Source organism: Schistocerca gregaria, chromosome 1 (assembly GCF_023897955.1).
Source record: "Schistocerca gregaria isolate iqSchGreg1 chromosome 1, iqSchGreg1.2, whole genome shotgun sequence".
Lineage (NCBI taxonomy): Eukaryota > Metazoa > Arthropoda > Insecta > Orthoptera > Acrididae > Schistocerca > Schistocerca gregaria.
This window is the reverse complement of record NC_064920.1, coordinates 145,747,932-145,820,020: the sequence shown is the minus strand read 5'-3', so window position 1 is coordinate 145,820,020 and position 72,089 is coordinate 145,747,932.

The following is a 72,089-nucleotide window of genomic DNA, read 5'->3' as shown; positions in this document are numbered from 1 at the left end:
TGTATACATAGAACAACACCGGTCCGGTCACACATCCCTGTGGTACACCTGACGATACTCTTGTCTCTGATGAACACGCCGTCGAAGACAACATATTGGGCTCTATTATTTCAGAAGTTTTCGAGCCACTCAGATACGTCTCATCTGATTTCACATGCCCGTACCTCAGTTAACAACCTGCAATAGGGCACCGTGTCAAATCCTTTCCGGAAATCTAGAAATATGGAATCTTCCTGTTACCCTTCATCCATAGATCGCAGTGTACCATGTCAGAATAGGTCAAGCCGAGTTTCACAAGAGCGATGTTTTCTGTGTTTTCTGGAACCGCCCTGATTCTCGGTCTCAAGAAAGTTTATTACATTCGAACTGCGAATATTTTGAAGGATTCTGCACCAAACCGAAGTTAGGGGCGCCCGTTCTTTTACCTCTCTTATATACTGGAGTCACCTACGCTTTTTCCAAGTCACTTGGATCATCGTGTTGGGCGACAAATTCACAATAAATGCAGGGTAGGAAAAGGGAAGGTGTCGTAAAATATTCTTTGCAAAATTGAATTGGGATTCCATCCAGACCTGGTGATTTATTTGTTTTCATATCTTGCAGTTATTTGTCTACGCCAAGGATGCTTATTGCTATGTCGGTCATACCGGAGTGTGCCCAATGGTCAAATGACGGTATGTTTGTACGATTCTCCTGTGTGAATGATTCTTTATATGTTAAAATCAAGACTTCGGCGTTTGTTTTGCTATCTTCAACTGCCACACCAGACTGGTCATTAACGGACTGAACCGAAGCCTTAGACCCGCTTACTAGTTCTACGTACAACCAGAATTTTCTCGGGTTCTCTGCCACATCTTTAGCTAAGGTGTTACCGTGGTAACTGTTGTATGCTTCGAGCATAGATCTTTTCACAGAGGCACGATTTCTACTAACATTCGCTTGTCGTTATTTGTGTGTTCCCTCTTGAAGCGAGAGCCCAACAGTCTCTGCTTCCTCACCATCCTCCGAATTTCGTTATTAAACCTTGATGGGTCTTCTTCATCCTTTATCCTTTTACTAGGCACGCTAAACCTCCAGTCCACCGGCTCAATGCAGTGTTTATAAAATGTATTCAAAAGTATTTTGCATGATTGTCTGTGTGTACCTCCCCGTAATGAATTCCTAAACATCCCAGTCAATAGTTGGTGTGTTAAAGTCGCCTCCAACTAGTATTGCATGACCTGGCTTTTACGCGCTATCGACCGTCGACTCCTTAAATGACTCTACAACTGTCACAGCAGAATCGGGTGGCTGGTAAAAAATACAACAATTAATTTGGTTTCACCAAAACCTGTTATACACGACCAGATGACTTCGCTGTCACACTCAACTTCTACCTCAATAGAGACAATTCTTTTGTCAACCGTAATGAATACCCCCGTTCCCTTCTGCCGCTTCTGATCTATATTTCCGATGTACGTTCCGTGTCTCACTATATATCTTAGAGCTTTCCACTTCAGGTTTCAGCCGGATCTCAGTCCCAAGAATAATTTGAGAGGAGAACTTCCCTGGAGGACAGTAAATTCGGGAATTTTATTACGAATACTTCGACAATTTACAGATAAAATTATGACGCCCCAGATTCTCCGCCACCGCTACACCCATTACGCATGTTTAGTTTAACATTAATAAGCACATGTAAATACACATAATTCCTAATTTTTTCACGTTTCCCAGTTTTCCAACAGAAATTCGTCCTTGTAGTAGGAGTGATTCAGGTTAAATGATTATAGGTTGCACTTAAAACTCGCTTCGCTATCTGTTGGACATTTTACGTATGTTATAAGGTAAATGATAAAGACTTTTTGTTGCGACGTATTGAACCTCTTCTAAGCCGATAATAGCCTCAATAATGGGTAATAAAGATCATTTCTTACTCTAGTGTTGTAGAGATGGATATTACTGTTCACCATAATTATGAAGGATTTGTTTAAAACATGTCTCTCTGGAGTACAGCGATTTATTTATTATTTAAAATTGAATATAAACAGTCACAAGCGCAATAAATATTTTTTTTGTGCAAGGTTGCCGTTTGCGGTCCACCTGCACGAACGCCAGCTGCTGATGGATTACTTATAACGAATTTCATTAGAGAATATTTGTATTGTGACTGTGCAAATAAAATGCCTATATAATGATCAGATATTAATGTCATATATTGTCCTTACTGCTCGCCTTTGTGCAATAAATTCTAAGTCTTTTGCTAAACGCTTGTTAACTTTCGTGCATTGAATTTTACAATTCCGAGAAATTTCGGTTGTCAATCATCATGCAGGGGCTATACCAAATACATATTATTTACAAACAATATATTACCCATGGTCGTCAAGTACTGTTCATAATACATACAGATAATTGAAAAGAAGTACTTACAAAGCAAAAAACGATCCCTACATATCGTATATAATGCTACAGTCGAACCAAAAAGTGCCTGCGTTCTAGCAATGTGCAATCTACTTTTAGCATACACTCCCTAATAAAATGTATCAGGACACCTAATAACAATGCTGCCCTTGTCTTAGGAACCGAAAATGATGTGCTCCCCCCGTAACAGTCGCCAGAATGCATTTTCTTATATGTTTCAGCATACTATGGCAATTTCTTATCAGCAACTCGTAGATGTGATCGACACAATTACAGATCGTCACAGTTTTAATTAGACACCCACTTACGGTGGATAGTGTTGTTATACTCCCATTACGAACAGAATGATTTTAAAACGGATTTTGCGCTGTCGTTCGTTAGTGTAGCCGCCAATTAGTTTAGTCCGACATTCGTTTAATAGATACGTGTTAACAGGTACCTTAACACACGAAGACTAGCCAAGTACTCCAGGAGACTTGATAGTGCAGTAAATCGCCATTCAAGACAAACTGTGCGTTAATTATTCCACCACCACAATCATTTATTTCACACAGAGGCCATGTGAATAAGGTAAGAAAGACTAGAGTGCATGCACACAACCATTGCTCCACTGCTCAGTTTGCGTGTACGACAGAAATTCCTCTAAAATTTCTGCCATCGGCTCTTCAGAAACTTTGAAAACATTAATTTAATATGGACCTGCCTTTTCCAAAGCCCCATTGCAGATTAAAGTCTGTAACGTGCAGCGAAAGCATGATTAAGCCATCATGCGTAGTACAGATTTTGTTGATTAAGTTGTCCATAAGGCGTTTCCTAGACGTTTTTGGTGTCTACACCAGCAATCAGACGCATAATACCACGTATTGGTACGACACTTCGTAAAAGCAGAAGCTCTGTACTAAAAGAGACTGCCTACATCACGCTTTGTAACACTCTTCTCGACTTTTGCTGCACGGTATGTGATCATTAACAGGCAGGATTGATGATTGACATAGAAAAAAAGTTCAAATACAAGCGAAAAACAGCTAAAATCTATACCAAACATCCTCTCCCTCGCACTGCGATCTATGGTACACCGACCGTTTGGAATTAAAAGCTGTCAACGCACACTTAATTAGTTTCATATAAATTGGAGTGAAAATAAATTGGAGTCAAAGTTTCATCAACTCACCATTGTCTTTCCACCTACGCTACAGAGTTTTCGATATGTCATGACTTGTGAAGAACATTTACAAAAACATAGTTATAAAAGTTCAATGTAACTGAGTTAACTTACTCCTACCTCAGTCTTTGTAAAACTGCTGCTAAAAATAAAAACGACCTCTGAAAACTACAAGAAACTGCAATCTGATCATGCTATTAAAGCATTCATACATTTTCACAAGTCATCTACCTCTCTGTTCTCGTTTTTCAATCAATTATAGTAGCGAATTCCGGTTTTCTTGTTTCCTTCTTCTTAGAAAAGTGAACAGTTTACATGGTAGATGGGCAATTGGATAGGAGAGTTACATCTGCTACGCGATTTTACAGCATCAGAATTTTTCTGGTTCTCGTCAAGATCTTTTGCTAAACAGTGATAGTTGTCTCTATACTGACGCCTTCGATAAGGTCAGTTTTGTTTTTGACTACAAAGTCTAAACTATTTCCCTTGCATGTTGGCTGTCAATCTAGCAGCACAAGAAAGTTTTCAGAAAACTTGTTCAAAAGCATTTCGCAAGACTGTATCCTGTATCCCCTGCAATGAATCCAAAGACGGCACAATGCTATTCTTGGTAGGTTAAAGCAGCCTCCAACTAATATTGCATGCTCTGGCTATTTCTGCCCTACTGACTGTAGAATTAAGTGAAAGTAGGTCACGAACAGCATTTAGTAACGAGGTACACAGTGGGATTGGCGAGGGGGGGGGGGGGGGGGGGAGGGAATATTATCAATAAATAAAAAATTAGGTTTGCTTTACAACGATTCTACCGTATACTTTTTTTTTAAACACCCTACATAGTCCGCAGACAGATAAGTGACCTGCAACTCCTAACAGCATGCGTTTCTTAATTAGGGCACTGTCTAGGGGCACCTTGCCAGTCAGTCAGTCATTCTTATATGTCATGGTAGTCATCAAAAGTATTACATGCAGATTGGGCGGTTCGCAGTACTAGGATGCTATATAGCTGCAGCAGTTTAATACCTATCAATTACAAAATTTCCTCTCCAGGCAGGTGCTTTGGGTGGAGAGTGACAGCACGTGCATAAAGTGTACATACATCGCTTACGATAATATGCAAGTACGATTACAGGCGTCGTATCGTGAATAAAACCATGTTTTATCTGGCAATATAAATATGCAATTGAAATACTAAAACCATGCTGTCATTGATTTCATTGTGGCTGAACAGTGAAACATGTGTAACACCATACAAGAACCAGTAAACAATATCAGAATCTTATTAGATTTCTGTATACCACACGAAAAATATAACAGAAAAATTTTCTCCATTGTAGCGTTTCAAGCAGTTATTACCCGAGAGCCTGAAAATATAACTAAGCAAGTCAAACATTTTTTTTTCTTTTCCTTTTCTGCTAACATTCATAACTTATCTTTTACGCTGAACATACATTACGAATGAATGCGAATTGTACCATTGATTAGAAAAATGTACAGCACGGAAATAAAACAGAATATTTACCGTTTTGAATGAACATATAATCCCTGTGCGAAATGAACGAAGTGGCTGCCCGGAAAACATGTGCTTACTCGGGTCGTTTGCAGTTGACGTTTTGATAACTCTCTCAGTGTCTCTTATTTAACAGAGTTGTAATCCTCTCGGTAGGATTGACAGGAAATGATTTTATCAATCCCTCACAATTTAATACGTTGAAATTTAGCCATCTGATAAGTAGATTTAAGCACGTATTACATGAAGGCTCTGGAGTACGATATGTAATAGTATAAATCTTCGCAACAAAGCAAAAGGGCAGATATGCAAAATGATTTTAGAACAGTTGAGGTTACAAATTTGTAATTTGTTTATTACGCGTTTCGCCCTGGTAGAGTTACATCAGATGATGTCATAGTTAATTCCAGGGGCATATGTCACATTAAAATTAATGCCAATGGAATATGTCACATCGAAAGGTACACCTCTCGATTTCACATGCACTGTTGGCACTAATTGTAATGTGATATATGTCGCTGGCATTAATTTCAGCATTATCTGGTGAAGCCCTACCCAGAAGAAATAAATTACAAATCTGCAACCTAAGATTGTTTACACAGTCACCTTATAATAAGATTGCTTATCAATCCGCCACCATACAATGGAATAATTTTGAGGCGTGTAAACTCTTACAGTACGACCTTCTCGATAGAATGTGACAGACTTTCACAGGGCTGATAGGAACACAAAATAGACACAAGCCTATGCACCTGTAGGTGGATGCCAGGAAAGACAGTCAGTGATTAGTGGAACACACGCTCTTTATTTCATACAATGGATCAGACCTAATCAATCTTGGCTGACATTCCTTATTAGGACCAGCATCAAATTCACTGCATCATCTAACAGACTTAGAAATTAACGACAAGTATGAAACTTTAATGGGGGATGTGACGGAAAATGTAAACAAGTATTTTAAAAAATCGTTACAGCTATATTTAATAACGTACAAATCTAAAACTTTGCTTGTGCAAAGCAAAAGATATGTGATTTAACGTAAAAATATGATAATGTGTGCAGGATTAATATTTTGTCTGAAACCTGAATTTTTAATTTTCTATTGTCTTTTTTTAATAAAAAACCTTAACTCAAATTCTAGTCAGGCAATTAATCTGAAAATTTTATTGTAGTGTCCTGAGAAGGTTGCAAGACAACTCAACTACAGTTATTCATTTATGGTACAAATTGTATCATTAACAGTGTTTTTAATTTTGACCATCCAAAATTAACTTTATCTACATACAATCATCTAAAAATCAGAATGTAATTGCAGGATCTCGTATTTTTTAGTTCCAGGGAGACAGTGACACGTTTCGAATTTAGCGTTAGCATAGCATTAGCGCATATCCTTTTTGAGAATAGGCTTCTAAAAACGTAAAAATAGAAAACAGGGAAAATTGGGTTCAAAGATTTTCTTCTCATACTTCTAAATGTAACAAGCTTACCTCAATTTTAAAATCCTCTATACTGATTCTCCTCATCCTCCAGATTTCTCTTCTCTCCTCTTCGAATCTGCCTGGCCTGTATTTGCAGGTAAGACAGTGATCTGTTAACTAACTTGACCCTGCTCTCGTCGATGGTGTAAAATGCTTTTGTTGTAATAACACCAGAATCTATACCAGCTCTCTTCAGCACATAAATTCTGCCATCATTTCCGTTATTGTAATTTAAAACGGCACCATAGACACATATTTTGAGTACTTCAAAGCCACAGAATGTCCTTTTCGAGCATGTAATCTAAATTAAATTATTGAGGCTTTCATTTGCATTTTGTGTCTTTCTGTGAAGACACTTCCATAATAAATCAGGGTTTGCAAGAAACGGGAATGTGAGGTTAATTGCATTCATAACCGATTCTGGTAATGAGTGTTTATGTGAATACGTATAATTTCTGTTGTTTAACTTACACCAATTGTCTTTCGGACACAGATTATGCATTGGTGTTAGATCAGTGGATAGTTTGTGGAAAAAAATTGCCCACGCAGCACGCCACATTGCCTCTAAATTATGTGTGTTTTTCCTGATAGCTTTCCCATAAAACAACTGAAGATAATCCATTTCTTTCAGGATAAGCCTGTATTTTCCGCCCAGTGGTTTTCCATCCTCGAAAACTTCAGCTTTCTTCTCTTCCAGCAAGCGACGAAGGCTACGATCAAACTTCTTTTGGATGTGGCTACACATTCCAACTTTTCTGTTGTATTGTACGAATTTTTATCTGTTACTGCTCTGAAAGAAGAGGAGTCACCATCACCAAGGTATTTGGTATATCTAACTTCATACGGATCCTCAGATCTGGAGAACAGCCTCACAACTGCAGCAGCCTTTACTATAATCTTTAGAGCATGCTACTGCATGCTTTTCCTGCCACAGTTTCTCACAGTCTACATTGTTGGAGACTTTCCTTGTTGCACCCTGTTGGCAGTATTATTTATACTTAGTTTCTACATCCAATACTTTACCGAGACTCAATACCAATAACAGATGCCACTCCATACAGAGATGAGTGACCTCCTATCACTCACATCGTATATACAGACACACACAGTTCAGTAACATTTGTAGGAGATCACTGTCATGAATATCTACCCCAGGATCTATTTCTTTTCGGTTTATTTCCACCAATTCCTCCACTACTTTCTTCATAGAAGCTTTCGCAGTATCACTTACAGCATCAGACATTTCTTTATTTTTCAAGGCCTGCACAAGGTGGAGGCATGTTCAGAAAATCATGCAATAAATTACCTCATTCCCTACCCTGTCCTAGGCATCTCAGAGCATATGCCAACCTAAAATTGCTTTCATAGCTACCAGCGTCAGATTTTTTGGAGGAGGAAAATGAAAATTTGAAATCACAAGCTTTTCCCACTCTTCTTTCTTTAGCAACACTCATGCATTTCGTATTTTTACAGCAAACACATGAACATGAAAACTTTATAGCCAGGCAGAGAAGCTCTACATCAACGAGTCTGAATCCACTGGAATCCATATCAACATCATTCACGCACCTGTACTGTTATCCTGTCCCATGTTTCTATGCTGTAGCTGAAAACTTATGTTCATTTCGAGCTGCTTCCTCTTTTTGGTTGGTAAACCGTTTTCCATGAAACCTCCGTTTCCTATAAACAGTTTTTCCACCACCCATTACGCATCAATCTTGACTTCCACGTAAAGGCTTGCGAATTCAACCTTTCACATACTAATACGTGTTAGTATTGGCAAAACGTAAATAAACCAAATGCAAGAAAGTTTTCAGGCAAAGATATAGACGTCAGCCAGAGATATAGATGTCAGCCAAAGATATAGAAATAAAATATCCTTCACACTGACAAAAATTCCGCTGAAGCAAGCATTTTCCCAAATGTTGGAAAAGGTGGGAGTGGCCGCCACTGCAGAGTTAATCAGTTCAACAATTTAAAGGCTGCTATCACGATAAAACTCACACTGGACATAGATTACACGGTGTAGAGGAAGAAAATAATATTTCCGAAAAATCGATTTTTTGGACCAAAATCCATTACTTCCCCCCTTAAAACTATGTGTAGGGCAATAATAAAATTTCTCAATCGCGGGTCTGGCAGCTCAACAGGTCAGAGAATTTCTGAACATATCAAACTTCTCGATATGAGACTGATTGAGGAATAAAACCAGTTCGAGTAAGAATGATTATCTACTTCATATAAAAACTGTGTTACCCAACTTAAGGTAAATGTTTAAAATCGAGAGTGGGTGACATTTTTCTTAATAACATTTTTTAAAATTATTGCTTGTATTACAACTGGACATAACTTTCAGACCATTTCAGCAGCACCGTCTTTCGAGAAACCACCTGCATACCAGATAATACTATTAATTCGCTCTCAGTTTCGGCTCACTATTTTTGGAAACTTTTATCCACACTTATCATAATGCGGTATTAAAATCTGCACTAAAAAGGATTCCCAGTGGTTCGAACAACACGTAAAGGTTGCAGCTGATTTTTCTAACTTTCTGTGCAATGCGGAGTACACTTTGTATTACTCGCGAGTTCATTCTTCAGATTAAGCACTTACGTTTTGTTGCACATCACAAAATCCAATAATCGGACTTCATATTCGTCATTTCTTAATTTCTGTTTGCAGTACTAGTATCAGAACATACGTGAAGAGAGGCGGCCTTTTACTGCGACGTATTGTTGTGAGTCCTCTAAGATCAGTACTTCACCAGATTTTCTGTGAATAGGGGAAGCAGTGCTATAGCAACCGAATCAGACTGAAGGAGCAACGACAACACCTTACCATCTCTCAACATGGCTATTAGGGATGATGCTCCTAAAGCGCCTTATTTTGATGATGTAGTGCGATAGATTTGGCTTGCTGTTTCTCTTACGCAGTAGCAGTAACTTGTAGGTAATCGTCAGTGTTTTTGTCGCCCCATCTGGTACTTAATTCTACTTGCCCAGCAGTCTAACAAAATCTCACGTTTCGGACTCATTCAAACTCGGTTATTGTAGTCAACTCTTGTCCCCCTTCCGTTAGTTGAACAGGACATCCCAAGGCAAATTGGAGTGTGAACATTCCAACGGATGCGTACAATAATGTTGCTGTACGACGGAAAACAGTGCCACATGTATTTTATCTGCATAACGCCATTAATTTATAAAACTAGATTTGATATTTTGAGAGACCAAAGGTGAAATTAAAATTTACCAGCATTCCGGAAACACTTCGTAACAGGTTAGAAACAAAAGGATTAGAGCTACTTGACAATCGCCTAACGAACAGCCAGTGGGCCGAATTCTGTCTGTCTGCAGTCGGTTTTGCAAGCGATAAGAGCTCATACGGATTGATGACGCAAAACGTGAAATCCCTTCACGAGGAAAATCCCTGTCTGTCAAAGCAAACGTGAGCAGATTTTGTCAGTCAGGGGTATTCCGCATGTCGGTAGGAAGGACAACGATACACGTTTGAGATATATAGTCGATAACTGATAAAATCTGCTGCGTAAAATCAGTCATCTTTAACTGTTGCGTGGCTCCGCTACTGGTGAAGTACCGCAGTTTCATTTTGTTTTTAACTAAACGCTTGTATATTCTCCAGTGACTGACATTACAGTGGACTATACGGTAGCTTTCCGTCACGTGGCAAAAAAAACCGATGTGTGTATACAAATCTGTAAGATTCACTATGTCAATAATGGGGTAGGTAAGTTATGTTGTTGTTGTTGTCTTCAGTCCAGAGACTGGTTTGATGCAGCCCTCCATGCTACTCTATCCTGTGCAAGCTTCTTCATCTCCCAGTACCTACTGCAAACTACATCTTTCTGAATCTGCTTTGATCTCCCTGTACGATTTTTACCCTCCACGCTGCCCTCCAATACTAAATTGGTGGTCTCTTGATGCCTCAGAACATGTCCTACCAACCGATCCCTCCTTCTAGTCAAGTTGTGCCACAAATTTCTCTTCTCCCCAATTTTATTCAGTACCTCCTCATTAGTTATGTGATCTACTCATATAATCTTCAACATTCGTCTGTAGCACCACATTTCGAAAGCTTCTATTCTGTTCTTATCCAAACTATTTATCGTATATGTTTCACTTCCATGCAAGGCTACACTCCATACAATTACTTTCAGAAACGACTTCCTGACACTTAAATCTATACGCGATGTTAACAAATTTCTCTTCTTCAGAAACACTTTCCTTGCCATTGCCAGTCTACATTTTATATCCTCTCTATTTCGACCATCATCAGTTATATTGCCCCCAAATAGCAAAACTCTTTTACTACTTTAAGTGCCTCGTGTCCTAATCTAATTCCATTAGCATCACCCGACTTAATTCGACTACATTCCATTATCCTCGTTTTGCTTTTGTTGATGTTCGCCTTATATCCTCAAACACTGTCCATTACGTTCAACTGCTCTTTGCTGTCTCTGACAGAATTACAATGTCATCGGAGAACCTATACGTTTTTATTTCTTCTCCATCAATTTTAATACCTACTCCGAATTTTTCTTTTGTTTCCTTTACTGATTGAATAACATCAGGGAGAGGCTACATCCTTGTCTCACTCCATTACCAACCACTGCTTCCCTTTCTTGCCCCTCGACACTTACAACTGCCATCTGGGTTCTGTAAAAATTGTCAATAGTCTTTCGCTCCCTATATTTTAACCCTGCCACCTTCATAATTTTAAAGAGATTATTCCAGTCAACATTGTCAAAAGCTTTCTCTAAGTCTACAAATGTTAGAATCGTAGGTTTGCCTTCCCTTAATCTGTCTTGTAAGATAAGTCGTTGGGTCAGTATTGCCTCAAATGTTCCAAAATTTCTACCGAATGCAAACTGATGTTCCCAGACGTAAGTTTTATAGAACATTATAATCATTCAGGTAAGAGAGTAGTGACTCTCAGTTATACTGCTCAAAAACTTAGCGCTGCTCGAACAAAATCATACATTAGTTTCAGGCTAATTAAATCTCCTGTGTGCTAGAGAGAAGTAGCCCTCTGTATCCTCATGACGGTGATGTCACATAACGTGGAATCGCAAAGATAATGACAAGCAGAGCGACATCTCATCATATCCGTGTTTTGGTTCAGCGAATGAGTGCTCGACAACCAATTTATGGAGACTGTTAGGTAACGCCCAGCACTGGAGGAATGGAAAAGATAGATATACCAACATAAGTGGGCTAAAGATATGTTCCAATACGAGAGTATCCTTGACCATAGATTTTTGCAAATTGGTTAAATGGATGAGTATATCAAAAATTTTACATTATTATTTTTCTTTGAAATATGAGTTTCTTTTATAAACTGTATTAAAGCCACTTCAGCACTGTTTCTGTTAACCGCAGTGACTCACTACCATGCAGTCCTCCCCAAAAACACTTGCACTGGTAACGTATTTTCTTTTTGGCAACAAGTGATTGTGTACAGGCGGCTGTTTCCAACGCATGTGGAGTCGGGTGCAGATATAGCGCCACAGTAATATTTTTAGAACCTGATCAAATCTTCCAACGAATAAAATCTGTTGCTCTGATCCTCCAAAAAAAGTATTACTGAGCTGACTCGCACTATCATCACAGGTAGTCCATATTCATCTGTGATATAGCATCGGCATATTAATCTTATGTTTTGTGTATTCAGTTATTTTAATTGTGATATGCCGACAGCCAGTGTGTTCCACGATCCTTGCACTCACATAGGCGATATAATACGATACAAAGCGCAGATGGGGGAGACTGCATGAATTGTAAAGCTAAAGAGCCGAAGATGATAACATAGTCTCACCGAAACCGGTCACTTAATAAATACTTCATTAGCATCGTGGCTGTTTGGAGGTTTTCAAGTGCTTATTACCCTACAGATAGCTCCTGTTCCAACAGTGTCAGGAATGCTTGATCGAAAATAGTTTTCTTATAACAGTAACTTTGAATTACTGGGTATAAATTGCTTTTTTGTTTCTGTAAGAATCAACGAAGTTTCATTCCTTGCACTGCCCATGATCCAGTATCTCTGCGCTCCACTAAGATGGTGGTTTCTGTTCGCCAGCTGTGCCGATGGACAGCGAGGGCCACCAGTATGGCGATGCTGGGTTCCGTAATGACAAAAATTAGGCTAAAACGTTTAATAACTCAAAAACGCCTACGTCAAGTAGGCATATGGAAATGACAAGATCTTAGAATAGGATTTCCCGGGTTGATTATACAAATACCTAGTTTTAATTAACAGCAACAGACGACTACGTAATAATTTATTAAACTTCCACTTTCAGATCAACGAATTTAGAAAACACAACTACCTCCTTAAAAAAATGATTCAAGCTCTGAGCACTATGGGACTTAACATCTGAGGTAATCAGTCCCTATAACTTAGAACTACTTAAACCTAACTAAGCTAAGGACATACACATCCATGCCCAAGGCAGGATTCTAACCTGCGACTGTAGCGGTAGCGCGGTACCAGACTGAAGCGCCTAGAACCGCTCGGCAACTCCGGCCGGCCTATCTCCTTAATCACACGAAGTGTTAAGTACTATTGATACGGAATTTTAAATTGATTCCGAATTTATAGATTTCCAGAAGGCTTTTGACACCGTACCTTACAGGCGGTTTGCAATCAAATTGGGTGCTTTTGGAATATCGTCTCATTTAGGCTACTGGTTTCGTGATTTCCTGTCAGAGAGATCACAGTTCATATTAATTGACGGAGAATCAGAATTAAAAGTGGTTTCTGGCATTCCCCAGGGTAGTGTTATAGGCCCCTTTGCTGTTCCTCATCTATATAAACAATTTAGATGGTCGCTTGTCATCTAGTGAAGTCATCAAAAGATCAAAACAATTTGCAAAATGATTTACAATAAATATCTATATGGTGCAAAAACTGACAATCGACCCTAAACGAACAAATAAAAAAAAGCGAGGTCATCCACATCAGTGCTAAAAGGAATCCATTGAACTTCGGTTACAAATCTAAAGCCGCAAATTCAATTAAATACCCAGGAATTACAATTACAAACAACTTAAATTGGAAAGTACACACAGAAAATGTTATGGGAAAGGCCTACCGAATACTGTGTTTTATTGGCAGAACACGTAGAAGGTCTACACATCTACTAAAATACTGTCTAGACTGTGATTGTCCGTCCTCTTTTGGAGTACTGCAGCGACGTGTGGAATCCCTACCAGACAGTTCAAAGAAGATGGTTCCAAGACTCTAAGCACTATGGGACTTAACATCTGAAGTAGCGGTCACGCGGTGCCGGACTGAAGCACCTTGAACTGCTCGGTCGTAGCGGCCGGCGTTCAAAGAAGAGCAGCACGTTTTGTATTATCGCGAAACAGGGCAGAGAGTTCCATCATTAAAACAAAGGCGTTTCTTGCTGCGGCGAGATCATCTCACGAAATTTTGATAGCCAACTTTCACCTCTGTATGTTAAATATTTTTTTGACGACGACCTACATAGTGAGAAACGATCATCGTAATAAAATAAGGGAAGTCAGAACCCGCAAGGAAAGATATAGATGTTCGTTTTTTTCGCGCGTCTTTCGAGAGTGGAATAATAACAAATTATTATGAATGTGGTTCGATGAACCCTCTCCCAGGCACTTACGTGTGATTTGCAGAGTATCCATGTAGATGTAAATTTGTGGTATGAATCTCACAGTAAATGATAGTAACAAACGACGTGCTGTTCCGAGTTTGTTTCCAGTAACACAAAGAACACTTAATAGTTAGTCTTTTGTACCACTCACATCTCCACTCTATTTACTGTCTCTCCACCACTGTGCCACGCGGAATAGACGTGCGGTCTTAGGCGCCTTGCCACGGTTCTCCCCGTCAGAGGTTCGAGTCCTCCATCGGGCATGGGTGTGTGTGTTGTCCTTAGCTTAAGTTAATTTAAGTTAGATTAAGTAGCAGTGTATAAGCCTAGGGACCGATGACCTCAGCAGTTTGGTCCCATAGGACCTTACCACAAAATCCACCACTGTCAGTAAGAGTATGAGTTGCTATCCACTGCGGACACCGTGACTGCAAACACCATGTTCTGGCATCTCCGTGATTAAAATGGCCCACGATTTCCTCCTATCGAAGTCGCGAAATCTTCACCTCTCTGTCATTTCCTCCGGAGATCTTCGTTCTCCTAAACTCCAACCATTTTTCTCCGTATTCTCTCTTTTACGTCATAATCTTCAAACTCAATGTTTCTGTTTAAAATTAATGATTCGTTACAGTAATGACAGTATGTTGAATCTCTGGAAGATGCTTTATTCTTTTTACGTTGATCTTCAAAGACCTAGTTCCTTCAGTGTGATGTTTAAAATCGTCATTTATTCATATAACGTTACGCTGCTCGTTCATGTCCAACTTCGACTGGAAATAAGTATTTTCGCCAAGAAATTTCGCGACGTGAACTTCCGCTAATGCGACGCTTGCCGATACGCATCTGCCACTCTGAGTTCCAGCTTTCAGCTGCCTTCACGTCAATACTTCGATTCGCCTCTACACATTTCACCGCCATATTTTACTGCCAAACAACCTGTTTCCACGAAATACAACTTACTTCTCCTCTGAAACACAGACATACTACAAATTATATTACATGAAAGTTGCATTTATCGTTCATGACTAATGCTGACGGTACGAATTTAGTCAGGAGAAAAAATCTCAGTCAAAATGCCTTGTGTCCATCACACATGAGCATACCAATATTTGACATACATATAAATCGTAATTTTTAGAGTATTTAACTTCAACTGCTAAATATAGTAAGGCAGTTGTTGTTAAAATACAAGATGCTCCACCCTCTGCACAATTCATTACGTCAGAAATAGTCAGTCAGGCTCACACGACGTATATATAAGATAGTTACACAAAAGATAATAACAAATGAAGAAATAGATACACTAAATTATATAAAATAACTTCTCTAGAGAGCATTGCGTAAATATTTGATAAAAACAGATAAGGACGAGATAACCAATAATAATTGGCTGTGAGAACTTCGACAGCCATCTGTGGGGACTTGCAGAAAACTCGTAGATCGTATGCCTGCAAACACAGTGATTAAGTGAAACGTATGTTTCCTATTCTCGTTGACGTATCGTATTGCCATATAGACAGGTTTCTCGTATCCAGTCGCTGCCGTAGTTCATACACACATAAAAAAATGTTTTGCATCACCTCGGTTCCAAGAGTTCCGGGACCTATATAGAAAATTGAAATATAGATAAACATAAAAATCGCTTCCGCCCTTTTTATTGTACATGAAAACCACGTATTGCATGTACCACCATACAGCGTGACATTCAGAGGTGGTGGTTCACATTGATGTACACATCGGTACCTCTAATACCAACAGCACCTCCTCTAGCATTCATGGATCCCTGTATTCGTCGTAGCATACTACCTATAAGTTCATCAAGGCACTGTTCGTCCAGATTGTCCCATTCCTCAACACCGATTCGGCGTAATCCCTCAGAGTGGTTGGTTGGTCACGTCGTCCATAAGGAAGTTATTCACAAGATGTGCACGATGAGGGCGCATACCAATCCATGAAGATGAAAGCCTCGGAAATGTGCTATCAATATGGTTGCGCTATCGGTCAGAGGATGCCATTCACGTATCGTACAGCCGTTACGGCGGCTTCCATGACCAGCAGCGCCTTATGTAGGCCCCACATAATGACACCGCAAGACAGGAGGGAACCTCCACCTTGCTGCACTCTTTGAAAAGTGTGTCTAAGGCGTTCAGCCTGACCAGGTTGCCTCCAAACATGTCTCCGACGATCGTATGGTTGAAGGCAAACCCGACACTCATCGGTGAAGAGAACGTGATGCCAACACTGAGCGGTCCATTCGACATGTTTTTGGGCCCATCTGTATCGAATTGCATGGTGTTGTGGTTGCAAAGATGGACCTCGCCTTGGACGTCGGGAATGAAGTTGCCCACCATGCAGCCTATTGAGCACAGTTGTAACACGAAGTGCAGTGGTAGCACGAAAAGCATTATTCAACGTGGTGGCGTTGCTGTCAGGGTTCCTACGAGCCATAAGGCGTAGGTAGCGGTCAACCACCGCAGTAGTAGTCCTTGGGCGGCCTGAGTGAGGTATGTCATCGACAGTTCCTGTCTCTCTGCATCTCCTCCATGTCCGAACAACATCGCATTGGTTCACTACGAGACGCCTGGACACTTCCCTTGTTGAGAGCCCTTCCTGGCACAAAGTAACATAACGGACGCTATCGAAGCGCGGTATTGACCGTCTAGGAATGGTTGAACTACAGACAACACGAGCCGTGTACCTCCTTCCTTGTGGAATAACTGGAACTGCTCGGCTACTAGACCCCCTCCGTCTAATAGGCGCTGCTCATGCATGGTTGCTTACATCTTTGGGCGAGTTTAGTGACATCTCTGAACAGTCAAAGTGACTGTGTCTGTGATACAACACCCACAGTCAACATCTATCTTCAGGAGCTCTGGGGAATGGGGTGATGCAAAACTTTTTTTGACGTGTGTATATCATCTTCCGCTGGATGACGCATATCGATACGTCAACCCCGTCTGCATAGGAACCATTTATGCCACTTAACAGCCTTCGATGGCACTGAGTCCACGAGTTTTCAGTAAATTCTGACAAATGGCTATCAATGTTCTTACAGCCGATTTTTATCGCTTACTTTGTCTTTACCTATTTTTATCATATACTGACGAAATGCTGTCTACAGCACTTATTTTGTGTAATGTAATGTACCTATATTCATTTGTTCTTTCGTTTTGTGTAACTATATTGTATATAACTGTTATTGTGTATAACTGTTTTACGTCCAGCATACCTGACTGACTACTGCTGAAGGAATGCTGTAAGCGGTGGGCCGATCGTCGTGTATTTTAGCAATAACTTAATAACTTCACTGCTGTCTGCAACAGTCGACATCTGCTCCGTTCACTGCTACCGCCTACCATTATTGGTATATTTTTTCTTTTAATCTCGGTTGCATATCATATAATTTATATGTTATTACTATCATCATACTTCCCTCTAAATCCATTTCTTATTTATATTTAGTATAAACTGTCTGAAGGTGGTAAGGTTCTGACCGAAATCGGTTACCCCTAGAAAGAGATATTTTATTGTGGTCATTGCGGTCGAGACTGTTTTCAATCAATTTTAAAGTATTTGGTAAGAGACCTCTTCCTAACAAACGAGAAACTAAAGCAACAGCTTCCTGTATCTTGCCAATAAAGCAGAGCCTACGATTTGCTTTACCTACAATTTGATTGTTCCCTTTCACTTAAAATGGTCGTCGCTATGGAGAGATGTTGAGTCGATAACCTCCATAAGCTCATCGTAAACCACGTGATTCTGAGTAAGTATCATCTAGGACTTCAACAGTTAAGTGGGTGGTTAACAAGAACATTGTTTTTGAAAAAGCGATTAGAGCTTTTTCACATGACTAGCCCGAATAAAAATTGTAACAGAGCACGGTACATTATACGGCCATGGTCTGTCAGACATGGAAGTAACACAGGGAGTGCCACAGAAAGGCATAGTACAAGTACTGCTAATGTTGTCAAGAGACATAAATGATTTATACATATGAGCAGGCTGCTAACTAATAATGCTGTCCTATGCACAAAATCGTCGTCGCTGGATGGTTGTAAGAACGTTGTTGTTGTCGTCTTCAGTCCAAAAATTGGTTTGATGCAGCTCTCCATGCTGCTCTATCCTGTGCAAGCCTCTTTATCATTGAGTGTCTGCTGCAACCTACATCCTTCTGACTCTAAATTGGTGATGCCTTGATGCCTCAGAACGTATCCTATCAACCGATCCCTTCTTCTAATCAGCTTGTGCCACAAATTTATCTTCTTCCCAGTTCTGTCTCCTCATTAGCTACCTGATCAGTTCATCTAATCTTCAGCATTGTTCTGTAGCACCAGATTTCAAAAGCTCATATTCTCTTCTTGTTCAAACTGTTTATCGTCTATGTTTCACTTCCATACATGGCAACACTCCACACAAATACTTTTACAAAATATTTCCTGACACTTACGTCTATATACGATATTAACAAATTCCTCTTCTTCAGAAATTCTTTCCTTTCCATCGCCAGTCAACATTTTACATCCTCTCTACTTGGACCATCATAAGTTACTTTGCTGCCCATATAAGAAAACTGCTCTACTAGTTTACGTGCCTCATTTATTTCCTAACCTAATTCCCTCAGCGTCGCCTGATTTAATTCGACTGTGTTCCATTATCCTCATTTTCCTTTTGTTATAGTGCATCTTATATCCTCCTTTCAAAACAGTCTCCATTCCGTTCAACTGCTCTTCATCATCAGAATGAAAATGTCATCGGAAACCAAATATTATTTTTTTTTTTTTGTAAGAACGTAGAAGACATTTTTCTCATTGCTTTCCTGACCGCAGATCTTTCAAGTTTCTATAGATTAAAATAGTACTCATAAACAAGGGAAAGAGCCTGATGGTGTCCATGATCAGTAGTAAACCTCTGGAGCAAGTAATGTTACTTAAATAACAGCTACAAAGTAACGCGAATTAAAATCGCCACGTAAAATTAGTTGTAAGAAATGGGAATGGAAAAATTCTGCAAACCACTAGGCAACTGTTACAGGGACTGTGTATGTGATTGTAACGGCACCTATTCTTGACTGCTGCGCCAACATTTGGATTTCTATCAACTAAGACTGATTCAAGTGCCCAAGAAATCTGGAGACGCGCTAATAGGACCATGACAGGCGGCAGTAGGCGTTCCAAAATTGTGTCAGAGATACATAAGAAACTTCAACTGGAATATATGGAAAAAAGGGCCACGTTGTTACAGAATCGTCTCGTATAAATAACCGGTTTTGAGGTGAATTATGCAGTAATTCCGCCACTATTTTGATTTCGATTTAAACGATAAAGTAAGTGTCGTAGACCACATGCAGGGCGTAAAGACAAAGTCTTTTTTTCCTTCGTTCCACTTGCGACTGAAGTACAAAAAGGAGAGTTTAAAACTTCTTAAACGTATCCCCCGTTCGGAAATGCGCAGTAGCTCACCAATTATATACGTCAATGCAGCTGTCACAAATGGCGGTACATGACGTAGCTGAGACAATGGCGTATCATGTGGACAATGGAACCTAACGACGAGTTCTGAAGCTCCATTAAGCGCGAGTAATGTGCAGTTATCAGCCACGTCATTTAGTTGCCGTGTCTAACAGAACGAAACGACCAGCTTCCTCATCCTGTACCAGTGATATTAAGAACTGTTCAAGGTACAGTATTATACCAAGGAAGCAGTGAATGTTAATAGCACGTCAACCTTTGAACGTTATCTCATTGTTTCCTGCGAAGACGAATAACGGGCTTAGTTTCAGGAGAAAGAGACAATCGATTACAATATACTATAACAAACTCAGTAGCATTCTACATATATGCCCACTACCGTTAATTTAAACTGTGCATAGATTCAAGGTATATATATTCTACAAACTGCGCATCAAATGCCGGTGACTGATCAAAGTAATATTAATCGTCGAGTAATCGACATACGCAAGATTTACATTCAGCGGGCGCCGCGCATTCATCTCTTGCCGAAAATTCAACGATCACTTTCCCACCGAGCCAGAACGTGACCATCGAACCAAATGCACAGTAACAACCGAATTTTTTAACAATCAGAAAGATGCGTCCATCGACAGAATTGATTTTATATTTCTACAGATACAGCAATGCTACAGATCACGTTACCGGCGCGTGCTGTTTATTGTTTTGGAGCTCTGTTTCGCATTTGGAGGCATGGCTATAGGGGGCGAGACTTTGGATAGTTTTGTTGTGATTACACATGCACTGCGAATGAGATACATGCAAATGAGCCATTTCTGTAGCAAATATTGAGAATTATACCACGTGTTGGAAGCGCTAATTTCAGTCGCAACTGATGATACATTTTCTTGTTTCGTAGGCTGCAAACTCATGCGTAATGGAAACTCGAATGACAGATGTAGGAACGTGTATACAGACGACACTCTTCTGGCTCTAAATGTTGTAACATTATTTATTCTGTAAAACAAATTAATATTGTACACATAGAAAATTTTCATCTGACGCATTTAAGCTAACGCATCTGTAGATAGTACTAAATTAATGTGCCACTCCGCGCTTTTCTGTCTGTATATGCAAGATAATCAATGGAGATATTATGGATTCGTATACAGTTTTAATACATCTATAGATTGAATCATGAAAAAAGTCGGTGTGCATAATTCATAAATATATCAAGGATATGGATGGACTGAGATGAATTAAAGTACATCACTGCGTTTTTCCATCTGTATGCAAAGGCTAACATCGAGAACAAATGTATACGATTTTCACTAGCACACAGATTGATTCACAATGATGGCAGAAAGATTTGTCGATAAATCCTGTTACCGGTAAGCCACGGCTCTGAACACTAAGTGCTGCCTGTGTGAAACCTGGGCAGGTCGCTAGTCCCTTCTAAACTAAAAGCATGAAGTATGATCAGAAGTCGAAATTAAGTTGAAAAGAAAACATGGAAAACATTTCTTACACACGGTTCATAAAAGGAATGAATAAATTTGGCGCAGCAGCAACTCGTTGTCTTATATAAGGAAAATGTTTTCGCTTCTTTTTCACCCATTAGTTTTATGTCATCATTTTCCTGTTATAGTCTTTGTGTTTACACGACTTGCGTTTTGGTTTTTGTTCATTAAAATCGCGTTTACGGGAAAGAAAATTGCAATTATTAACAATCGTCAGTTTTTATTTCGTATAACGTACAGAATGCATTCCATAATTTCTTTTCAAGTGGATGTAGATCGTTCGGGCTGTTAACTTACACCGGCCGGAGTGTCCGTGCGGTTCTGGGCGCTACAGTCTGGAACCGTGAGACCGCTACGGTCGCAGGTTCGAATCCTGCCTCGGGCATGGATGTGTGTGATCTTCTTAGGTTAGTTAGGTTTAAGTAGTTCTAAGTTCTAGGGGACTGATGACCTCAGAAGTTGAGTCCCATAGTGCTCAGAGCCATTTGAGCCAATTTATTAGCTAACGAGAAATCATAGATTAATACTTGGATTTTCTTACATTAATTCTGGCGACTAAACTAAACTAAACTCCCCCCCCCCCAAAAAAAAGGCCATAAAGGCTTAACAGTTGAAAGGTCTCTGTTGGATTCCTTTCATATTAATTTCTTAAATCTGTTGTCATTTCTGTCACACTAATACACTTTAAAACACAGTTTATATGTAATTCATGTCACACAGTCTCATACGGAACCTACATCCGCTTTCTTTTATATACCGTATATGATAAGATACTGTCATCCCCCTTCCCTTCTGTGTGAAAGAATGAATGAGCAAACGTATTTCTAGTTCTTGATGGTAGCAGACAACCCTGTCTGCTAGAGAACTGGGTGACGAAGAAGCTTACACAGGATACAGTAGCATGTAGAGTTGCATCAAACCCGTCTCAGGACTGAAGACCACAACAATAACAAAATTCTTGAATTCTGCGTATTGACTTGAACTTGGAGCTGGAAATGGGCTTCGCCTGTCCACATAATGTTGCATGGTCATTCATTGTCCACTTCAATGCGAGTAAGACATCCCAGAGCGAACGTTTGTCTTGCAGGTCAGCAGGCATCAACTCTTGAACATGGGTGACTTTGTATGGATAGCAATCAGGGCGTTTCGTAGGATTTTACGTACCGTGTAAGACATTCGCAAATTCCCCATGCACTGCATGTTTGCACACCGCCATTCAACCACTATTGCAGTGCTATGGCCACATCATCGACAGATGTCTTAATAATTGTTTTCATTCTTATGCCACATTCGACTACCAAAGGACCTGACTTTCCGAATTTTGTAACCATTATTTCCAGACCCTTAGCAGACATCGGACCAATGCCTTTTTTCATATCCTTGAGCGTTTGGAACTTCTGCAAGGCATGTATGTGTATTACTGTCCTATGACTTTTGTCTCATCAGTGTATGCATCTAATGGTAATCCGTCTCCTATAGCTCATCATGTAGAAAGCTTTTTTGTGTGAACTTCTGTATAAAACTACGTGTCATACAAATTTCTTGTAATAATACCCCGCTACATTTAAGTTTGTATTCAATGTTAAAATATTGCTCTTTTCCAGAAACGATTGTAATTACTGTTTGGGTCTTGATTTTTAAATCCCCTGTGTCTTTGCAATCGACACAGAGAAAAGATATTCGTCTACTAATCTACCATCGACCACCTTAAACGATAGTCGATGCTAATGTTATACCTCTGCGAGGAATGTTTGAGAAATCTGACCGTGAGATAACCTAATGGAAACAATCAAACTGGAATTCGTTTCCGAAACAATCCAGCAAAGTGTAACCACCAGTAAACAGGTGGGTCAGAAACAGACGTTCTCCCAGCACAAAAGCAAGTTGTAAAATTGCATATTAAAGCAAGTCGCCAGCCTAATTAGGCATTCTTGTGTCAAGAAAAATGGTAAAGCAGAAAGCAGTGCTAAAGCTAACCTAACCTCCCTTCACACAAACAATAAACTCTTTCCTTATAACTGTTCATACTACAACGCGGCAGCCGAACCTTGCAGATAAATGTGCTACTAACAAACAAATGGCCAATGAGATAGTAAATAGTAACGTATGCCTCTCAACAACACGTACCTTAAGTCGCTGACTGCCATGATGAAATCTGGACCATGTGTTGCTATGCCACATTGATATCGCGAATATTACTTCTGAAGCCAAGTCGATTTTTTGCACCAGATGTCTTCTTTTGAACATGTAGAACCAAAATAAAATGTCAATTTATGACTGATCTGGACTGATAACAGGATTAAGCCATATATGGCTCACGTGGCCCAACAACTACATGTGGCTCACATGATTTAAAAACCACAACAGGTATAAAAAATATCTTTTTTCAAGAAATGATTTGAACACTTAGCTTATTTGATTATATCAGCTACATATAATATTATTTACATTTTTTTGTTTGGTCTGATAACGCTCATGAATAAAGATTTTAAAATATTCTACTTATTCAACACAGCATTGTGAATGTCACTAAAACCCTCGTTGCACATAAAACTATCACATTTATTGCAAATAGTGCACACCCTCTTCACTTTCTTAGCAGCATTATTTCTTTCTTGTTCCTCCAGGCGCTCATAACAGCCCGAACGTCTTCTTCGGCTGCTCTGCTTTAGTCCCTCCGCTTTTACAAGGCGCTGGCGGTTATCTTCGTGGAACGGCTGTAGTGTAGCTAGTGGTTGTGGGTCTATGAGCCCTATGAGGCTCACGAGGCCTCTAAACAAGTCTGCATGTGAGTCAGTTATGGCTCACGCACCCCACAGTACAATGTATACGTGAACCAAATATGACTCACGTGGCGTCGCAAACCTTGTAACTGTGAGTCAACATTGGCTCACGTGGCAGTCAATGTGTTAAATGAACTAGGTGTAACGGTTTCTAACACCAATTACCGACGCACATGAAACTAGTAGCAATACTGAACAGCATAAAGCTAGAAATGATTACGAATTTAAATGAGGGGGGTCTGCTAATGATCATAATCTATAACTTCATTGCTTAGTACAGAGTGTCTATGCCTGTGTATTAACCAACTTGCATTAGAATAGATAACACAGTAAATAGTTCTTTCTTAGTCTGGGTTTGACACATTTAAACAGAATGCAAATCTAACTACACTGGCTCTGAATGAGCCTTTACATTGCTTCTTTAACTAACTAGTCTAGTACATGAAGACCCTTAAACTCTCATGGTTTGATGAACCATGCTCATTAACAAAAGTACACCAGTATGTATGAGAAATTGTAAGTATTCTTATGATTAATTATTAATTACGTAAAGGGCAACAAACTATAACTCTTTAAATAACAATTGTGCTTTCATAAGCAGTCTTTTGACCTACTCAAAAGTATAATTGGCTGTGCAAATGTCAACACAACAATAAATTCAAGTTCGACCACTTTCTCATAACAAATTAGGACACTCGGAATTAAATTCATTAGGACTGGATTTTTGTCTAGGTTTGTGATTTCGGATAAACACGGATGTAAGAGAGAGTTTTTTAGCAACACCACAGTTAGTATTATGAAATCAACCAAATTTCATAAATACCTGCTCCATTTAGAGAGTGCAAAATATAAACAATTTAGTGCAAGGCTGGTTGTACTGGTGGCTTAATTTACAGTGGCTATTAACCTGGCGGCGGTAAAATCAAAGCAATACTGTTGGATTGCCCTGTTACATATCTTCTTGGCATCGGAATTATATTTATAGGGCTAAAAACCATGCTAAGATTACGGTATCACCAAATGCAGCATCCTAGGCCCATAAATACTGCCCTTAAGCTCTTCTGGCCTCAAAACTCCAGGGCTATGAGCCACAGTGATAGCTACTGCCAGCGATGTGTTAACGATAGTACTGCTCAGCCCAGACTCCTTACCCGTCACAAAGGAAGAGTTGCCACTTGCGTGCCAACCACACCTTTTCCACTCTGTCAGTCTGCTTCCGTAGCTGCGAGGCTTCTCCATTTCTTTTACATTCTGTCCTATGGTCATTTACAGTAGATTACATAACAATCATTCCATTAACTATCTAAATCCACAAGCACATTTTAAACAACAACGTTCAAAAGTTTCACGTAACTGAAACCTGTATTCAAAGAATTTCCAAGACAGATACAACATTATACATAAGCAGTACTACAAATTCACACAGAAATATCGATGCAGATACAAAATACGACAAAAATAATTGTTACATACAGATCTGAGAACGTGAATTCCTAATTTAAGCTCACCAGATGAAAATTTAGCAGTCCTAGAGAAACCATTATAAGCATCGATTAATACTGTCTAATTCTTTCTCTTCCCTGGACTTGATAAACCCCCTGGATACTGTTAGGTAGTGGGTTCACAAGGCTGCGCAGGAACGTCACATCAGGGTTCATCTTCCACAGAGGGTTTGACCGTGCAATTCCACCAAACTGAGCTGCTGTCGGCGTTACACGCTGTTCGAATACGTCCTAGAAATTTTCTACGGGGTTCAAATCGAATGACCAACGGCCTTGCCGCCGTGCTCACACCGGTTCCCGTCAGATAGCGCTGTCGGACTTGGCTATCACTTGGCTGGGTCACCCTCCGGAACTGCCGAGTGTTGTTGGCAAGCGGGGTTCACTCAGACCTTGTGAAGGCAATTGAGGAGCTACTTGCCTGGCAAGTAGCGACACCGGCCACTAAAACTGGCGACGGCAGGGAGAGCGGTTTGCTCGCCACATGCGCGTGCGCTCCCTCTTACGGTGACGTCAGAGGTCTGAGGATGACGCGGCGGCCGGTCAGTACCGTTGGGTCTTCAACGCATACTTCGGGCTTTGTTTGTTTCTCTTTTCGGATTGGATGATTTTGCAGGCCAATCATGATGTAAATGGATGGAGAACTGTTCAGAAAATCAATCACAGATTCTTCCAGTCCCGTGAAGTTGCTGTTGTCGCCTTGAAAAACAGGGCTATCAATGGCATACTCATCATGCACAGAACCGTGAATTTTGACACATTTACCCACCCAAGCCCGCCTGCCGCCGACCGTTCCATCGTGTAGCCCACACCGCGGCTAATCGAGCTCAGCTGTAACGTGAACGGAGTCGGAGCCGGCGGCTCGTTGGAGTACCCGGCCGAGTCCACGTGTCAACAGTGCTCGGTGCAACAGAGAAACGAACAGCGTTGGGAAGGCGGAAACGACACGCTACACACTTACTACTTGCTTTGTGAATCGTCTGCAGTTCTTTGACAGTCGTGCAGGTCTGATATACTACGAACAGGGCGTTCTTGACCCCGCTAACTAAAAATAACCCGTAATGCGAAATAACGGTGCAACGCAGCAATGCATAATACAATAATGAACATAATACACTCCTGGAAATGGAAAAAAGAACACATTGACACCGGTGTGTCAGACCCACCATACTTGCTCCGGACACTGCGAGAGGGCTGTACAAGCAATGATCACACGCACGGCACAGCGGACACACCAGGAACCGCGGCGTTGGCCGTCGAATGGCGCTAGCTGCGCAGCATTCGTGCACCGCCGCCGTCAGTGTCAGCCAGTTTGCCGTGGCATACGGAGCTCCATCGCAGTCTTTAACACTGGTAGCATGCCGCGACAGCGTGGACGTGAACCGTATGTGCAGTTGACGGACTATGAGCGAGGGCGTATAGTGGGCATGGGGGAGGCCGGGTGGACGTACCGCCGAATTACTCAACACGTGGTTCGTGAGGTCTCCACAGTACATCGATGTTGTCGCCAGTGATCGGCGGAAGGTGCACGTGCCCGTCGACCTGGGACCGGACCGCAGCGACGCACGGATGCACGCCAAGACCGTAGGATCCTACGCAGTGCTTTAGGGGACCGCACCGCCACTTCCCAGCAAATTAGGGACACTGTTGCTCCTGGGGTATCGGCGAGGACCATTCGCAACCGCCTCCATGAAGCTGGGCTACGGTCCCGCACACCGTTAAGGCCGTCTTCCGCTCACGCCCCAACATCGTGCAGACCGCCTCCAGTGGTGTCGCGACAGGCGTGAATGGAGGGACGAATGGAGACGTGTCGTCTTCAGCGATGAGAGTCGCTTCTGCCTTGGTGCCAATGATGATCGTATGCGTGTTTGGCGCCGTGCAGGTGAGCGCCACAATCAGGACTGCATACGACCGAGGCACACAGGGCCAACACCCGGCATCATGGTGTGGGGAGCGATCTCCTACACTGGCCGTATACCTCTGGTGATCGTCGAGGGGACACTGAATAGTGCACGGTACATCCAAACCGTCATCGAACCCATCGTTCTACCATTCCTAGACCGGCAAGGGAACTTGCTGTTCCAACAGGACAATGCACGTCCGCATGTATCCCGTGCCACCCAACGTGCTCTAGAAGGTGTAAGTCAACTACCCTGGCCAGCAAGATCTCCGGATCTGTCCCCCATTGAGCATGTTTGGGACTGGATGAAGCGTCGTCTCACGCGGTCTGCACGTTCAGCACGAACGCTGGTCCAACTGAGGCGCCATGTGGAAATGGCATGGCAAGCCGTTCCACAGGACTACATCCAGCATCTCTACGATCGTCTCCATGGGAGAATAGCAGCCTGCATTGCTGCGAAAGGTGGATATACACTGTACTAGTGCCGACATTGTGCATGCTCTGTTGCCTGTGTCTATGTGCCTGTGGTTCTGTCAGTGTGATCATGTGATGTATCTGACCCCAGGAATGTGTCAATAAAGTTACTTACCCCTTCCTGGGACAATGAATTCACGGTGTTATTATTTCAATTTCCAGGAGTGTACAAGCAATATTTTATTGATTTACATAGCTCATCCTTTCCTTTTTCTAAAACGTCCACTTTTCTCAGCTCTTTTATGAAATTTGGCTCCATATTTTTTTGTTATGTTCTTATTACACTCGGGTCCACACTTGGAATATTGTTTAGAAATGTTTCAGTGAGGTCTTCGTGCAAGCTATCTTTATATTATTCAACGTGTAATGTTCCTGGGTCATTTTCCACAAACAAGGGCTTTTGCTGTACATTTTATGCGTTTTCGATGTGGGCAGTGGTCCGGTCCTTCGCCGTAGTTGAAGCAATTGGAACCTGCTGTCACGTTGAGGAAAACTCATGGACTTCCTTAACTTCACCTGGCCCTTTGCACGTGTGCGCCTAGCTAAAGAGCCTCGATCGACTGTTCCGGGAATTGCAGGCGACGGCATCAGGATCGTGTCACCATTTATGCACAGGCGAAGACTGCACGTGTTCTAGAATGTGTCGCAAATCTCCGTAGACCGTCCCTACCATCCGCCCCTTTGCCGCCAGCTCATGCAGCGCTGTGCAGACATTTCAGCGCAAGATATCGTGACCGATACCCTCTGCGCTATTCTATGCTATTACATCAGAAATACATACCGAACAGCAAAGGTCCTTGCAATATTCAAGGATTAGAAGATATATACAAGAGAGAAAAGAAGTTTCCTGAAGCTGGAAGAGGGAACCGACACCCATCTGAAACTAGTATAGTACGGCAAGATTTTGCACTGGTGCAGATACTCAAAATAAGTCATGTCTGCGATCTTCTCCATGGCTTCCTATGACTGTTTCATATCCTCTTCTGTCCTTACTCTGACATTAAAGACTCTTATAATTATAAGTCTTGTTTGATGTTACAGCATCTTCCAGTTTAGAACAAGTTATTCCTTTTCATCTGTTTGACATCCAATTTGAAGAGCATAAACTGGAACTACATCAAGACTATTTCCTTCCATCATCATCTTAAATTTAATTATTCTTTCACTGCTTTTGTCTCCTTCTGACCACCTTACTACCAGCCCCTTTCTCTCTTAACTTGCTTAGTCCCATTATTGGTACGTTCCTTTCCATCGTTATCCATGTGATTTCATTTCATTCATTCTTTCCTAAGGGTACAACATTAATATTCCCAATTCTTATATATTTTGTTGGACAAATCTGTCTTTCATTGAGACCATGTTGGCAACCATACCTGGCAGATCTTCTCAAAGGCATTGTCACTTTTGTTATTGGTTTTAGTCTGAGGCACATTTGATTGCTGAAAGCAGTTGGGTTTGCACTACTAACTTGCTGGGTCTATTGTAGCTTCAATGGAGACCCTTTGGTCATCACTTTTTGGAGTTCCTATAGGGCCATTACAGCTGCCGTAGCAGTCTCGGGGCACACACCGTCTCCACTGTACTTTGCTCCTACAGGCAGTCCCCTAAATCATGCCATTGCCCATATCCCATGGTGTGGGGGAGGTGTTGGACTTGTTTATATCTACAATGATTACCATCCAAAAGTCTTGCAGACTTTGTGACCTTCTTAAGTTATTAGATTTCCTTAATGACTGTATCAGTACCCTGTGGCTTCGCAGGCTTTCCCGGAGTAATAAGTAATGAAAATCTCTTCGGATTTGCTGCCGGATCCTAAAATAAACAGTAATGGAGTAGGAGAGGCCTATCTAGATTGCGCACAAACACTGCCAGAAACAGGAACACAGTACCTCAATGCAAGTGCAAGAGACGTGCTTTCTCATCCATCAACAATTTCTCGCCACGATAAAAAAATAGCAGAAGAATACCTTCTGCCCTCAGTCCCCGAAGCGTTGCAGGATATGGAGGATGGTACATACTTAAAGGCATTATTTGACTCTTCCTATGCATTCAGTCTCGTGAGAGCTGCAGTGTGAAAATCGGGTGATGTTTGTTGCAGAGTTCCCATCTGATATGGAGAATGGTGCTACAAATGTACGGGACGAAACGGTAACTAACATGAGCAAGTTAAAGGTATTTACAGGTCATTTCTTGAGGGTTACGTTATTTACTGATGAAGGGACAAATGTGTAAAAGGCAGTACAGAAATACTGTCACCTTCCATAGAACACCCACTACTTCACCACTGTCCTACGCCACACATCTGAGGATACATAGTTGCCGGAATGCTATCCTAATTTCACCCATCGTTTGAGTCAACGAAAAATGAAGCAGCTAATTGAAGGAGTGGCCAAGTGAAAGACTCACGGTTGTAGTTTACTATAAGGAACATGCTGAGACTCACTGGAATGCATGTAATTTTAAAATCAGTGTTTCGACAGAATGGACTGTGATGAAAAGTAAGTGACAGATTAATTCATTTTCTTAAAGGATTTGAAGAGGCCATCGAGGTTATGAAAGTTGACAGTGGTCCGGCGCTGCAGCTGCTTGTGCCATTGGTGTACAACGTATAAGAACACTCTGCTGAAAATGCAGCGTACGGTGAGGCAGGCACTCCCATACATGTAAAATGACGCATTTATAAACAAATAAAATTTATCTTTTGGTTAAATGTTTTTAACACCAAGAACTGCATAAGAGCTCGTATTTCAAGAAGACCTTATGACTCAGTATAGTCAAAGATTTGCAGGAAACAGCACTGCTGAAAGCACACACTCGAAACCTCTTAACCGAAAAAATGGAAATAAAGTCATTTTAGTGATCACCTCGGTGAACGGCCCAAATCAGGACAAGAAAAACACTCATAAAACATCACAGACTCACCTCATGCTTCAATCTTCCCTGCATACATTCAGGATGAAATGCTTCATGTGGGCTTCAGTGCACTTGCCGGAGTGCCTCATTTAAACATAGGCAACAACGTGATTCATCAGAATATAATACGTTAAGACAGTCAGCTACTGTGCACGTTCGATGGTTTCTAACTCAATGAAGACGCACAGTTCTGCGTGCCTGTGTCAGCAGTGGCCTCGTCCGGTGCGACCTACTTCAAATGTTCGTTGCATCCAGTTCCCTTTGCAATATGCTCTCACTAACCCGTGGGAATGAAACTTCATTCCTGTCCGGTTTGGAAGCCATTTTGATTCAGATGCAGTAAAAGGTTTCTTTTGTGCCTCTTAGTTTTGTTTCCGTACCCATATGTCCTACACTACGTACTGCTGAGAGACATGCGGAAGAATCCGCTGTGAAACACAAACAAATACAGCGGCTTTGCTCACTGAATGGCCATGGTCACGGCGTAACATGATGGCCTCGTTTTGTCACTCTCTCATGTCCTTATATTTACCCATACCTACGTACAATATTTACTTGAAACATAAATATTTTCTCTGCCTCGTGATGACTGGGTATTGTGTGATGTCCTTAGGTTAGTTAGGTTTAAGTAGTTATAAGTTCTAGGGGGCTGATGACCATAGATGTTAAGTCCCATAGTGCTCAGAGCCATTTGATTTTTTTTAAAAAAACATAAATGTCTCACCCATTGCTGCTTCCTGCACTGTACACTCGGTTGAGCATGTGAGGTAGTCACTGAGCCACCTGTAAAGGCTTAGCAATTCATTCGTGCAGGCGTATTGGGCAGATTAACTTTTTGTCTGGTGTGCTTAATTCTCCCAACATCACCTGATTTAATTCAAGTACATTCCGTAAGACATGCTTCACATGCGTTTACGTCCTCTGTCAGTAAAATACTCATTGAGTGGATCACATTATCTTGATAGGGACTCCATATAAAGCATCTTCCTTACTAGGTGCTGATGAGTTAAGATATGGAACGAGTATCCTTATAGTGTTTATGGAAAGTGGTGAATGCAGCTGTAGGTGTGGGATACGAGGTACGTATTTAGACTACAAAGACACACAGATACATGGGTGAATTTCACACACTTTTATTTACAGTATATACACATAGTCGAGCTGGCGATATCTAACTTCCTTGTTTAGTCTAAGAGAATACTGCCCCTGGTTCTGAAAAGTTGCTTCTAGCAACTGACGATAGTGCAGCAGGCATCGACAGCAGGCATACGGGTGTCGGCATGTCTTCTGCGTGTTTACTCCTAGATGCTTTGTGGACTGACCGATAAAGGGGCGCGGAAAGAGTTGTTTTCTGCTTTGTGGGCGTGGCCACTACCTGTGAACCGGCGATCTCTGTCTTCATACGTGGCGGCTCCAGTCTGTCTTCTGGCACGTGATGGAGGGTCCGCAGCGAGTGCGGCGCCCGCTAATAGCTGCCCTGGACTTCCTGTACATGACTGCATTTGCTATGGCATTGTGTTAATAAAATGGTTGCGTTAATAAAAATCGAGTAGATCAAAAGCTGCAGTGTCCTACTATTTCAAACGAGAACTGAACTGTATGTTGACTCTCTCTAGACAATAATAATAATAGTTTATCCGTTTCAATATGAAAGGGAATAAATTTCAATGGACAAAAGTCGTGCTGTGTTAAAAGAACTCTGTGACTTTTGAAGGAATTAATTCGATGTGCATGTGCTACGCAAAATCGAAGACATCATTTCATTTTGAAACACGAATCGGCTGTCCAGTAATTCACGCTAAAAACCGTGGCTGCTAGATGCACAGTTGGCTGGGGAAGTGTGGGCAGAGCGGCAGTGGTGGGGGGTCGCTCAGATCGCTGTATGGGGAAGCGCAGTTCTCAGCAGAAGCCTACTCTCACTTTTTTTTTGTAAATATTAAGTAAGGACCCTCCATGTCCACACTTCATGGCGACCATTCAAAAATACCTGTTGTCACTTCCGCTTTCGTTAGTATGTAAAAAGAACTGCGTCGAAAATGCAGCTATCTATTTCCGCCTGGCTTGTTGAGCAGTTGCGTGGCTCAAATGGTTCAAATGGTTCTGAGCACCATGGGACTTAACAGCTATGGTCATCAGTCCCCTAGAACTTAGAAATACGTAAACCTAAATAACTTAAGGACATCACACATACATCCATGCCCGATGCGGGATTCGAACCTGCGACCGTAGCGGTCACAAGTTTCCAGACTGAAGCGCCTAGAACCGCACGGTCACACCGGCCAGCGGTTGTAACTGTCAGAGTTGTGTCATGAGTGGCGAAATTTTAGCAAAAACCTACACGTTTCTCTGGGATTCATATCAAAATTTGCTTCTTTTGCCCAAACACAGCGGAGTTCATACTGTCTCACCTCAATAAAATGTTATTCAGAGGCAATTCCGAGAGAGGCGGACGGGGTGGCCGAGCGGTTCTAGGTGCTACAGTTTGGAACTGCGCGACCGCTACGGTCGCAGGTTCGAATCCTGGCTCGGGCATGGATGTGTGTGATGTCCTTAGGTTAGTTAGGTTTAAGTAGTTCTAAGTTCTAGGGGGGTGATGACCACAGAAGTTGTCCCATAGTGGTCAGAGCCATTTGAACCATTTTGAACAATTGCGAGAGAATTCGGAAACAGTGGCTTACTAAGTGAGAAACATACGAAAAGTAAAGTCATTACCTTATGAAAAAGCACGTCCTCGGTGCAAAAAAACGAATAGCGTCTTCACCTATATTGTTCCAAAACCCATACCACTTCTCGTTACACCAGATATTGACAACCTTTAATAATTATATTCTCCGCCAAAAAAGTTTTTAGTAACTGGTTGAAATAGTTCAAATGGATCTGACCACTACCAGACTTAACATCTGAGGTCATCAGTCCCGTAGAACTTAGAACTACTTAAACCTAATTAACACACATCCATGCCCGAGGCAGGATTTGAACCTGGGATCGTAGCAGTAGCGCGTTTCCGGACTGTAGTGCCTAGAACCGCTCGGCCAGCGCGGCCGGCTGTAGTAACTGGAATAACACGTTAGATAATGACGTTTTACATAATAACTATATGGTAAAATACTCTCCTCTTCCCAAAATCTCATTTCGATATCTATAAACGCTTATGAAATATGATGAACGTTGCGGATATTTCACACCTGGCCTTATCGCTAGCGCGGCGCAATTGCAAATTAGTGTGCTACATCAGACCAGTTTTCTCGAGATTGATGACAGACAGATATCTCTACCGAAGGCTAAAGAAAAATGCAATACGTTCAGTAAATTTCATATGCAGCCACATTTTATGTAACATGCACCAAGCGAAAAATCATAGCGACCAGTTTTTTTCATTGCACACTTTTTCGAATTTCGGGAAGTCTCTCACGCAAATATCATAATAACTATGACCATTAACGAAATGATGGGAACATCATGACGAATTTGACATATAAAGCTATAAGTAATGCACAAATGAAATATTTTACTGAATAGTTTGCGTAAAATCGTTTGAGAAAGATTTAATCTAAGCTTATTGATCAATACATATTGACTGCAATGACTGAGTTGTTCGCCTCTCGACGAGGTCGAAAAATTTTGGCTACACACTGAAGAAAGTGTGCCGTGTGCTCCTGCGATTTGACTGTTCCGTTGTAGTGTGTACGATCTCTTTCGATTTACTTTGCGGTGCGCGGGTTGGTGCACCCTCTGGGTTTACGTGAGGAAGCCGAAAGGGAGTCTCGGGCAGAGAGAGACGAGCGAGCCTGGGCGGAGCGACGCCAGAAGATCACGGAAGTCGCGTCCACAAGTGGTGTTAAGTGTGGTGTGTGGCAGTTGCATTGGGCCTGGCCGAGCGGCGGAACAGGGGGTGCTGCAGTGACTCGCTGTCGTTCGTCCTGTTCACGAGGTCAACCTTCCTCACGCTGTAGCTACGGGTTGGTGTTATTCTGGCCATTGCCTTAGTAGCACCATTTGGATTGTCAAAGGTGAGCTGTTAGTTTGGTGCACCTTCATCTGGTGAAGCTACAGCGAGACTTCTTTCTGGCGTATTCTGGCTTGCGCTGCTGAGCAGTGAGTGTTTCCACGTCGCGTGTCGAAATACTGACTTGCGCCCCGGTTGATTTACGTATGGAGTGCCTATGTGGGCGTGTTTCCTTAAATTGTTGAAGGGTTTCACAATACCCTTACTTGAGTTTTTTTTTAAATTGCATTTCAGTTTGTTACTGAACTTATGTCAGTTAAGGGACGCCCAAATTGTTACGCTAGTCAAGTAATGTTTAAGTCCACTGTGGCACCACACTTTCCCTGTTGGAGTAAAAATAATTCAGTTTTAACCATAGCTAGGAATAATTCATGGCTAATTGTAAGTGCCGTGTGTGTTTGTTTTTTGGGCCTTTTCTCTTATTCACTACTGTTGAGTGTTAAACTGTTTTGGAAACCCCTTTGACGTCATTTCACGGTGTGGTTTTAGAAAGAGTTCTGTGGGTACTCTTGGTAGCTTCTCCTGTTGCAAAGGGGTTATGTAAGGCTTAAAAACAGTGACCAGTTCGGTAATTTTCTGTGTTCCGTAATAAAATTTTACAAGCATTAAAATTTTGGAAAGGCTTAAATCTCATATTTGCAGATTGTTTGATGTTAGATAACTTGTTGAAAATTCATGTTAAATCAGCTGATGAATATTTAAATTGAACAAGTTATATGTCAATATGTTGTTACAAGTACCTTGCATAAATTTTCTTGCGTAATAAATTAAATTTTATATTCTATCCTAAATTTCCCCTCATGAACCATGGACCTTGCCGTTGGTGGCGAGGCTTGCGTGCCTCAGCGATACAGATAGCCGTACCGTAGGTGCAACTACAACGGAGGGGTATCTGTTGAGAAGCAAGACAAACGCGTGGTTCCTGAAGAGGGGCAGCAGTCTTTTCAGCAGTTGCAAGGGCAACAGTCTTGATGATTGACTGATCTGGCCTTGTAAAACAACCAAAACGGCCTTGCTGTGCTGGTACTGCGAAAGGCTGAAAGCAAGGGGAAACTACGGCCGTAATTTTTCCCGAGAGCATGCAGCTTAACTGTATGATTAAATGATGATGGCGTCCTCTTGGGTAAAATATTCCGGAGGTAAAATAGTCCCCCATTCGGATCTCCGCGCGGGGACTAAAGAGGATGGCGTTATCAGGAGAAAGAAAACTGGTGTTCTACAGATAGGGGCGTGGAATATCAGATCCCTTAATCGGGCAGGAAGGTTAGAAAATTTAATAAGGGAAATGGATAGGTTAAAGTTAAATTTAGTGGGAATTAGTGAAGTTCGGTGGTAGGAGGAACAAGCCTTCTGGTCAGGTGACTACAGGGTTATAAACACAAAATCAAATAGGGATAAAGCAGGAGTAGGTTTAATAATGAAAAGGAAAATAGGAATGACGGTAAGCTCCTACAAACAGCATAGTGAACGCATTATTGTGCCCAAGATAAATACCAAGCCCACACCCACTACAGTAGTACAAGTTTATATGCCAACTAGCTCTGCAGATGACGAAGAAATGGAAGAAATGTATGACGAAATAAAAGAAATTATTCAGATAGTGAAGGGTGACGAAAATTTAATAGTCATGGGTGACTGGAATTCGGTAGTAGGAAAAGGGAGAGAAGGAAACGTAGTAGGTGAATATGGATTGGGGCTAAAAAATGAAAGAGGAAGCCGCCTGTTAGAATTTTACACAGAGCACAACTTAATCATAGATAACGCTTGGTTCAAGAATCATAAAAGAAGGTTGTATACATTGAAGAAGCCTGGAGATACAGACAGGTTTCAGATAGATTATATAAAGGTAAGACAGAGATTTAGGAACCAAGTTTTAAACTGTAAAACATTTCCAGGGGCAGATGTGGACTCTGACCACAATCTATTGGTTATGATCTGTAGATTAAAACTGAAGAAACTGCAAAAAGGTGGGAATTTAATGAGATGGGACCTGGATAAACTGAAAGAACCAGAGGTTGTACAGAGTTTCAGGGAGAGCATAAAAGAACAATTGACAGGAATTGGGGAAAGAAATACAGTAGAAGAAGAATGGGTATCTTTGAGGGACGAAGTAGTGAAGGCAGCAGAGGATCAAGTAGGTAAAAAGACAGGGGCTAGTAGAAATCCTTGGGTAACAGAAGAAATATTGAATTTAATTGATGAAAGGAGAAAATATAAAGATGCAGTAAATGAAGCAGGCAAAAGGGAATACAAACGTCTCAAAAATTAGATCGACAGCAAGTGCAAAATGGCTAAGCAGGGCTGGCTAGAGGACAAATGTAAGGATGTAGAGGCTTATCTCACTAGGGGTGAGATATATACTGCCTAGAGGAAAATTAAAGAGACCTTTGGAGAAAAGAGAACCACTTGTATGAATATTAAGGGCTCAGATGGAAACTCAGGTCTAAGCAAAGAAGGGAAAGCAGAAAGGCGGAAGGAGTATATAGAGGGTCTACACAAGGGCGATGTACTTGAGGACAATATTATGGAAGTGGAAGAGGATGTAGGTGAAGATGAAATGGGAGATACGATACTGCGTGAAGAGTTTGACAGAGCACTGAAAGACCTAAGTCGAAACAAGGCCCCGGGAGTAGACAACATTCCATTAGAACTACTGACGGCCTTGCGAGAGCCAGTCATGACAAAACTCTACGAGCTGGTGAGCAAGATGTATGAGACAGGCGAAATACCCTCAGACTTCAAGAAGAATATAATAATTCCAATCCCAAAGAAAGCAGGTGCTGACAGATGTGAAAATTACCGAACAATAAGTTTAATAAGTCACAGCTGCAAAATACTTACGCGAATTCTTTACAGACGAATGGAAAAACTAGTAGAAGCCGACCTCGTGGAAGATAAATTTGGATTCCGTAGAAATATTGGAACACGTGAGGCAATACTGACCCTACGACTTATCTTAGAAGTAAGATTATGGAACAGCAAAGCTACGTTTCTAGCATTTCACAGTGCTGACTGGAATACCCTCTTTCGAATTCTGAAGGTGGCAGGGGTAACATACAGGGAGCGAAAGGCTATTTACAATTTGTTCAGAAACCAGATGGCAGTTATAAGAGTCCAGGGGCATGAAAGGGAAGCAGCGGTTGGGAACGGAGTGAGACAGGGTTGTAGTCTCTCCCCGATGTTATTCAAGCTGTATATTGAGCAAGCAGTAAGGGAAACAACAGAAAAATTTGGAGTAGGTATTAAAATCCAGGGAGAAGAAACAAAAACTTTGAGGTTCGCCGATGACATTGTAATTCTATTAGAGACAGCAAAGGACTTGGAAGAGCAGTTGAACGGAATGTATAGGATCTTGAAAGGAGGATATAAGATGAACATTGATGAAATCAAAACGAGGATAATAGAATGTAGTCTAATTAAGTCGGGTGATGCTGAGGAAATTAGATAAGGAAATGAGACACTTAAAGTAGTAAAGGAGTTTTGCTATTTGGGGAGCAAAATAACTGATGATGCTCGAAGTAGAGAGGATATAAAATGTAGACTGGCAATGGCAAGGAAAGCGTTTCTGAAGAAGAGAAATTTGTTAACATAGAGTATAGATTTAAGTGTCAGGAAGTCATTTATGAAAGTATTTGTATGGAGTGTACCCATAGTTTGGACACGAAGAGAACAGAAGCTTTCGAAATGTGGTGCTACAGAAGAATGATGAAGATTAGATGGGTAGATCACGTAACTACTGAGGAAGTATTTAATCGGATTGGGGAGAAGAGAAGTTTGTGGCACAACTTGAACAGAAGAAGGGATCGGTTGGTAGGACATGTTCTGAGGCATCAAGAGATCACCAATTTAGTATTGGAGGGCAGCGTGGAGGGTAAAAATCGTAGAGGGCGACCAAGAGATGAATACACTAAGCAGATTCAAAAGGATGTAGGTTGCAGTAGGTACTGGGAGATGAAGAAGCTTGCACAGAATAGTGTAGCATGGAGGGCTGCATCAAACCAGTCTCAGGGCTGAAGACCACAACAACAACAACAACAACCTAAATTTGTTGCTCAACCTTCCACTCCAGCAGGCTCTGTATCCTGCTCCCAACCATATCAGAAAGGGCATTACACTTTCGCTGATAGTGGAAGTGCCAGTATACATTTATAGAAGGCGTGACATGTCTTACAAAGTATGTAGTGGAATGATGAAAATAATTGGATCAAACACGTAGAAGTGGAGGACGGCTGGAAAACTGTTTAGCATAGCGAAGGAGTGCTATGACCGCTCTCTAAAATCTGTGCTTTAAAAGTCGAGACAATCTGTGCCTCCCCTGGTGGAACAAAGTGGGCATATTTCTCCTCTTTGTTCATTAAGAGTTCCGACACAGCCACATAGAGCCACATTCTGCTACCGGACGACGGCGTAATCAACAGCGCGCCTACTCCGACGAAAGCTCTACTGGATGACGGAGGGGTTGCCGGCGCAGCGACCAGAGGTAAATGCAGCAGCAGAGTCGGCCGGGCAGGTAAGTGGCTTTTGCCGGCAAGAGGATTAAGGCGGGCCGGCACAGCGGGAGTTGCGGGCACAGCACACACCAGCACACCACAGCACACCACCAGCACCGCGGCCGCATCGACCACCGGTGAATCCTTTCCGTCTCTCGGCGAGTTGCGTCACTCTCTGACGCAGGCAAATTTCATTGAACGGTGGAATGCGAACTCAGCACAAACGCACTGTTTCTCTACGGGGCTGCATAGAGGAAAATACTGCCCTGTTGTAAATACCAAAAAGATTCTGTAAAACCATCAAAAGTGGTTAACAGTTTTTGTTACTTTATTATCATAAGGCCGACAGATACACTGATAGATCTTAAAACACAGCAATCACCTGTGCAACTTACCGACAACAGAAGAAAATTACCACATCCAAAATGCAATCACACAGTGAAAGATAGTTATTAGTAGCGAACTAAATCCTATTTTAAAATTACTCTTCCGGATCATTATAATAAAATCTTTCCAGAAGACGAAGACAAATTAGAGAAAGTTGTTGGATTACATTTTATATTTAAAAATGGTCATGAGCGTTCGAGGAGTCGTAGCTCCTGCTCCGTTCACAACCACCTTCTACTATCATGGCATGATATCTGAAGATGGTCTACCACAGGCTGAAACCGGTAACCTCATAAAACAATGTCTGTTTACGGCAGTGACTGTTCATATTCATTTTTAAGGGGAGACGGTGACAGTATTGCACTGATATTTTTGTAAATCAATATCTGTGCCATTTTTTGTTAAATCTCATTGAAATTTTGCATACTTATATTTAAAGATCTAATATGGTCTTTTTAAAAACTATTTTTAATAACAATCTAATGCAGTGAGATAATTTTGAATTTTTTATTTCATTATTATTTTAAGGTACACTTTTTCATAATTTCGAGGCAAATTTGGCAATTTTTTTTATCATTGTAAAATAATCTACACTAATAGGTGTACATTAAAGTGCAGTAACTTTTTGGTAAATAAATGTTACTATTTTGTGTGATATTTTGGATTCGAACATTTTTTACAAGCAAACTTTTCAATATATTATCAACCACAAAACTGTGTATAATATCTCGATTAAAAATTTGTTCCACTCAAATATTGCTTCAAAGTAAAAGAATAGGTGTGCCAAAGTTCATTGAAATATCCTTCCAGTAGTTTCTGATATACTGTATGTGTTCCTGAAAGCAGAAAACCTTAAGTTGCAGAAAACTCATTTTAAAGTTTGGATGAAACGCAAAAAAAATCTGTCATACCTTAGCTAAAACTGCCAACATTCACATTCCATTTTTTCCTCATCATCCTCTACAGCTCGTTTAGCTTCTCTGATCCTTTGCCCAGCAATTTTTTGTAAGTTCTGGATGGAAGTCTCCACCTTCGCGATTCTTTGCCTATCGATGATGTGCAGTATCTGCTCATTGAAGAGTCCAGGTGTAAAGCCGAACTTGCTGAGGATGTGAAGTCTTGCCACATTCCCATCTTTAAACACTGCTGCAGCTTCAAAAACAGAAATCTTCACCACCAAATGGGAAACAAACAGTCTTTGGACTTCTTAAGAGCATTGAAACTTTCATTTGGGTTCTGTGTTTTCCTATGCAGACATTTTCCTAGATGTTCTGGTGAAGCCAGTGCTCTAAAAGTTGATTTAATGGCCATTGAAACCTCGTAAGGTTAGTTTTATGGATATAAGCTTCCCCACTTTCCTCACTTTTCAAAAATTTGCACCATTCATTAGAACAGAGGCTATGTTGAGGTGTAGTGTCCGTCGATAAGTAATGAATCCAAATGGCCCATACTGCTTCCCTCATACTGTCCAAGCTTGTGAGGTTACTTCTAATTGCAGCACCATAATAGACTTGTAGGCTGTCAATTCTCTTCTTTGTTAGTCTGTTTTTCCCTCCCAGTGGCTTCCCATCCTCTAGTAGCTTGCCTTTATTGTCTGCAACAAGTCTTCGGAGTCGTCCACCCATCCTCTTCTGAATATGGCCTAAGCACTCCAGTTTCTCAATAGAGCAATATTTTCCGTAGGGTTGACTTTCAGCGACATTCATGAAAGCACTAGAGACTCCATCTCCTAAATACTGTACGTATCTTACTCCATACTTTTTCAAAGATCTATGGAAAATGACTTTCATACCTGCAGCTGCCATCCCACCACTGGAGCCTGCATAATTTCTGCTACAAACAGCTTTATAGGTTTCTTGCCATTCTGTTTCTTTACCTGCATCAATATATTTCTTGTGCTTGGAACATACAGAACAATATTTAGACATGACCTCTAAGTCTAACACTTTCCCAGTGTCGACACTAATGATTGTTGAAACTCCATGCAGTGAAGTATGTCCCCTCTTCATCCAGGAACTGTCACAGGAAACTGCTATATCGTAGCTACTAGCTGCTTCACAATTTTCTTGAATTGCCCCCAGGACTGCCATTTTCATGCTCTCTTCACTTATTTCTGCAACTGCATTGAGGAGAGCAGTATTCATTGCAGAAAATTTTAGGGGAGGACCAAGCATGTTCCTAATACCACATAAAAGGTTTCCACCATCTCTTCCAATCCCTATACATCTTAGTCCATAAGCAAATCTTATATTGGCTTCATAGATTCTATTACAGACCTTTGATGTCTTGAATGGTCTGTCAGCATCACAGTTTTGACACAAAACGTGCAATGTGCAAATCAAACCTTCTCTCTTTCCATCATCAACCAAATCCACATTTCCTCCACAAACAGAGCACTTGCAGGCTTTTCTAAGCTCTTCTGCTACCATTTCCAGATCCACAATTCTGAAACCTGTATTTCTGTCGTGATTTGTTTCTTCAGACACAATCCCTGTCCCAAGTTTTATTTTAGATGCACTTGAAGACAAGCTAATGTTTGCATCTGCAGTACTGACCCTAACCTCAGTGTCAGTTTATCGCTTTATATTGGAAATATGGGACTTACTATATTTTTAAATACTTAACCAGGCCTAGGCATTGTAAAAATGGATCAACAGATTCAACCTTGCACTAATAAAGGCACAATAAATAAAGCATCATTCGAATTCCACTGAACAGCAAAAAACTTGTATACAACACTCCACAGCCTTCTATACCACATTTATTGAACCGGAAAATGGCTCCACAGCCTTCTTTATACCACTGCTGTTATGTATACAAAAAATCACAGCCTTCTAAAGCTATATTTTCTGAGTTCACAGGCCAAATTCTGTAATAAAATTTTTCCTCCATTTCGTACATTGAAAAGCGGGCTTGGCGCATTACACTTCTTAGGGTTTTAATTTTTTTATGCCATTTGCAGTTTGAATTTCAAGTAAAAAATTTGGGATAATAATCTCAATTATATGTACTATCAAATAAGCAAATAAAACTAATTTGTAAATTTTTCATTATTTCTGCCACTGTCTCTCCTTAAGTAATATAAAAACCACTGTACCTCAAAAGAAATATTATCAAAAATTACTGAGTTTTATAGATGGAGGCAAAAGACAAAATAAAAATCGTTCGGTTCATATTATCGAGTTTCAATGAATTTTAGAATTTTTCCACTTTTTAAAATTTTAACTGAATAAATTTATTTTATTAAATATTTAATTATAACTGAACAGATTTAATAGATCATTTTACTTTTGAATAAGCGGAGAATGTCATGTCACTGGGGCCTCCCGTCGGGTAGACGGTTCGCAGGGTGCAAGTCTTTCGATTTGACGCCACGTCAGCGACGTGCACGTCGATGGGGATAACCTGATGAAGATTAAGGCAACACAAGACCCAGTCCCTGAGCGGAGAAAAATCTCAGACCCAGCCGTAATCGAACCCAGGTCCTTAGGATTGACATTCTGTCGGGATGACTACTCAGCTACTGGGTAGGACATTTATAAAGAAGTTTCCTGTCGTTGTTATGCAGAAATTAAATTCATGGTTTTAAAACAGGAAATTTAAAAAAAAGAATAAGCTTCCTGCGCCAGAACTGTCATACATACACCATTGCTATCAATGATCAACTCAACTCTGCAACAGAACATTACTCAGCACTCTAAACGAACCATGAAGCAGCACATACCAAACACACATACCAAAACATGTGCAGGCAAAGAAATATTTAAAAAATAAAAAATTTAAAAATCGGAACAACTCAAGATTTCGAAGCCGCCAACCCTAAAGAAAACAGTGAAACAAGCAACTTTCAGTAGCGAATCTCAAATGTAAATAGGCGCTGAAAAAAACATTTAAGCGACAGTAACGTAGTCCCTTGAGACGAAAGGGCTTCTGCCCGCGAATCAGTACGGATTTCAGCTTCATTTGTTACCACCCGTGGATGATGTATAGTAACCAGATCCCACACACCTACATTTTCGGAAAGCGTTTGAACGATGCCGCACTGTATTCCCTAAGCCAGCTCATCCACCGTCGTGGCAACTGCAATGATATCGCTTCGACGTTTCCCCCTTCGGCAGCGGAGCTGATCTCACAAGTTTGTATATATATTGTCCCGGCTAGTTGAGAACCATTCCCTGCCGTGTGGGTCGGGCATAAAACATCTTTGAATCACGTTGTGAATCTAATTGTGTGAACTAGCAGTTGGAAATTGATCTCGTTTGTTATTTTCAGAGATATTTCATACACTTTCAACCACGACGGATCCAAAGACAGCGATTTTATTTATTACTCGGGAGTAACATAACAATCCGGTCCCAGTCTATTTTTTTCTAATTTTTGTTCCCGAAATAATTTGATTTGGTTACCTTCGTAATCAACATGCCTACCATAGTCCTATTATCTGCTTGTAACAGGTTGATCAGCTTTTCTCAATAACCCTTGAATGTTCACAGGTATAATTGTCTATGTACTAGCTGATTTTTGGGGTTTACAATACACGGAGAAAGTCTCGTATATATTCTGTTTCATTGAGACACTTTTATTCTTATATTAATGAGATATGGCACTGGGGAGTCAATGAAGAAATAGTTGATCCTATGGTGTATCGTACCACATTCCTTCGCTTTCCTATCACCAAAGGTGTGATTTCCATGAAACTGTCCTTTACTGTTAATATCTGATAAATCATAAATATGTCTCTGGCTTTGCAGTTTCTAAGTTCCTTAATTCTCCCGACACGATATTAATTATAAGTTCTACCTCTTTCAATGTCTATTCAGCACAATTTTTGCCTTTTCACGTGCACTATTCTCACGTCTCTTTTATTAGCAGAATCGCCTTGACAACGCTCGACAAAGATGTTAGTATGAGAAGGTCCAACTATTATCCGTCCCAATATCTAAAAATAATCTATTATTCATCACTCCAGTGTTTAATCCAGCTATCAGAATGGTATTTAATTAAGCTTATAATCCCTAGCTTCCGACTACCACGGAAGACCGCGAACATGCACCATTGAAAACAAAGACTCGAGAGAGCTAACAATGCTACGCATTGGCTTATATATTATGTTCAAAACCAAACGCAGCTCAATTATGTCTTCTTTGGATTGCCTTTGTACTTCTTTGCGTTGCTCTATTTCGAATAACTACTCTTTGTAAAATTTTAACTAACTATTTCTCCGAAAGACTACTAACGTTTTTTGGCTCTTGGATCATTTCGTGTTACAGAATTTAATCTAATATTCGTTTCTGAATACCCACTCTCTAAAGAGCGGTTACAACTGCCAAGCTGACGAACTTACTGGCATAAGGAACATGTTCCCAGAAATGTCATTGGCTCTAACTCGTCTTAAGTAATAGAAACCAGTACTTTGTCCTTGACAGCGAGTGTTCATCAGAGACAGAAACTGTAGCAGGATAGAAGATGACTTAGGCAAAAATGGTTAAAATGGCTGTAATCATTATGGGGCTTAACATCTGAGGTCATCAGTCCCCTAGACTTTGTACTCCTTAGACCTAACTAACCTATGGACATCACACACATCCATACCCGAGGCAAGATTCGAACCTGCGACCGTAGCAGCATTGCGGTTACAGACTGAAGCGCCTAGAACCTCTCGGCCACAGGGGCCGGCACTTGTGCAAAATTTCTAGCTGGTGTGATGAATGACAGCTTGCTCTAAACGTAGAAGTTTATGCAGCTAAGTAGGAAAACTAATCCCTTCATGTTCGAATTCAACTTTAGTACTGTACTGCTCGAGGCAGTCAGGTCAATTAAATACCATGACATAAAGCTGCAGAGTATTATGAAATCGAACGAGCACGTAACAACGGTATAAGGGAAGGAGAATTATTGAGGGTTCATTTGAGGTATTTTAGGGGAGTGTGGTTCATCTGTGAAGGAGACACCGTGTGGAACACTACTGCGATCCATTCTTAAGTACTGTTCGAATGTTTGGGATTGTCACCCTTCTGAATTAAAGAAAGACATCGAAGCAATTCAGAGACGGATGTAGATTTGTTAGCGGTAGATTTGACCAATACGTTAGTGTTATGGAGATGATTCTTGAACTCAAATGGGAATTCCTGGAGGGAAGACAATGGTCTTTTCGCGGAATACTATTGATAAAATTTATAGAGAACAGGCATTGGAAGCTAAGGGTCTACTGTCGACAAGATACGTTTCACATAAGTACCACGAAGATAAGAGAAAATTGGGCTCAGATGGTCCCCCCCCCCCCACCCACCACTCCCCCCTCCCCTCAGTATGGGAGAGGGAAAGAAATTATTAGTAGTGATATAAGGTACAGTGGCTTGCGTAGTATGTATGTGAACTGGTAGAACGTCCAAAATTCACCAATCTGCACGAGGAAACGTAGAGCTTCTGTTAATCGGTATATAAAACAAAACCATACCAAACATTTTCATTTCTGAAACTTCATGACATTTCGCGGCCTACAAGCCAAATTAACCCTAAAAGTAACAACAACAAAAGACATGCAAGTAGTAACCAAGTACAGCTCGGGATATGGGCACTACAGAAATGGTAGGCGTAAAAAGGGGATATATGCCGTTATTCACCGAAATTCATAGTTTAGACGTTACTTTCTAAACAAAAATTCAATTTCAGCGTAATTTCATAGGGTGATACGGTAATTCGATATGTCATTTGTGAATAATGAAAATTGCACTGTGAATTTTGCAATTAGATATCGCCGTTGAATGTTGACTATTTCTGAGAATATGGTGTTATGCCTTGTGTAATAAAAAGATACAAAGTAGCTTTCACATGATGTGTCACTACTGGGTAAGATAGCTCAGTGAAACTTGGACCACACGGGGAAAGAATTACTGCAGTATTGTACAGAGGGTAACTGGTATTGGGTCACAACACGATCACCTCTGGTACAAGTAACCAGTAACTGGAATCGCAGCCTTTACGTTTCCAAAGTGCTATGACCGGCGGTTGTGACCTATGCAGGAGGTCTTTCAACAACCTAAAACAAGTTCGTCACTACGAGCAACCAGTTGGAGCACTATCTTTTTTCCCAGGCACAGATCTACTCGATGCACACCTAGGGTACAGCCGCTTGCTAAGGAAATCTGTTTCATTCAGCGATATGAAAGTCTTAATTTATTTGACTCACAGAAAATATGATGTCGCGACATTGTGTCGTTCGTTTTTCGTTTACATTTCGGTTCACGGAGAAGTGCTATTTTCCATTTTCTCTCAGAATTTTAGTGCCTCTAACAAAGAACAGTTGATTACTCAATGTGTCGTACCCGCTCGAATAGTATTTATAATAATCACCACCAGACAGACAGCAGCACTTGTTTCCTTGTGGTGAGCTTTCTCGCTTGGGGTCAGATTTGCTCCTATAATATAATTAAATATTGTTGCATTCTTTCCTATCTACTATCAATATACTATTCCAGACGCTCGTGTACACACAGTTAGCTGCTAAATTCTTATAATGAATGCAGACCATTGGGAAACTGAAGGCAGTCTGTTTTTTTCTGTTTCAGTGGCTTAGATGAGATCGGGCATTGTATGTTCATCATGTTAAAATTTCGTTGTCGAAGTCACTCGAAATATCTCTCGTTTGCGTACGGGTTCTCTTCAGTTACCGTAAAGCTGAATCCCCGAAGTTGTGCCGGAAGCTCCAAGATCTTCCGGGATTCGACACCAGAAATATGTGGGAGAGTAATTATAAAACGTGATTATGTCAAGAACCAACTTGAATTCAAGGACACATGTACAGACCGAAAAAGTCTGAAACGCTTTTAGGGATTTTTCATGGCAGGTTGCACAGAGACATAAATGTTAACAAAAAAAATTCGATATCTTGCACCGTTGCCAAGGTATTTGCATGAAAGTTAGCCCGTCAGTTTGTCAAGCGCGCCAACTAAAGTTTCAGCTAACCAAAGAAAGCACTCCTTCGACAACACTATTCCTAGGCCGTTTGAATGTGAGCGCGAGACTCGCCGATTGCCTAATTTCAATGCTAAATAACTCGGGAATGGCGCAACGTATAGAATTTTTTCTTAACATTTGTGTCTCAGTACAACTTGCTCTGCAACATCCCTGCAACCGTTTCAGGCAGTTTCTGACCACCGTTGGAAGGGTGATACAGCTGGAACCCGCAACACTTACAACGATCATGCGCAAGATTTTCATGTCTCACTCGCTACACGCAACCTAAGAGACCTGCAGAAAAAAAACTTAACAGGGTCTCTTTGCAGGAAATTTAATGTAGCTAAATTTTGTACTAGGATACGTTTTCGCTAGAGGCCATAATTTACGAGTTATTGATGACAAACGTACGAAAGTGAACTTCAAAAGTATTTTCACGAATAATTGGAGAACTGTGACATGCAGCGAAAACATAGTACAATGTTTAGTTACATTAAATTTCTTGTTCATTTTTTTTCTGTAGGACTAATGGTTTGAACGTAGGAAGATAGAGAATATGATAAATTCGTGCCCGGTTTTTGAAGGCGTTGTAGGTCGCTTAAAAACTATCTGTAAGTGTGAAAATTAATAAAACCGACAAATTCCAGGGACGGATTAGTGACTGAAAATGAAGGAAAACGGCTCCATGAACAGGTGTCCGGAAATGCATCGTTTCCGTGGTAGATGGCGCTGACGAATGACAGTTCCTCTGACAATCTGTCGTGTGTTCATCTGTTGTAGTCTGTGTGACTGACGTAGCGTTCTGTAAGCAGCGGAATGGTCCGGTATGTATGTCGAAAGTAAGCCGAGTTGGGGATTATGTACAGACAAGCAGATGGAAACAGTCGAGAGGCAGTACGTCTATACCAAAACAAATATCCTCACAGACGCCAACCACAACACACATCATTACAAGCCCTTTTTGGGCGTTTCGTCATGGATCCTTAAAGAGACAGATGAGCGTGCAGGAAGCTAACGGTGCATGTGCCAGATTTGGGCCGGCCGGTGTGGCCGAGCGGTTCTAGGCGCTTCCGTCTGGAACCGAGCGACCGCCACGGTCGCAGGTTCGAATCCTGCCTCGGGCATGGATGTGTATGATGTCCTTAGGTTAGCTAGGTTTAATTAGTTCTAAGTTCTAGGCGACTGATGACCTCAGATTTTAAGCCCCGTAGTGCTCAGAGCAATTTGACCCTTTTTTGAACCAGATTTGGAGCTTGTACTAAAGTTCGTCTCAATATCCTTTAGATCCCATTCCTCCAAATCTCGTGTAGTCTACCGCCTCCCTGTACGCTGGTCTGTCTGAAAGGACCCATGGTCACACAAACGCCCAAAAATGGCTTCGCATATTTTGTCGTATGACGGTACTTTGTTTTGCTATAGCCGTGCTGCCTCTCGATCGTTTCCACGTGCTTGACCGTAAACAAACACCATCTCCGCTTGTTCCCAACTTGAATACCGGACCATTCTGCCCCTTACATTACTCTGCATCAATCACACAGCCTGCGAAACAGGAGTAACACACGGCACGTGGTCAGAGAAACTATCGTTCATCAGCGCCATCTACCGTAGCAACGATGCATTTCCTGACACGTGTTCATAGGATCTTCTTTCGTTCATTTCAAGTCAGAAATCGTTCTCTGCAGCTTGTTGGGTTTGTTAATCTACAACTTATATATACACTCCTGGAAATGGAAAAAAGAACACATTGACACCGGTGTGTCAGACCCACCATACTTGCTCCGGACACTGCGAGAGGGCTGTACAAGCAATGATCACACGCACGGCACAGCGGACACACCAGGAACCGCGGCGTTGGCCGTCGAATGGCGCTAGCTGCGCAGCATTTGTGCACCGTCGCCGTCAGTGTCAGCCAGTTTGCCGTGGCATACGGAGCTCCATCGCAGTCTTTAACACTGGTAGCATGCCGCGACAGCGTGGACGTGAACCGTATGTGCAGTTGACGGACTTTGAGCGAGGGCGTATAGTGGGCATGCGGGAGGTCGGGTGGACGTACCGCCGAATTGCTCAACACGTGGGGCGTGAGGTCTCCACAGTACATCGATGTTGTCGCCAGTGGTCGGCGGAAGGTGCACGTGCCCGTCGACCTGGGACCGGACCGCAGCGACGCACGGATGCACGCCAAGACCGTAGGATACTACGCAGTGCCGTAGGGGACCGCACCGCCACTTCTCAGCAAATTAGGGACACTGTTGCTCCTGGGGTATCGGCGAGGACCATTCGCAACCGTCTCCATGAACCTGGGCTATGGTCCCGCACACCGTTAGGCCTTCTTCCGCTCACGCCCCAACATCGTGCAGCCCGCCTCCAGTGGTGTCGCGACAGGCGTGAATGGAGGGACGAGTGGAGACGTGTCGTCTTCAGCGATGCTTTTGCCTTGGTGCCAATGATGGTCGTATGCGTGTTTGGCGCCGTGCAGGTGAGCGCCACAATCAGGACTGCATACGACCGAGGCACACAGGGCCAACACCCGGCATCATGGTGTGGGGAGCGATCTCCTACACTGGCCGTACACCTCTGGTGTGATCGTCGAGAGGAGACTGAATAGTGCACGGTACATCCCAACCGTCATCGATAATGTGATGTATCTGACCCCAGGAATGTGTCAATAACGTTTCCCCTTCCTGGGACAATGAATTCACGGTGTTCTTATTTCAATTTCCAGGAGTGTAGTTCGAAACTACAATAACAATGCATATTAAATTATATTAAATTCAAAGGTTCCAGTACAATCGCGATCACTATCGTGCACAGACGTTACGTCAAAATCCTGTATTTCTCCCTTCACTGTTTTAAACATGACGTTAAATAATGCATATAGTGCTTTTAGAGCAGCTAACAAGAAGTTACACTGTTTACATATTGAAATCAATTAAAATATCTGTGCTAACTCAGTGTGCATCGTCTAGTCAACGTCCGACATGCTCTCTTAAGCCTACTTTGTGGGGGGTAATGGAACGTTTGTCAGTGTGATATTGGAGGAAAGTCAGTGTGCCACATAAAGTGTTTCTTATTCCATCACTGTGAAGGCATTAAGTACTCCGTCTTCAGGCCACAAGTGGCCCATCGGTACCATCCGACCGCCGTGTCATCCTCAGCTGAGGATGCGGATAGGAGGGGCGTGGGGTCAGCACACTGATCTCCCGGTCGTTATGATGGTTTTCTTTGACCGGAGGCGCTATTATTCGGTCGAGTAGCTCCTCAATTGACATCACGAGGCTGAGTGCACCCCGAAAACTGGCAACAGCGCATGGCGGCCCGGATGGTCACCCATCCAAGTGCCGGTCACGCCCGACAGCGCCTACATTCGCTGATCTGACGGGAACCGGTGTATCCAGTGAAAGACATTGCTCGCCTCAAAATCTATCTACACACTTCAGTCACTGCTCGATCCTGTGCCGAAAAACAACGAAGTACAACTGCAGGAGGAAATTAATATTTGTACAGTTAATGTCGTACAAAATCCAACATCATCGAACACCCTTAAAAAACGAAAAAAGGCAATTCATAAATTCATATAGTTACCACAAACTAACTGCTACAAATTCCTACCCCTTTCTTGTGGAATTCTATTACTGTTTGTCCTCTAAGGGCCGTAACGCCGGAATGTAGAAATCTGGCCTTCGTCTCTTCCTTGCTTTAAACGCTACGTCAAGAACGGCTTCCTCTTCTGTACTTCTCTTCTTGGAGATAGTTCTGCGACCATGAATAAATAGCGAAACGTCGGAAGCGACACGTAAATAAATAAGCAGCACAGCTGGTCATATTCCGGAATAACCGTGGAATTTACTGCAGCAGACGGTCTATAAGGAGCGCAGATAGTGAGAGTAGCGGGAAGCAATCGCCGTGTTTACGCGCACCTCGGCCAGCTTTACTGCTGGCCGGCTGAATGCATTATTTAGGAGGTGGTCATCGCATGCGGCCACGCTGCTGGCGCTTCGCGATGAATTCATAGCGGCCCTATACACTGACCGTTTCCTACTTTGGGAAAGGAGAAATTCCATCGTCTCCATTAAATCTATACTATAAAGACGACGGATGCCATGTAAACATACCAGACAAACAACCACCCTGAGGAGATATGATTCCAGTATCATGTAACATTGTTCTGTCCGTCCGCCCCCGATGGCTGAGTGGTCAGCGCGACAGAATGTCAATCCAAAGGGCCAGGGTTCGATTCCCGTCTGAGTCGGAGATTTTCTCCGCTCAGGGACTGGGTGTTGTGTTGTCATCATCATCATCATTTCATCCCCATCGACGTGCAAATCGCCGAAGTGGCGTCAAATCGAAAGACTTGCACCAGTGTAACGGTCTACCCGACGGGAGGCCATCGTCACACGACATAAATAAAACAATTGTTCTGTCCTTGACAGTGACCCGATTATGGAAGGGAAAAAATCCACATGTTTCGTCAGGTGCCCCACATCCTGAGTTGAAGCTACTCATTGAAAATTACATGCTGTAGAGGTGTCAGATTGTGGTTATTTTGATTTCTACGATTTGGCCACTGTTCCAAGTGAGCCTAGACATTTTCTATGAGGTCAAGATTGGGTGGTTCAGAGGACCATTAGAGTTGAGTCAGGATGCCTGTTAATCCAGTTTCTGTGTTTTCTGGCGCATTGAAGGCGTTCAGTTTCATGTGCCCCTGTGTATTTTTACTGGTTTGATTCGGCCCGCCAAGAATTCCTCTCGTGTCCCAACAACTTCATCTCAGAGTCGCACTTGCAACCTACATTCTCAATTATTTGCTGGATGTATCCCAGTCCCTGTCTACCTCTACACTTTTCACCATCTACAACTCCCTACAATACCATGGAAATTATTTCCTGATGTCTGAACAGACGTCCTACCATCATTTCCATTCTTCTTGTTATTGGTTTCCATACATACCTTTCTTCTCCAATTCTGCGTAGAACCTCCTCATTGCTTACCTCATCAGCCCACCTAATTTTTAACATTCTTCTGTACCATAACATCTCAAATACTTCGACTCTCTTCCGTTCCGGTTTTCCCACAGTGCATGATTCATTACCATACAATGCTGGGCTTCTGACGTACATTCTCAAAAATTCCTTCCTCGAGTTAATGCCTGTGTTTGATACTGAAACTTCTTTATTTAAATGAGTGCGTTTGCACTTAAATTGCAGAATGAGTGAGAACATGAAACTTCTACGTTATTTGATTCTGAAACCGCTGGGTAAAAGTGAACGTATCGAGCCTACTTTCTCTTTACTTTTTCCTATCATGTCAACACTGACCCACAATATTCTAGCGCAACGCAATCTGACTGCTTAGAAAAATTATCTGGCTTCAAATAATTGGCCCCGACTAAAAAGAAATCTTAACAATAACCTATACATTTATTGAAGCACTTATCTCACAAAAAACTTCATTACGCGAATTGCTCCAATACAGCGAGCGTCAATATTGCCAGCTAAATAAACGATTCTAACTACTAAAGCCGCTAACTGCTAATAGGCATGAGGTTAGCAGAGTTAAGATTTTGTTGCAACCCAAATAACGTATTTTTTTACCTTAGTAATGTGACATCCAGTTCAAACACAAATATAAATCGTCATTGACATCTAATACAGAGGTATATCATCATGAATAATATTCAATCTCCAAGTCGAACATGTACAGATCCTTAGCCTACGCTAACACGACAGACCTCTACCCTTCATCAGTGCTAACTTCTCACATCTAACATTCATCAATGCTGGCTGTTCACCTCCAACTGCCCAACAGTACTTCCATCAATGCTGGTGACTAACTTCCAACTGCCCAACACTACCGGTGATTAACTTCCAACAACGAGTCCAACCAGCCACGGAATCTCTTACAAAGAAAGCGCAGTCAGAGATCGAATGCAAAGCGCCACACAGCGCTGCCAACACAGCAGTCCACTTACAATACTAGTAGAATTCTCTTGTCAAGGAAAACCATTTTTGCCTGTGCTAGTCCGCTTTTTACGTTCTTCTTGCAAGATACCCGACCCCAAATGTCCACAGGATGCAGTTACCTGCGTAGTGTTCTCTGGAAACTGATTCATATGAACCTACATTCCTGATGAGTCTGGAACGGATTGTCATTCATACAGCGTGACATTCATCTCTGGTACCTGTCGGGTGTGATCGTAGGCGATTGAGCCGTGTCGACTAGATCGATTCACCTTCGCGAGAATATTCTCTTCGCGTCATATACTGTATGATGTGCCAAAAAAAGACAAGTTTCTGTGACACGTTACTTACACCAAAAAAAGAAAAAAGTCTAGTAAACAATGGTTCTAAACTGCGTACTCTAAGAGCTGTGAGCACTTGTTCAGCAGAAAACATGTGTTTCCCACTAGCAAAGATGAACAAGTGCTCATGCCTCTTTAGCATCCATTTTAGACCCCCATGCTTACTGGACATGGTTCAAATGGCTCTAAGCACTATGGGACTTAACTTCTCAGGTCATCAGTCCCCCAGAACTTAAAACTACTTAAATCTAACTAACCTAAAGACATCACACACATCCATGCCCGAGGCAGTATTCGAACCTGCGACCGTAGCAGTCACGCGGTTCCAGACTATAGCGCCTAGAACCGCTCGGCCACCCCGGCCGGCTTCTGGACATGTTTTCCTTAGTTTGAGCCATACCACCATACTACTTCCTCCCAAAATATGGAAAGCATAGTGAAGTAAAACAGATCTGTTTCATAGATCGAAGACGATCAAGTCCTCATATGTAGCTCTTAAGGTACACATTTGGGGCATGTGTTTTCTAGATTTTTTTTTCCCCTTGGGACACCGTGTGTATCAGCTCTAGTTATATCTTGAGAGGAGCCAAGGCTATTGTGATAGGGCAATGGAAGGTTGACTTCTCACCTGGGTCGTGTTCATCCTGTTGGTCCGTTCTGATTTGTCCATTTGTTACAGAGACATTCTTCGTTTAATGGTGAACTCTGACAAATTTCCTTAGGATATTGTTATTCCTATGGGGAGACTTGCCAGCCTTATTGCACTCTCGTTGTCTGACACCGTGAGGTTTCAGCAAAGAAGAAAGAAGGAGTGAATCCGGGACCGAGTTGAGTGTAGTTATCCAAGGTATGATAAAAATCGTTCTCATACTTCTAAATTAATTACAGAATGCTGAGCTCGGACTTGTTGACAGATTTTCACATTGGTTAAATAATTATCTAATTGTATAATACGCTGGTCGGAGCCGTTGATACGTTGAAACGATTATTTTCATACGGTTCCTCAATCAGCATGAAAGTTTCTAAAGACTGAGCAGTTAAAATCTGAACGAGTGCCTTTGAAACTTGCGTGTTCATTTGTTCTGGGCCTGTACATTTATTTCTTTCGGGTGTTAAGTTAGCTTAGTAATTGTGATTGTAAATCGTTGAGCTTGTACTGACTGCTGACGAGCGTTATGTACCTCAGGGCTTAGTGATGCCTTATAACCGCTACGTGTAACTATCCAACGCGTGATGCCAGTAGCCACGCCTACTAGATCTGGGCGTGATGTCTGTTACTACTGTAAATCTGTAGACAAAGTGCAGCCTTCCTAATAGGCAAAAGTAATTCTTTAAATAGCTCGGAAAGTAATTGCTTTAATAGAACCCTGTTTAAGGTTTCGAGAACTTGTTAACTCTGTTAATGAGTTCCAGTTTTACTTCAGTCGCTAGTGAATTCTGTCACTCTAAGAACTCGTTAATTTTCTAGAGTTTAAAGTTACTTGAGCATTTCAAGGGTTAAATAAGAAGTTGCGACTGAGTTTTCTTCTGAAATGTTCAGATGGCTCTGAGCACTATGGGACTCAACATCTGAGGTCATCAGTCCCTAGAACTTAGAACTACTTAAACCTAACATCGCACACATCCATGCCCCTAGCAGTCGCGCGGTTCCGGACTGAAGCGCCTAGAACTGGTTGGCCACATAGGTGAGCTTTTTAAAGTCCATTGTAGACGTGATTAGTTAAAGGTGTAATTAAGATCCTGTTAATTCTCTGCTTTAAAGTATTAAGTGTGTATTAACTAGCCCAGCGCCTCATCACTCCACCACCTCGCTCCTTGCTTTGGCGTATGACCTGGATGAATGTTGCATGAAAGTTCCGTGCTCTGTCATCCTATTGTCATAGAAACTTCATGAATCGTATCTGTGGGGAGGAAGCAATATATTTTATGACCCTTCTTAGAGACGTCCATTCGATGTCATGACGGGCGTTCAATAGGTACCGCAACATTTTCTTTTCTCGGCCGATTTAGGTTGAAAAACTGCTGTATTTGTTGTACAGATTACTGGAAATTCCCGCTTCACCTATAGTTTCGCGAAATTCTGATTGGTGGTGGCATTATATGTGGCCTTCTAAATGGTGTCTGCAACGGAGGTGCGTTCAACGCACAGAGCTATCATTGAGTTTCTTTTGGCGGAAAACCAGAGCATCGCAGATATTGATAGGCAGACCTGGCAGTGAACAAAAGCACGGCGAGTTTTGAGTGAAGCGTCTCTCGTGATCGTAGCAAGGTAGGACAAACCTGTCCAATCTCCCGCGTGCTGGCCAGCCTCACACATCTGTGACTCCTACAGTGTTGGAACGTATGGACACTCTCATTGCTCCTCAACTAGGAGTGTATGTTGATAGTACTGACACTTCTCCATTAGTTGGGATGCTCAGGACTATCTTTGAGGAATTTCATGCGCGTTACAAATCTGATCGTCACAATTTTTTGTTGGACATCGTCACAGCCACCGAAACATGGCTTCATCATTTTGAGCCGAAAACAAAACAGCAATCCATGCAGTGGCATCACACCACCTCTGCTCTGAAGAATAAGTTCAAAGCCACACCCTCAGCCGGTAGCCGGTAAAGCCATGGCGATGTCCTTTTGGGGCTATGAACGAGTTATTATTCTGGAATGAGATTTTCACTCTGCAGCGGAGTGTGCGCTGATATGAAACTTCCTGGCAGATTAACACTGTGTGCCGGACCGAGACTCGAACTCGGGACCTTTGCCTTTCGCGGGCAAGTGCTCTACCAACTGAGCTACCCAAGCACGACTCACGCCCCGTCCTCACAGCTTTACTTCTGCCAGTACCTCGTCTCCTACCTTCCAAACTTTACAGAAGCTCTCCTGTGAAACTTGCAGATCTAGCACTCCTGAAAGAAATGATTTGCGGAGACTTGGCTTAGCCACAGCCTGGGTGATGTTTCCAGATTGAGATTTTCACTCTGCAGCGGAGTGATATGAAACATCCTGGAAGATTAAAACTGTGTCTCCGCAATATCCTTGACGTCTGAGGGTATTTCGCCTGTCTCATACATCTTGCTCTCCAGATGATAGTGTTTTGTCAGGGCTGGCTCACCCAAGGCTATCAGTAGTTCTAATGAAATTTTGTCTACTCCCGGGTCCTTGTTTCGACGTAGGTCTTTCAGTACTCTGTGAATCTATTCACGCAGTATCATATCTCCCACTTCATCTTCTTCTACTTCCTCTTCCATTTCCATATTATTGTCCTCTAGAACATCGCCCTCGTACAGACCCTCTATATCCTCCTCCCACGTTCTGCCTTTCCTTCTTTGCTTAGAACTTGGTTTCCATCTGAGCTCTTGATATTCATGCTAGAGGTCCTTCTTTCTCCAAAGGTCTCTTTAATTTTTCTGTATCTATCTTACCCCTAGTGATACATGCTTCTACATCCTTACATTTGTCCTCTAGCCAACCCTGCTCAGCCATTTGGCACTTCCTGTCGATCTCATTTTTGAGACGTTTGTACTCCTTTTTGCCTCTTTCATTTACTGCATTTTTCTATTTTCTCCTTTCATCAATTAAATTCAATATTTCTACTGTTACCCAGGTCTTTCTATTAGCCCTCGTCTCTTTACCTACTTGATCCTCTGCTGCTTTCACTATTCCATCTCTTGAAGCTAACCATTCTTCTTCAACCTTATTTCTTTCCCCCATTCTTGTCAATTGTTCCCTAATGCTCTCCCTGAAACTCTCTACAACCTCTGGTTCTTTCAATTTATCTAGTACCCATCTCCTTAAATTCCCACCTTTGTGCAGTTTCTCCGGTACCTTCAGGAAAGTGAAGAAACGACTTCAGCGTGTTCGTCGCCACAAAAATGCAAACGAACTTCTGGATGACAATGCAAGACCTCACACAAATCTGCGCACCCTCAGGAGATCACAAAACTTCATTGAACATTTCTTGCTCAACCGGCCAGTAGCTCTGTTCTCACACCTTCGAACTTCCATATCTCTGGACGAATGAAGGACGCACTAGGGGGGGGGGGGGGGAGGGCTTAAGCAGTACGTGGACGATGGGGTAGGCTATTGATGCAGAAAAACGTTGGCCAGCAGTGTGATACTATGCGGTCACACAGGCCTCGCAGTTCGGTGGCATAAAGCCGTCAAAGTGAGCGGTTATTATGTTGGGTTTTGTAACCAGAAAGGACGGGAAATAATATGGTACATTGGAGTCTTGAATAACGCCAACCTGCTTTCAGAAAAAAATGCCTTCCTTTCCTTATAGCCTCGAAGTGTACCTTTTTGTAATGCACGGAACCGCCTTTCTGGCGTCTGCCAAAGGAGGTGACACTCTAGAGTCGACTAAGCGAATGCTTGGCGAATGACGTACCCTTCATTTCTCCTCCACCTATCGTAAGAATATTCAATATTTCGGACGAAGATCTACCTCCTCTGTGGATAAATTAGATTTCCTTTTGATCTGTCACCGTCAATGTGGCATAGTGGTTTCCTACACTAAATTTTATGACAGTTACACAAAAGCGCTTATTGCGAGTAGATATTAGAGATTGTTACAGGCTACAGCGACAAAATACTCCTCATTGTCTAGGAGAAGTGTCACTGAGTACCAATTAGTAGGTTCCGTGTCACGGTTCGATCACAGCCACTGATTAGTGGATGAGAAGCATCAGTTATGGCGGCCGAAGACTCGCAGTATGAAGCTGCTTCCAGTCTTATTAAACAGGATGGAGAACCAGCTAGGAAGACAGCAGGTTGTCTTGCCCTTACCGTGGAAAAATACCCCTCGATGCGGAGGAGTCAGGAATTACGAACGTCAAGAAAATTCGGAAGGGTACGAAAATCATTAAAAGCACATAATGTGTATCCACTGGAAATGTGGCTTGTAATTGAAATGCGTCATGATGATCTCTCGCTTAGCAAAAGATTTCGGATTATGCTCATTTTCGAATATCTGAGAGGGAGTGAAATAGTGAACGACCAAGCCGGCCCACAGAATGTCTGAAGTCGACTGTCGCAAAATAAATAAATAAATAAAAACGTGTTGGTAATTCTAATGTCGAGTCCTCCCTCGGGCATGGATGTGTGTGTTTGTCCTTAGGATAATTTAGGTTAAGGAGTGTGTAAGCTTAGGGACTGATGACCTTAGCAGTTAAGTCCCATTCACACACATTTGAACATTTTTAACCTCGAGGTAAACGACTTATTGACAAATGGCATGGATTCAGAAAATATCGTTCTTTGAAACACAACTAGCTATCGATAGGGGATGTCAAATTGATTCCATATTTATAGATTTCCAGGAGGCTTGTAACACCGTTCGTCAAAAGCGACATCTAATCAAACTGCATGCCTGTTGAGTACCACCTCAATTATGCGACTGCATTCGTGAGTTCCTGTCAAAACATAGTTCGTAGCAAGCGACGGAAAATCATCCAGTAAAACAGAGCTAATATCTAGCGCTCCCCAAGAAAGCGTTATAGGCCCTCTGCTGTTCCTTAGCAGCCCTGTCAAACGTAACAAACAGACAAGGTGGAACGATCAGTATAACAAGGCTCTACAAGAAAGTCAGAAATCATGGAAAAGTGGAATGTAAACAAAAGTAAAGGAAATAGAGAACGTTCTACAAAAAAGAAGAGATCCGCTAGAATTTTTAAGAAACAGAGGAAGATGTTCTACCCGAATGAGCTACATCAAATCAATGAACATTTCAAAAGGCATAAGACGAGAAATTATTACCAACTGTTTAACAAACTACTAACCAAATTTCTTTCAGCAACATTACAACTAGTGAGCCCAAAAATTAACCAAATGGCCAATTATAAGCAACATAGCTTTAGCACAATGGCAAAATATTTTGTAGCTTTACACAATTGTTATAAACCTGAAACAACATTCACTTTCAGTGAAAATTATAATCCAAACAATAATTCAACATCCCTGGATTTAAGAGAACTTAAAAAAATTATATGCCGCTTGAAAAACAATAAGGTAGCCGGTGAGGATTCTGTTAAGGAGGAGCTATGGAAGGCTATAGATTATGACATCATTCTCAAACTTAGAAACATAATAGATAAAATTTGTGCATAAGAAAAAACTTAAAACAGATCCCAATAATTACAGGGGATATCTCTTCTGAGAGTAACACATAATATCAGTCGGGTGGAACATCCACTAGATCCACAAACAGGTGAACACCAAGGTGGATTTCGGAAAAATACACTCCTGGAAATGGAAAAAAGAACACATTGACACCGGTGTGTCACACCAACCATACTTGCTCCGGACACTGCGAGAGGGCTGTACAAGCAATGATCACACGCACGACACAGCGGACACACCACGAACCGCGGTGTTGGCCGTCGAATGGCGCTAGCAGCGCAGCATTTGTGCACCGCCGCCGTCAGTGTCAGCCAGTTTGCCGTGGCATACGGACCTCCATCGCAGTCTTTAACACTGGTAGCATGCCGCGACAGCGTGGACGTGAACCGTATGTGCAGTTGACGGACTTTGACCGAGGGCGTATAGTGGGCATGCGGGAGGCCGGGTGGACGTACCGCCGAATTGCTCAACACGTGGGGCGTGAGGTCTCCACAGTACATCGATGTTGTCGCCAGTGGTTGGCGGAAGGTGCACGTGCCCGTCGACCTGGGACCGGACCGCAGCGACGCACGGATGCACGCCAAGACCGTAGGATCCTACGCAGTGCTTTAGGGGACCGCACCGCCACTTCCCAGCAAATTAGGGACACTGTTGCTCCTGGGGTATCGGCGAGGACCATTCGCAACCGTCTCCATGAAGCTGGGCTACGGTCCCGCACACCGTTAGGCCGTCTTCCGCTCACGCCCCAACATCGTGCAGCCAGCCTCTAGTGGTGTCGCGACAGGCGTGAATGGAGGGACGAATGGAGACGTGTCGTCTTCAGCGATGAGAGTCCCTTCTGCCTTGGTGCCAATGATGGTCGTATGCGTGTTTGGCGCCGTGTAGGTGAGCGCCACAATCAGGACTGCATACGACCGAGGCACACAGGGCCAACACCCGGCATCATGGTGTGGGGAGCGATCTCATACACTGTCCGTACACCTCTGGTGATCGTCGAGGGGACACTGAATAGTGCACGGTACATCCAAACCGTCATCGAACCCATCGTTCTACCATTCCTACACCGGCAAGGGAACTTGCTGTTCCAACAGGACAATGCACGTCCGCATGTATCCCGTGCCACCCAACGTGCTCTAGAAGGTGTAAGTCAACTACCCTGGCCAGCAAGATCTCCGGATCTGTCCCCCATTGAGCATGTTTGGGACTGGATGAAGCGTCGTCTCACGCGGCCTGCACGTTCAGCACGAACGCTGGTCCAACTGAGGCGCCAGGTAGATATGGCATGGCAAGCCGTTCCACAGGACTATATCCAGCATCTCTACGATCGTCTCCATGGGAGAATAGCAGCCTGCATTGCTGCGAAAGGTGGATATACACTGTACTAGTGCCGACATTGTGCATGCTCTGTTGCCTGTGTCTATGTGCCTGTGGTTCTGTCAGTGTGATCATGTGTTGTATCTGATCCCAGGAATGTGTCAATAAAGTTTCCCCTTCCTGGGACAATGAATTCACGGTGTTCTTATTTCAATTTCCAGGAGTGTAGATAAGGCATTGAACAGACCTGGAATCTAAAACCCATCCTTGGAATGAGAAAACTGTAAAACAAAGACACAGCTTCATGAAAGCATATGACTCAATTGACATAAAATCTCTTATAAGTATTATAAAATAATTCGGCTTACATCCAAACCTACAAACATTATCAAAGGCACATTGACATACATCCCATTTACAGTCAAGCTCTGTCGAGAATTCTCCAAAGGCTTTCGAATAAACAAAAACCAGAGTCAGGCAGGGAGATGGGCTGGCGCCTATACTTTTTAATTGTGCCCTGGAAAAAGTGATTAGAGAGTGCGCAAAATCTGATATGAAAGGGAAATCCGACTCGCGGATGACATTTCCCTCATCACAGAAACACACTCTCTCTTTCTCTCTCTCTCTCTCTCTCTCTCTCTCTCTCTCTCTCTCTGCTCCCGAACAGTCCATGAACGCCCAACGGTAACGACCGGCCGTCGCGTCATCCTCAGCCCACAGGCGGCACTGGATGTGGATATAGAGAGGCATATGGTCACCACACCGCTCTCCCGGCCGTATGTCTGTTTCCGAGCCCGGAGCCACTACGTCTCAATCAAGTAGCTCCTCAGTTTACTTCACAAGGGCTGAGTGCACCCCGTTTGCCAACAGCGCTCGGCAGACCGGATGGTCACCCATCCAAGTCATAACCCAGCCCGACAGCGTTTAACTTCAGTGATCTGGCGGAAACCGGTGCTACCACTGTCGCAAGGCCGTTGGCTACAGACACACTGGAGAATGCGAAAATCCAAATAGTAAACCTAAATGAGCAAGCAAGAAAAGTCGGTTTACAAATTTCTTTCACAGAGTTTATAAAAAGTGTAAGAAATTGCCCAGAGAAACTACTCACAAATCAAAACAGAACCGCCGGCAATAGTGGCCGTGCAGTTCTAGGCGCTGCAGTCTGGAACCGAGCGACCGCTACGGTCGCAGGTTCGAATTCTGTCTCGGGCATGGATGTGTGTGATGTCCTTATGTTAGTTAGGTTTAATTAGTTCTAAGTTCTGATGACCTCAGAAGTTACGTCGCATAGTGCTCAGAGCCATTTGACCCAAAACAGAATCATAAAAGTTAACCCATTCAAATATTTACGTAAGTGGCTATCCATAAATAATAGAAATCGACAGGTTCACAAAACAAATCTTTGATAAAATAATGAAGCTTAAACGACAATTAGCGTGGTTTACACAGACTGTAAAGGACCTCATAGAAACAAAAATTGAAATAATGGACGCACACAACAGAAACTTATACAGGAACAAAATCCAGAAGGTGATCTTAAAGGTAGATCAGGAGATTCCAAATGGTTCAAATGGCTCTGAGCGCTATGGGCCTTAACATCTCAGGTCATCAGTCCCCTAGAACTTAGAACTACTTAAACCTAACTAACCTAAGGGCATCACACACATCCATGCCCGAGGCAGGATTCGAACCTGCGACCGTAGCAGTCGCACGGTTCCAGACTGAAGCGCCTAGAACCTCTCGGCCACTAGAGGCCGGCTAGAACAGGAGAGAAAAAGAAAGCAGCCTCATAATATGTAGCTGCTCCGAAGACAGTGACCAGAAAGCATGAAATTAATATGAGCTGACAGGAAGAAGAAGGAAGAAAGCAAGAATTTATGTATTGATTTAACGTGTCCTGTAGAAGTGGCATCCGAAGAAATAAATACATAAATCAGAGCAGATACGGGATAGTAATCATGTACATGTGGGTGTAGGTGTAGAAGATAACGATTTGTAATAAGATGAATGAAGGGTAATATCAACAGCAGCAGAAAATGGGCAGCAGAAAACTGTATCCCTCAATTAGAATACGTTACGAATAGGTAAAAAGGGTAATCAGTGACTGTGAACAGATAAGCAATACAATTAGTTCATGAGAATCAACAGCAGACCAACGTCAATTACAAAATTGCAGGTATTCATGCCGAAATCATACTCAGATATAGCCAGAGTATATGGTGGCACTGAACGGTAATTCAGTATTTAAAGGGGAATAGAAATATAATTATATAGCGCTATAGCAGGGAAAGGAATGTAAGCCATAGTAATGGGACCAAACGACCTCGCCAACAGAAATCGAAGTAAGAAATTCTGCTCGCTCCTTGCTATAAATTTCAGCAGCGAATATAAAATACATGCAGAACAGCTGCAAAACATCAATTCGAGATATTATTAAAATAATTTTGAACATATAAGTACGTAAGGTTGACTTAATACTTACTGGTACATGAAGATATCGAACGGATAATTCAGTATGTAAACGGATACAAAAATCTAATAGTCCTGTAGGATTGAAAAGCGATTGTGAGGAAGGAGTGGAAGAAAGAGTTACGGGAGAGTAATGGCTTGGTAGTAGGAATGAGAGATGAAAAAGATTAATTGAGTTCTCCAATAAATTTTAGATCGAAACAGCTAAGACTCTGTTCAGGAAATACAAGTGGGCAAGGTATGCTTGGAAAAGGCTGAGAGATTCGGGAAGATTTCAGTTAGATTACTCATGGTCAGGCAGATATTCGATATATTTACTATTAAAAACAGTCTACTGTGGTCATGTTCAGACCATTGAGTAGGAACCTCCTTCCGTAGGAGAATGACTACTAAGTAGTTTTTTTCCTACGGAAAGAGGTTCCTACTCAATGGTCTGAAGATGACCATAGTAGTGGTGAAACCGGTCACCTTGATAAATAAGTCGTCATCAAGACTGTTTTCAATAGTAAATATTTGCAAGACATTGATCAATGTCTCTCCCACTATGTATTCAAAAGATATTCAACACTCCATTGTAAGGTGTACCCAGAGTAGATATAGATTTGGACCATAACTTAGTAGTGATGAAGAGTAACCTGAAGTTTAAGACATTAGTCAGGAAGAATCAATACACAAAATAGTGGGATACGGAAGTACTAAGGAATGAAGAGATACTCTTGTCGTTCTCTGGGGCTAAGGAATCGACGCCAAGGAATAGCTCAGTTGGCAGTGCAATTGCAGAGAAACAGACATCTCTGAAAAGGGCAATCACAGATGATCGGAAGAAAAATACAAGTACAAAAAAGGTAACTACAAACAAGTCTTGGATAACAAAAGAAATGCTTCAGTTGAAAGAAGCAAGTACGAAGATATTGAGAAAATGTCAAGACTACAGAACTTCACTGACAGTTGGGAATGAAATAAATAGGAAGTGCACGGAAACTAAGGCAAAATGGCTAAATGAAAAATGTGAAGAAATCTAAAAGGAACTGTATGTTGGAAGGACTGACTCAGCAATTACCAAAATCAAAGCAACCTTCGGCGAAGCTAAAAGCAAGTGTGGTAACATAAAGAGTGTAATGGAAATTCCACTGCTAAAAGCAAAGGTACAATGAAGGCCTCTATGAGCGGGAGACATACATGATGATGTAATAGAACAAGAAATAGGAGCCAATGTAGAATAGATAGAGGATCCACTACTTCAATCACAATTTAAAAGAGGTTTGGAGGACTTAAGAACGAATAACGCAGAAGGGATAGATAACATTCCATCTAAATTTCTAAACTTATTGGGGGAAATTGCAACAAAACGACTATTTACGTTGGTGTGTAGAATTTATGGCCCTGGCTATATACCATCTGACTTTGGGATAAACATCATCTACACAATTCTGAAGATTTCAAGACCCGACATGTGTGAGAATTACCACACAATTGAGCTACTCATGCAGCCATGTTTCTGACAAGGGAACCTCCCCATCGCACCCCACTCAGTTTGTATATTTTGCTTATTTTTTTCATAGTTCCACACAACTTCTTCCTGTTTTCTCGATTGACCTGTGTTCGGTTTTTCAAGGCCTATCCGCTGTGCCAACTTATAGCTAAATCTGAGGGGGGTGCGATGGGGAGGTTCCCTTGTGAGAAGAACAATATAGAGAAGAATGGAAAAGAAAATTTTGAATGTACTACACGACGATCAGTTTGGCTTTAGGACAGGTAAAGGCGCCAGTGACGCAGTCCTAACATTGCGGTTGATAATGGAAACAAGGCTAAAGAAAAATCAAGAGACGCTCTTAGGATTTGTAGACCTGAAAAAAGCTTTCGGCAGTGCCAAATGGTGCAAAATGTACGAAATTCTGAGGAAAGTAGGGGTAAGTTGTAAGGAAATACCGGTAGAGCAAAAAGGGAATAATAAGAGTGGAAGACTAACAACGAAGTGCTCGGACTAAATGTACTATAGTTTTTCGCCATTACTCTTCAGTCTTTACGTCGAAGGAGCAATGAGATATATAACAGAAACGTTCAAGAGTGGAACTAAAATTCAAGGTTGAAGGATGTCAGTAAAAAGATTCGCTGATGTTACTGCGAGGGAAAGTGAAGAAGAATTACAGGATCTGTTGAATGAAATGTTGGTGTGTGTGTGGATTAGCAGATCGTTTTATTGAGTTTTTACGAACATTTTCTACAGCTGGCAGTTTTTAATAATACAACTGGGTCCAGTTATACAGGGTCCGGCAAAAGACCTGCCGTATTTCAGAAGGTATTTACAAAGTGCAGCAGATACAGTGAATATAATTTTAGCCTTGAGCAGCAAATACAATGGCATTAATGTTAGTTGGCTTTCAAAATTATGTCCGGTAAACGGTGTCCCCATCGTTGACACATAGACGATGTCTTTTCTGGAAGTGGTCCATAGCTCTTCGTGCCATTCAGAGAATGCCTCCGTGAGTGCTCGAAGGATTGTAAGGCTATGTTTGTACACCTGAGCCTTTACGCGCTTTGAGAGGAAAATGTCGGATGACCTTGAGGACCATGCGATGTCTCCTCGCCAAGAGATGACGTCTAGTAAACGACTGTCTCAAAATTTCTAGAGAATACCGAGAAGTGCGAACTCCGCTACGTCTAGTTGGCACTAGAATTCTTGCTCTTCATGGTCCCCAGGAAATTCGTCAATTTTAGGTCGGAGGTAGGTCTGTATAATATGACAGTAGCGATCTGAACTAGCCGTTATTGTTCACACCATTCCCCGTCGTTATCAGGCCTGTTTTGCTGCCAGGGGTTGTCACACCCCGTACTGAACACGTTAACTAGTGTGTAAGTCCGTTAAATTGGAAGAAAACGAAGAAAATTTTTGTCTACCGTTATGAATTTAGCAGTTATTTTCACTCTTTACATTGTTTATACATTAGTATCACCTGTTTATACTGTTTTGTGGCATAAGTAAACGTAGTCTTGCAAAATTTCACTTTGTTGCTTTAATTTTGGACACCAGTGTACACCTAAATACATGTTGCGTCTCACAATTTCTATTAAGGCCTTCCAGAAATAGAAAAGGAGGGGTTGGGACTTCGTAGATGTTTTGATAAGAAACACATGCAGGAAAATGTAGCGTTTCGATATAAAATAAATTCTAAGATCGAATCACTTTCAAATCTTCCACTTCACGATACGGCAGAGCTGCACGGTGCATGCATCGAGAATGTTTTCAGCATCGCCTCAGTCTATCCCGTACCATTTTTGTCCGACTACAACAACGGCTGCTGGAAACGGGCACTTCCGCAACTAGAAGGATTGACTGTGGTGCTCCACAGACGCTCACCAGAGTTTGTGGATCGTGTGCACGAAACCACACATCGTGAACCCCGCTTGTGCAGCGAAATGGAGTGTCGGCACATGGAGCAGCTCGAGTGAAACACAGAGTTCATTGCCTCCGCTGGCGTGAAGCGGGAGATATGAAACCGATCCGATCTTCAAAATTATTTTATATTCGAAAGATACGAGGATATAACTATAGCTGGTGATACTAACATAATTTTTACATACAATGGTCCTTCAAGTGTGAAATGTAAGTGGATGGTTACTTCTTTAAACGTGCAGCCAGTTTAGATTTCCTACCCATCATGTGAGCGCTAGTCATACTCACATAGACGTATTTGCAACGAGATACCCAAACAAAGTAATTCGTGTCTGTCAAATACCTGTACCTGACATGTCTACCCCTGACGAAATTTTCAAGACGTATTCGCTAGAATCTCCTATTAATAAACTGCAACATATTACTTACCGATACTTCAAGACATAAATGAAAAACTTCATGGATTTACTCACAAAGATACTCACCACGTGACAAATATGCTCCCTTAAGTACTGGAAGGTTGAGAAGGAAACTTGAATCTTCGCTTCCTGAAGAAATACCGATCTGTGTGCACTGTCAAAATGGGCGCAGGGTATAGGGGTAAAGGTCAACCTACCGATAACCCAAGCGGTGCTCGTTGGTCATTCTAGGCCCATTAACCCGAAATAGGACAAATGTCAACTTCTCGCCTTCAGCAAGGAGATTAAGAATAATAATATCTGAAAATCTAAATTGGATTGAGCACGTGACAGCAGTCTGCAGGCATCAGCATCTCTCCATGGCCTACAAAAATATGAAACGACATTCGCTCTTGACCTGTAAAAGCAAATTCTGGCAACACTTATACTTCCAAGTATCGATTACAACAACGTTATCCTGCAAGGCCTTTCTAGAAAGCTCAGGGCGGTTGGAACTGGTTATAAAAGACTGTAGTTGTTATATCTGTGATGTTCGAATGTTTGATCATATTTCGCCATCATATGCACAGCTATCCTAGCTGCGTGCAGGCAAGCGCAGAGATTTCCATAGCGCCTGTCTTCTCTACTGTCTTACCAAAGAACAATGTCCGTCACATCTCTTCTCGATCTGAATGCTCTACTCTAAACAACATGGCGGAAACACCCATTCCCATCAGAGCAAACTCCTTTCTGTCCCACTTCATCGTTGAGCCACTTTCTCGAAGTCCTTCCCAGTAGAAGCAACCTGACTCTGGAATAACCTCCACATTATATTAGAGAACAGAATAACATCCCCAGCTTCAGAAGACAGTTAATGACATATCTGCTAAAACAACAATAAGGATTACCGCTGTACCAGTACGCACTAGTTTCTTTGTACATCTTTCTCCCCAATCAGGTCTTCCTCTTTTCCCAGTATGCTGAGCTGTTGCTATCTCTTGAAATTTCCTTTGTCCAGAACTTGCTATATCAGAAAACTCCTGTCTTGTACACCTATAAATTCTTTTTATATCTGACGCTATGGACACTGTTATTTTTGTTGTTATTATTATTATTACTATTACTGTTATTTGTATTAGTGGTTTCAGTTGCAGTAGTACAACTACTGCCAGCATTAAATTCATTAGTTCATAGTCAAATTACTTACATTACCACTTCAGACACTCAGATCATTGCCGGCCGCGGTGGTCTCGCGGTTCTAGGCGTGCAGTCCGGAACCGTGGGACTGCTACGGTCGCAGGTTCTAATCCTGCCTCGGGCATGGATGTGTGTGATCTCCTTAGGTTAGTTAGGTTTAAGTAGTTCTAAGTTCTAGGGGACTGATGACCATAGATGTTAAGTCCCATAGTGCTCACAGCCATTTGAACCATTTGAAGTGAACCACTGTTTCCTAAGATTTTCCCAATAAGCCGAAGTCGACAATTCGCCTTCCCTACACAGATATCACAAGCTCGTTATATTCCACATCGTTTTGCAACGTTATGCCCAGATATCAAAACGAGGTCACTGTGACAAGCAGGACACTAGTAAAACCGTATCCGAACGTTACAGGTTTGTTCTTCCCACTTATCCACAATAACTTACATTTTTCCACTTTTAGACCTAGCTGCTATTCGTCACACGAACTAGAAATTTTCTCTAAATCGTCTTAATACATCCTACAGTCACTCAACTTCGACAACTTACCGTACACCACAGGATCATCAGCAAACCACCGCAGATTGCTACTCACCCATTCCGCCAAATCAGCTGTGTATATAGAGAACAACAGCGGTCCTATCACACGGCTCTGGGGCATTCCTAACGATGCCCTTGTCTCATATAGACACCCGCCGTCGAGGACAACGTACCGAGTTAGGAAGTCCTCGAGCCACTCACATAACTGTTAACTTACTCCATATGCTCGTACCTTCGTTAACATCCTGCAATGGGACACCGTGTCAAATTACTTCCTAAAATCTAGAAATATGGAGTGTGCCTGTTGTCCTTCATCCAATGTTTGCAGTATATCATGTGAGGAAAGAGCAAGCTAAGTTTCCCACCAGCGATGCTTTCTAAAACCATGCTGCCTCGTGCACATAAGCTTCTCAGTCTCAAGAAGGTATTTTATATTCGAACTCAGAATGTGTTCAAGGACTCTGCAGCAAACAGAGATTTGGAATATTGGTCGCCAGATGCGCCGTTCATTTACCCCTGTTGCTTTCTGGAGTCACCTGTGCTTTTTTCCAGTCGCTTGAGACATTGTACTGGACGAAAGAGTCACGATGAATGAAGGCTAGGTAAGGCGGCAGATCTATAGAGTAGAGTACTCTTTGTGAAACCGAACTAGGATTCCATCCGTACCTGGTGACATACTTGCTTCCAAATCTTTCTGTTGTTTCTCTACACCAGGAAAGCTTATTACTGTGTCATCCATACGGGAGACTATCCAATGGTCACATGACGGTATGTATGTACGATTCTCCTGTGTGATCTATTTCTTGAACATGTAATTTAAAACTTCGACTTTCGTTTTTCTGTCTTTGACTACCACACCACACTTGTCAAAAAGGGGCTGAATAGAAGCCTTAGGCCTACCTAGCGACCTTACATAAGACGGAATTTTCCCTTTTTTGCCAGATCTTTTGCTAAGTTGTGACTGTGGTAGTTGTAGTATGTTTCATCCATAGAGCTTTTCACAGATCCACGAACCTCTACTAACTTTTGGTCATCGTCGTTTGAGCGTTCTCTTTTGAACCGAGAGTGCAACTGCCTCTGCTTCCTCAGCATCTTCCGAATTTCATTATTAAACTATGGTTGATCTTTTCCACCCTTTATCCGTTTACTAGGCACATAACCCTCCAGACCTCGATTTACAGTCTGCTTAAACTTTGTCCATAATTCTTCTACAGTCACCTTAGTAGAGCTAAATGATGTTAGTTCACTGTACAAGTGAGACGCTAACAACTGCTTACCTGTTCTATCTAGCAGAAACACGCTGCTAGAATTCCTGACTGATTTATTAATTTTCGTGACCACAGCTACTACATATAATGACACCACGATGGCTATCACCGTTTCTGTAATAACATTGTCGAGAACGTCCGGCCTATTTGTAGCTACAAGGTCTGAGATATTTCCAGTGCATGTAGGCTGCCCAGTTGGTTGCTGAAGACATTTTCAGAACACGTGTTCAAAAGTATTTCGAATGACTGCCTGCCTGTACCCCCGCAGTGAATCCGTAGACATCCCTGTCTATACTCAGTAGATGAAAGTCTCCTCCAGCTATTGTGTATTTACGCGCTACTGACCATTGACTTTCTTTGGATGATTCTAGAACTGTCACAGCCGGTACAACCATCCAACAATTAACTTGTTTTCACCTACACCTGCCATACGCTCCAGATAACTTCACTATCACACTCAACTTCGACCTCAATAGAGACAACATTTTCGTCATCTGCAATGAATACTCCTCTCCTACGACCTCTTAATATGTCTTTGCGACATACGTTCCACAACTCGATAAATATCTCAGCGCTTTCCACTTCGGATCTCAACTAGCTCTCAGTCCCAAGAATAATTTGAGTGCGAGAAGTCTCCTGGAGGGCAGTAAATTTGGGACCATTCTTATGAATATTTGGACAGTTCAGTGATAAAATTGTTACTGCGATCGTAACAAAAGACCAGAGTAACATAATATTATTTCGCCTAGTCATCAGTGCAAGTAGTGGGATAGCAGGACGTCTGATTGGCCTAGCTATGTCTTGCTGCGTCAAAAGAAAATAAGGAATTTCTAGAATATCCACCAACCTGCCGTCTTCAAGTGATGTCATCGTCCCAGCAGGTAGGTCTTGAGTCGACTACTTTTGTTGTGGAGCGTTAATGGAACTACCAAGAAGACAGCTAAAACTCCCTCTTACTGAAATAATAAGTCTCATAGTTTACAGGGATACCAGCAGTTTCTTTTTCTATATCATGCACACTTCTTTAGCCTATATTGCAAAATGTACAATGATGATGCGTAGTGATACATACGCCTACAGGAATCATTTTAAATGATTCTGATCTGTCATAATGCAATTCATTCTCATTTTCAGACTAAGTACCTTACACCATTAAAATTTCACCAATCTGATTATAGTACCCTAACCTCAGATATACTATGCATTCTTAGAAGTGCACTGCAATCCATCGAACCTAATTGTTCGACACCTCCACTAACAACTGACTTCAATTATATTTTATCTTAAAGATAAGAAGACATCCGTCTTTGGCAATTGAAATTTATTCTTTAGTGCCACATATGTTTCGCTTGTTGATGTTAGGCATCTTCGGTAGCTTATAACAGATGTAAAGTTATTTGTTTATACGTGTTTTGATGTGAGGTTTGTAATGGTTGTTTGGTAGTTTGTTTAGACCAAGCTATTTCAGTTTACAAATAGATATTCGTGATTTTTTGCTTACATTAAGTTATGTGTTCTTTTCATGCA